At 45.6% G+C, this 72,089-nt stretch overlaps 1 protein-coding gene across 1 annotated transcript; it reads right to left on the reverse strand.

The window, feature by feature from the left end:
• Positions 1-4,251: 4,251 nt before the first annotated feature.
• CRISPLD2 (cysteine rich secretory protein LCCL domain containing 2) lies at positions 4,252-48,175 on the reverse strand. The gene is made up of 15 exons (XM_084812399.1): positions 48,123-48,175; positions 45,879-46,200; positions 36,650-36,768; positions 30,650-30,782; positions 30,397-30,512; positions 28,521-28,621; positions 27,046-27,201; positions 25,721-25,781; positions 23,985-24,051; positions 23,295-23,425; positions 22,720-22,763; positions 18,470-18,542; positions 16,963-17,038; positions 8,273-8,406; positions 4,252-4,306 (listed from the first exon to the last, which is right to left on the reverse strand). Exons 1-15 carry the CDS (start codon positions 48,173-48,175, stop codon positions 4,252-4,254), a joined length of 1,641 nt encoding a protein of 546 aa, XP_084668525.1.
• Between the last annotated feature and the right edge of the window lie 23,914 nt (positions 48,176-72,089).

The raw sequence follows: 72,089 nt of genomic DNA on the forward strand, positions 1-72,089 counted from the left end.
GGTTGCATCCCTCAAACCTGGCATGCCCACTCTCTGTGGGATTCCACTGGTGCTAATTTTAAAAGAGTGGATCACAGAACAAAAGGGGAGGGGGAGGAAAACAGGAGTGTTACCAGCTGTCCTGCCATAGCTGAATGCGATCTTCTGAGACTGGACCACACAGAAGTCCTTCATTTATTTACTGAGATCACATATGATGTAAAGGGTTTTGGCAAGTTTGCAGTGCAATAAATACAGATTCTATAAATCTGTTATACTGGAAGATTCTGGATTCATTTTTATATACTGGAGCTGTGAAATTAACAGTGAGGGTGGTGCCTTTTTTGTAGGATAACTTTTGTTCCCTTGGGAATAGGAAACTTTCAAATGGCACAGGATTCCTTGATCAAGAGGAATTAAAAGCAGTGCCATTCCCAACTGCAGGGACAGTGCAAAGCTGCTTACTAGTCCAATTTTCAAAGGCATCTCACCTAATCAGGTGTGGTCAACTTTGGGGGAAGAGGTCCAGGGGCCATGCTCCTCCCCCACAAGCCACACTCTTGATAGTCCTGGATATTTACCCAGCCTTATAGCTGCCCAGTCTTGTCAATATTATTAAACTGCTAATTGCTGACTGACTTCATTTGTCTAAATGTCCTTGTGAGGACACTCTTCTTGGAATCTGAATCACCAGTACATATGATCTTCTGAACCTAAAAGTGAGTGCATACAAATGCTATGTGATGCCAGCACTGAGCTGTTGCAATCTCCTCTTAAAACCAGAGGCCCATGTGTCATACTTTGGACATCCACAACATTCAGAAGATAAGGTTGCATGAGGTTATGCCGTCTCAAGGAGATATGTAGGTCCACAAGTGAATAGGAGTGTTGTTACAAATCAATTTTGTTCCACAGGACAATATTGCTAAAGTCTTTGAAACAAAAGTGCAGAAAAGGGCATCTAAAATGATCAAGGAGCTGGAGCAACTCCCCTAAGAGGATAGGTTACAATGTCATGGACTGTTTAACTTAGAAAAGAAAAAAAAAAGCGAATAAGGGGAGCCATGATAGAGGTGTTGGCAATTATGCATTGGGGTGGAGAAAGTGGATAGGGAGACCTCTCTCTCTCTCTCTCTCTCTCTCTCTCATATATAATACTAGAGTCATCTAATGAAGCTGATTGGTGGGAGATTCAGGACATATAAAAGGGAGGACTTCTTCACACAGCACATAGTTAAACTATGGAATTTGTTACCACAAGATGTAGTGATGACCGCCAACTTGGATGGCTTTAAAAGGGGATTAGACAAATTCAAGGAGGAGAAGGCTACTGATAGCTACTAGTCCTGATGGCTATGTGCTACCTCCACTATCAAAGGCAGCATGCCTCTGTATGCCAGTTTCTGGGGAACGTGAGCAAGAGGAAGCTATTGCACTCATATCTTGCATGTGGGTTGGCCACGGTGTGAACAGAATGCTGGACTAGTTGGACCTTTGGTCTGGTCCAGCAGGGCTCTTCTTATGTTTTTATGTTTAAGTCAGTGAAGACACAATAAAGAAAATACACGCTGAATGCTTGATTTAATTCTCAAAGGTTTTATTTCCACAAATGTCATAAACCAAAATAGCAAGAAATTGGGTTGTTTTGCTATATAGATATTTTGCTGAGGGGAAAAAGAACAATTTGAAAACCCAGCCCATTAAACAGATTATGCAAAGCCAAAACAAAGCCATTTACAGCCACCTTTTTTTTAAAGAGGAAATAGTAAAAAATACATCATTTTTCATAGAAAAAAAGCAATATACGAAAACTGCAGGCTGTTGCCCCCTGCAGATAAGATCTATGCAGATCCATATATGCTTCAAAAACAGATAAAATGTCACCCAGGCAGGGAAAACCTATTCTTGGTTTTCTAATTGTTTTGTATTTGAATGCACCCACTAATATATTTTGATAAAATGGCAATGCCTGTATACTATATCCCCTCCTTTTGTTCCTTTCCCACATTCATGGAAGCAACTAAGCAATAGGATCTACTGTGATAAATTAATTCCATTAATTACTACTGAGGTTAGTAAACTCTGTCAACCCGGGATGCATTAATGATTTGGGGAGTCTACTCCCCTGCAAGTTTCCATTTCAGACTTGTACTCCAGACAGTCTGAGGTCCAGTCCAAAAATTGGAGCCTGACTGTGCCTTTAATGGCCTCTCAGCCTTGGTCTACAGCAGAGGTGGGCAATTTCCAGGGGTTGGAGTGCATTGCCTCCCCCCCCCCCCCCGGAACACACCAGGGGCCAGACACCACCATACTGCTGCTGAATTTTTCTGTGGTGGCAAAAATCACCATGATTTTTTGCCACTTCAGCAAATTCGGTGGTGGCAATACCGGAGGGACACAAAACTGGGCATGAGTGTTAACCACCGCTGGTATACAGCAATGACATCATCACCATGCACCAAGGGTTGGAGGGCTCGTCCTTAATGTGGCCTTCACACAGCTGAACTCTCCTCTCCCTCTGCCAACTCTGATAAATAGTATTAAATGGGGAGTGCGCCTCACCCCGCAGTATGAAAGTATCAATGGGACTGAGTCTTTCCAGCTCATAGTGGTGATGTCATTGCCTCACACCAGGACGTAATGCTCAAAAGATACTTAGGAAATAATAAATTTGGAGGGAGCCTGCCCATCCCTAGTTAGCACCGCTTCAGCACCATGGCTGACAATCTTTTAAGTCCAGGATCTCACATGCTAGCAAAGGTCATCTGAGGGTAACTGTCTGCATTAGGGTGTGTGTGTGTGTGTGTGTGTGTGTTTAAAAAGGAAGTGTTGCCCACTGTAAAAGACTACTTTCAATAAATAGAAATTACATATTCAAATTATAATATTTGTCCATTTGTGGTATGGTGTGGGATCGGAGTCCGAGACTGATAGTGAAATGAAAACATGTTCAAAATGCCACCAGGAACATGCAAGCAAGTCTTTGGCTCCTAGTTATGGATAGATGTAAAGGTTTTAAGGATATATATATATATATATATATATATATATATATATATATATATGGTGATAAATTCTTAAAGTCTAACCCCTGGAATAACTGGATGAACATTGGACACCATTCTCCATAGGCACAGTTAATATCTGCCTATGCCCTGAATCTGCACAAACCAAAAAGGCAAAGCAAACACTAGTTATGTTTCTAACAAAATAAAGATCAACTTTTAGAGATCACTGCTTATTTAGGATATGACCAGCTCTGCTGAATAAAAAAAAAAAATGCATTTAATTGTAAATAAAATAATGCTGCCTATTGTACTATGGATCAAAATGTGCCTGGACAGGGGTCCTAATTCCTTGACTTCCTGTTAACAGCCCTGCCTGCCTAAATTCCTGCAATTGTTTGGCCAGCAAACCCAGCTAACCCACATTGATCTTTGAGTTGGAGAGAAATCCCTGGTTTCCAGAGACTGTACTCTTTTAGTAAGGTGACTTCCTTTTGGACAACTTCACATGCCCTTTTCCACTACATCCACAGATTTACCTGACTGTATTGCTTCAACATTGCACTTAACGGCCCAAACTCATCCCTCCATTGACCCAAGTCAAGACTTCCCAGAGTGACTTGGATTCATGCACACACAAAATACATTTGTAAAACATTGAAGTGGCTCACCCCCCCTAAGGAGCTGCGTTGAAGGTGACATTAATTTTATGTTGGGAGAAAGAGGGTGGAGATAGGGAAAGTGGGCATAGCCATCTAGGGAACCCTGATAGGCTTGATTTGGCCCACAGGCCGAAGGTTCAACATCACTGATCTAAAAGCTCACCATTCACCTCCGTAATTATTCCACTGGACATCATCCATTTGTTGAAAATATATCCCACCCCCCTTGGAAAAAGTAGATTCTCTGAAGCATGAAACACTATCTTTGGACTTGGTGCAATCAAAATTGTGCACTGGAGGGGAGGGGGGAAGGCAAGGCATTGAACACCCTTCTCTCATAATTAGACCCCACAACCTTTGCTGAATGACCAAAACTTTTGAAAGTAAAAATAAAATAAAACACTGCACCAACGTTGATGAGATGTGGATAGTTAAGTCAGAATGTGATTTCCTGTGGCCATCCATTTCTTCCCTGAAAGAGTTTTGACTAAGAGGGCTTCGTCATACTACATGCCAGGACAAACACCGTCATGCATGAGCTTCCCATCACTTAGGTACAGTGCTGCATGCGCTTCCCAACGGAAAGGTTCCCCTTTCTTGAACATTTATTGGTTCACGGCAAAGATGCGGAAGGCTTTTCCTTCTCTTGGAGTCTTTAAGCTGGAAGGGAAGAATCAAAAATAAAGGGAAGAAATGGTGACTTAAACCCATGAGAGATTCTCCCATTAAAGAAAAAGACAGTCTCTTATTTTGATGATGTCAGTGGTCAAAAGACACATGAAGCATTTCACCTATTGGAAAGAAACACAGGACTGGCCCTATCAGCTGTCTGGATGGAAGACCTGCTGAAAATCATATGTAAGTTGCTCGGTGGTTTGGTAAATTGCATTAAGCCAAGCTGTGATGAATGAAGAGTTAATAGCTGTAGGAGGGATATCAGCCTACCAGAGACAATCTGGGAAGAAGAATTCTGCTTGTGTTGGCTGTATGTTGTTGGAAGTTGGCTAAGTGTAGTTAGAGGCTCTAAGACTCAGCTGTTTTATACTAAACAAATAGTTCCAGCTATACCTTGGACACTGTCTATGATTAGAGGAGTCTCCATTACAACATGTGGAAGCACACAGGTAATAAATAAAAGTATTGCCCACATTTATTATCCCAGCATACTGGTTCATATTTGCATCTTGAAGCCAAAGTTTACATCCTGTATCTCTCAATGGATATCTCTTCTAATAAGCCTCAAATTTTGAATCCCTGAAGATCATTTGAATCTTTAGAGGAAATATCTTCTTTTAGGATTTTGTTTTCCCCTCAATAGGATGAGTATGTGTACTTCTCTGGTATGTTCAGTTGTGTGTTTTCCTATTTAAACATTTGTTTATGTTTTCTTAATGTTTGCATTGGTTTCTGTTCTTATCTAATGGTTTTTCATTATTTGTGGTTAATAAATGCATAGTGCATGTTTGGTTAACAGTTCCTTCTTCAGAAGTTAATGCATCTGTTTGACATACTCTTTGTTTGGTTTTGATCTTTAAAACCCTATATGGTTCCGGCCCAGCCTATCTTAAGGAGCGCCTCCAGCAACACCAGATAGGCCGCTTAACAAGATCAGTCTCGGATGGCCTTCCCTCTGTCCCATCAGCCAGGACAGCTAGACTGGTGGGGACGAGGGAGAGGGCCTTTTCTGTGGTGGCCCCCACTCTGTGGAACTCCCTCCCTAAGGAACTCTGCCATGCCCCCTCTTTAATGAGCTTCCGTCGTGCATTAAAAACGTGGTTGTCCAGGCAGGCATTTGGGGTGGGTTAGGGTATTTTAGAAAATGTTTTTACTGTAGAATTTTATTGTTTTAAACTGTTTTATTGTACGCTGTACATCGCCCAGAATGGCTGGGTGACCAGCCAGATGGGCGATTAATAAATGTAATAATAAATAAATAATAATAAATACTCTTAAATGTTTGTTTATGGAAGCACTTCTACACTGCGTCTTCCCCTAAATGATGTCTTCATGCAAAACAACTTACAACACAATAAAGCAAGCAATAAAAAACCAATAAAACACAAAATAATAAGCTAAAAAAATCTACACATTCTCCATTAACTAGCCACAGATTTCCCTCTCTGCATACGTCTTCATCATCACATATCCCACCATTGCCTATGGCTCCCCAGAGCAGCTAACAAAATTGTAACAGTAAAAACATAGGGCAGAATCGAACACTTCCCCTAGCACTTCCTAGAGCAACCCCAGAAACAAGGAGAACGCTGGTTTCTGGAACAGGGCAAATCAGTGGAGCTTGACTAACCTGTTCCATTTCAGGATTTTTATTTTAAGTTTACAATATTTGTATACCGCTCTACATCCAAAGATTTCAGAGCAGTGAAAAGCAGATAGGCTAAAACAATAAGAACCATGTTAAAATAATTACTATTTTTTAAAAGAAACAAAGTTCTGATAAATCGAGTTCTGATAAAACCACGTCGGTCACTCAAGGGAGGCTTCCTGAAATAACAATGCTTTCAGGAGGCACCAGAAGCAACACAACATTGGTGCCTGTCTGACCTCCAAAGGCAAGGAATTCCATAGGAAGGGGGCCACCACAGTGAAGGCTCTTCTCCTGGTGGACTCCAATCTGGCCATGGGTCCATGTGGAACCACTAGGAGCATTTTGGAAATTAATATTTTGGCTCATTGCCGGGGTGGCTTTAGCAGGCGCTAAGTTCCTGTTGTGCTGGCAAAGAGTCCCATGGGTGTACGGGGAACATTGGATGCTGCCCCAAAATACATCACTCCCAAATTTAAAACAACAATACATTCATGGGAGGGGGGAGTCTAATATTAAAAACAGATGTATTTATTTATTTGATGTATGCCCTGCCTTTCCACCAAGTGCTCAAGATGGCGAACAATAAGAAGACCAAGAAAAATAAGGATATATAATTCTTTTAAAAAGAGCGAGTGAGAGAGAGTGCGAGTACACACACACTTATAAGCAGCTGCAAAAATGAAATGACTATCCTTATCAACACAACAAGTGCCATATCCCTCAACTTCCAAACTAACCTCTGGCTAGCATATGGTGTTCATATCAAATTTCATCACTAGGGCAGCATTCACATTCCACCCAGCCCTAATTTGTCATTTGGCAAGCACAACTGATGTCATTATCAGTGAAAGTCAATGAGGGAAGATGCACAGCAGTGTTATTTGTGTGCTTATCTGTGTGAAGAAGATGCTTTGAGACATGGAGTTGGGGGAAGGGGGAGAAAAATTTAGAGAGGAAACATGAACCTCCCTCATCCATATCATAATCTTCCAGATCATCTCTCTAAGGTGACCACAGCATGTTTTTGTTTTCTGAAGGGAGCAGGCAGTCATCCAAGCCAGACAACAAATGTACTGTGTTGTATGGAGCAAACCTTTTATTGTTTTCTCAGCTCTGCCAGTATTGGCAAGGGAGCTCTTGGCAGATCTGAAAAATCTGTGATGGAATAGATCCATAGAGGTAGTCCTTTGGATATGTATTTGCACAACAGTCTAATCTAAAACGCCAGCAGTGTACAGTCAGGGCTGTGTGCACACTTTGAATGGATGGAATTTGGCGCCGGAAACAAAATCCAGCCTCTGTGGGATGGATCCCAGCTTGCTTGCTTGCTTTCGCTTAAAAGAAAATTGGGGAGGGGGTGTTCCTTATGACTGTAAAGATAAGCTAGACAATACCCAATCAAGTTTTCAAAACCCAGAGGAAGGCTGAGTAAAGCTTCTAGCAGTCTACGAGCAAGAGTTCAAGTGGATTATTATCTGCCTCCAGCATCTGGGCATCAGAAATCTACTGCTTTTAAAAGTGGATGTTCCAATCTTATCTATTAGGATCAAAGAGCCACTGATAGACTTAATCCATAAATTTGTCTAATCCCCCTCAAAGCCAACTGGAACTTCTGTATATCTACACCCACCAAAAAAAGATTGGTACTGTCCCTTGAGACTTTTTGATGGCTGTGAGACAGAAGATAAGATACAAAAGGCAGCTAGTTGTTACAATGGGGATCTAATTTAGCAGCTCAGGAGAAAAAAGGTTGCTTTCTGGGTAGAACTAGCCACCGTTCAGGTCAATGTTGCTTTTCTAATTCTTCTATTCCAAGAGGGGCTCATTTAAAGGAAATAGGCAACTTATTCTGTGTTTGAAAGCATAAGATTTTCCCCTCCTTGTGCTCAAATTTTTCAAATGTTGCCTTGCTGGTTCCTTTCCACTCCACTCCTGCCCTTTTTGTCTCCAGTAAAAAAGAAAGAAAAAGAAGTAACTGGATCTTTGCAATCAGTCATAATCCTAAACATTTCAGTTCTTACAAAAGTACTGATCTCAGCTATCTTGGGAAATTCCCAACAGTCTTTTTCCCCTGAGGAAGGATGCAGGGAAGGCTGACGTAGGTCTGAGAAGAACAGGAGGAAAGCAGAACTTTCCCAGATGCTCCTGTGGGACCAGACGCAGGAATGATAGAAGTGTTGTGCCTCGCATTTTAACCACATCTGAGTCCCAAGGACCTCTTCCACAAACTAGAGGCATACATTACATCCTACAGCAGGAACTGAGTGAGAGCCTCTTAAGGGAAAGAGTGACAGCCCTACCTTTCAGATCGGATCCCATTCTTCAAAGAGCCACTGTAGGATTTCTTCTTCTCCACAGGCATCACGTCCACGTAACCACCAGAACTGTCCCCAATGACCCCTGCATGCACGGCGGTTTTGCAGATACTGGAACTCTGAAAGATTAGAGAACAATCACTGTTACAAAGAGACCCAGGATTTACTGGCATAATACTGAAGAAGACCAGGGTATCAAACCCTCTGGGGTTTCCCATCCCCATGTGTCCCAGGGCATAGTCTGAAGGCACATGAGGCAACTACCTTGCTGAAGCTAAGCAGGTTTGGGTCTGGTCAGTGCTTGGAGGGGAGACCACCTGGGAGACACATGTAGCCATCTTGAGTTCCATGATGGAAGAAAGGTGGGATATAAATGTAATGAAGAAGAAGAAGAAATGTGGCCAACTGGTTCCCACTTGCCCTCTTTGGCTACTGTTTCTTTGGTGTGCATTTTTCCCCATTCTGAAAGGTTGAAATGTCTCCCCAAAGTCTTAATTACTGGCAGTAAGGGCTTTAAGCTACAATATGCTGGTATTTTTTTGTATTTTGGCCCCACCCCTTTTGCCTTTGGCCACACCCACCACTGGAATACAGCTCCTGACAGCTTCTCCAAAACTGAATTCAGCCCTTGGCTGAAAGAGGTTTAGCACCCCTGAAATAGACCCATTTACATATTAGCTGGGGCTCCTCAGTAATGAACAGAAAGGCACTCTTCACATGCTCATAGCCCCAAGTTATAACTCTTGATATTGCTGGACACGTGCCAGGGTTGAGGCCTGGCATTCAAAACGAGTACTAGGTCCAAAATTACTTTCTCCATCTGTTTTCATCAGTGATGATCCAGCTTTTGGTGATGTCAACAACATACCACTCCCCAGCATATTTCTAAAAGGTCTGTGGATTACAAGTCACCATTAAAACAAAAAACCAAAAAACCCCAGGGCAACAGGTTCTGAATTCCCAGTTTATTCTAGATCATCTTGAATTTTATGGGAACGTCATGTCTGACTTTAAAAGAATGCAACAACCCTTGATGGATGACTATGTCCCCAAACTATTCAGGAAACAGCGTAATCTCACGGAACACCAAGGCTGCAGAGAAACACAGTCTTGGAATTCTAGAGGATTTATGGACACACAACTGCAGAGGAACAAACAGAAATTACACATTTGCTCCATTGCAGCGTCTGCAAACGGCAACGAAAGAACTCCACCATTTATCTTCTCAATCATTAGAACTGCAGTAGTATTACAGGTACCAAAAGGAATGTACGCTGCTAGGATATAATGTGTGTAGATCACACACACACAGTATAGATCATGTTCTGCCTCTCCCTCCTGCCCAAGCCATAAAAGGCAGGTTCACTTTGGCCCCTTTTTACATTTATCACTGCCTCTGTGTTGGCAGCTATTACAATTTCAATTGCCAATTTGATTTGGGGCTGTCTATATATGGTCAAGGAGAGTGAAGGAACACTACAGAAGCAGCTATCCTTTGAATTTGCCCCAGTGTGCGATTGCAAGGCATCTAAAATTGGCTCGTAAAAATCATCCTGCCCTCCAGGGACTCAGACGGACTATTCCATAATACCCCATATTCCCTGCTAGGAAGCCTCCCGTTCCAACGTTCTTTCCAAATCATTCGTTTCCAGGCTGTACTGCCTGCTGAAATTCATTGCCGGTGGGGCCAATACGCCCTTTTTGTCCCTGACCTCTCACTTGCCCTCATCTGCCAGCAGAAGTCTCTTATCTTCATGAGCAATTTGCAAAGCCGTTTGAAGAGGATAATCCCAGGAAAAGAACAGGAAGGAATTTCCTCCCTTCATTAAAAAACAAACAAAACCCAGCAATTATACAAGAGGACTGCCAAGCAGCAGATGACGTGTTTTGCAACCAGGACCACCATGGTGTGCCTCACTTTCTTTATGCCAGGGGTGTTGAACCTTAGGCCTACAGGCCAAATCCGGCCCTCTGTGCTTCCCCAGATGACCACGCCCCCTTCTCCTGGCCCACTCCCTTTCTCCAAACCACCTGTGGTTTGGTGGTTTCTTGGCTTTTGCGAAGTTCTCCCCCATTCGAAGAGGTGGAAATGGCTCTCCTGAGGCTTGGTTACTGGCAGCAAGGGCTTTAAGCTAAAGTACACTGGTGTTTTGGCCCTCCCCTTTCACCTTTGGGCCTACCCACCACTGGAATGCCACCCCCAAGAGCTTCTTGAATTTGGGCCTCACACTGAAAGAGAATTCAGTCCTTCTCTATGCCTAGCCAGGTCCTGAACTGGGCCACGTATCAGCACCATTGGGAAAGTTGCTGTAATTTTGTGGGGAAAACGAGTGGCAAACTTAGAAGCTCCCAGTTCCAATCTCACCTTAGCCACAAATTCACTACATATCCTTAATGAGGCCTCTGTTCTCTCTTGGCTTTCCCTTTTCAAATACGTAGACCCAGGCCAAATTGACACCTCGTGTCATATCGTCACTACGATCCCATCGTGGTGAAGCTATATCCCTCTTGCGCATTTATACCCCATAGCGCACACAGTGACATCTGCTGTGATGTTTTTGGATAATACGGAATAAAAAGCAGGAAATAACACTAGAAAAGTGATATACAGAAGGCATAAGGTTCCTCAACAGTTATTGGTGCACTTCAATGCCAATAAAAGGCACTCGCATAGATCTAGCCCCATTCTCGCTTCTCCCAAAGCACTGTGACTGACAAAGGCCAAGTAGCTGCTGTTGCTCCTCTTTCTTCTTCCCAGCAATGGTGAGGAGAACCCACACTTTTGGTGCCATGGAAAGCTAGACGTGCTGTGGGAGAAGCAGAAGTGAGAGGAGAACCACACCAACTCCCAGAGACAGAGAGGGAGAGGGAGAGGCCAGGGAAACAAGCAGAGACTGTGGAAAGACTGGCATCAGTCCTAGGGCGGCCAGTTATCCTACTTTACAGAAGAAGGAGTCCTCCATGTTAAGGTGTCCTCTCTTTCAAAGGCTGTCTGGTCCAAGTATGGTTTAAAGAGAAAGGATCCTAAGGAGGGAGGGCAGCAGGGGCCTTGAAGCTGCCCATCAGCACTTAAGATCTGGACTGCAGACTAAGCAGGCAGACAGATTGTCCCCTGGCCATAGTCCTCCCTCTACGGCGAGATGTATTTCTATTTACATTATAGTACTTATGTCTAAATGTTCACATATATATGTAAATTTGTACATGCAAAGATTATGCAAACTAGTGTCCTCTGTTGTCCCTTTTTGGGGGTGATGCGTAAATGGCCACCTTCATCCAGTCCTCCCAAATATAAAAGCTTCTCCTGCAGGGATTTGCAACGTGACGTCATGGTTTCCATGGGTGATTCTGAAAAGTCAGCCTCATGATGAAAGCTTCCGTCTGCAGGAAACCTCAACCTTGGCTAATTACCTAACAAATGAGAACTTGATGTGGGGGGGGGGAGAGAGAGCTTTTTCTTTCATCTTGCAAAACTCTCAAACACCTCATAAGTGTGTCAGAATGGAAACAGGGCACTCACAGCCCACCCTGTGAATAATGCAAGGAGGCAACACCCAGAAATTTATTGTTGTCTTTCAAAATTTACCAGTCAGCTTCATGAGATGAACCCACTGGGTTCTAGTATTATGAGAAAGGGAGAAAAATGTCTCCCTATGCCTTTTCTACACCATGCAAAATTTTGTACACCTCCATCTTGTCTCCCCTCATGCCTCTTCTTTAAGCTAAACAGTCCAAGATGTTGTAACCTTTCCTCATAGGGGAGTTGCTCCAGCCTTTTGATCATTTTCTACATTTTTTTCCAACTTTAAATATCCTTTTTAGGTGCAGTGACCAGAACTGAACACAGTATTCCAAGCGTGGTCTCACCATAGATTTGTAGAAGGGAAGTATGGCAGTTTTGTTTTCAGTTCCCTTCCTAACTATGTCTGACATGGATTTTGCCAGGAGTAATTGACAAATTGCTCCTGGCCAGGAGTAATTGACAATATCAGTGACAAATGAAGGTGTGCTGCATGCGTATTTTTCCCCTGTCCAATCTTCCATGAGCCTTATTCTGAATGGCTGTGTTGGATGCCCACTGGATTTCTAACTTGAGACATTTTGCTGGCCTCTTTCTAAATTGTTGAAGGGAACCAGCAGTATAGAGAGGGCTGACGGCTACACACTTCTTCCATTTCAGGGGCCGTTTATGTATTGTGCATTTCATACCTAGCTTTGAAAGAGGAGACACTGAACCTGGAAGACATGGCTGCACGGAAGGGACTGCCTTAGAACCATCAAGGGTTGGCTTCATGATGCACAGGTTTGTTGGAGTAGGTGTGTGTATACACAGAAACACATACACAGATAGAAAGAGAGATACACGCTTGGGTCTATACAAGAAAAAAATGTAAACACTGTGGCCAATCCTAACTCTACTAACTTCATCAGATTCCTCTCTCATTAATAGGATGGTAATGTGCCCTACTTTACAGAGGCCAGTCCTCTCTTTAAAGGTGACCTCTATTTGAAGAGAAAAAAAACCCTAAGAAGAGAGAGCAGTGACTTTGTAGTTGCCTGTCTACAGTTAGTACCTGGATAGCTGACTGAGCAGGGACACAGGTTACCTTATTACAGCCTTCCCCACTATGCTGAGATGTATTGTGTTTCTATTTAAACTATCGTAAACTATAGTGATTCTATTTAAACTATAATAATTTAGTAAACTATACATATATATTAGCATATGCAGATGGTATGCAAATCCGTGCCTGCTTTTGTCCTCTTTTTGGTGATGTGTTTCCTTTTTTTTTGGTGATGCCACCCTGCTGATTAAGAGGGAACCACTTAAAACTTTAAAAAGCTACTGAAAACTGAAGTACTTTGGCCACATAATGAGAAGACAGGATACCCTGGAGAAGATGCTGATGCCAGGGAAAGTGGAAGGCAAAAGGAAGAGGGGCCGACAAAGGGCGAGGTGGATGGATGATATTCTGGAGGTGACAGGCTCGACCTTGGGGGAGCTGGGGGTGGTGACGGCCGACAGGAAGCTCTGGCGTGGGGGTCCAGGAAGTCACGAAGAGTCTGAAGCGACTGACCGAATAAACAACAACAAACTTAAAACTTCTTGCCCTTCCTCTGGATTTAAACTATTCATTATCTATGAAAAACCAAGCCAGATAAGATCTCTAGTGCATGGTGTTGTGTATTTGTATTTTAATATGGTTTTCCTTTCTGTTTTTCCCCCTTGGTCTATTTTAGAAACAGACGACCACCATGTCATGTTCCCTGCAGGGCTGTAAGTTGACATTTCTAGTCTGGAAACCAGTTTTATGTTGTGTTACGGGCCATCTGGCTTTGATGATAATGCTTTGCTGCTTTCAACTGTTTGTTCCCTTGGTCTGCCCAGCACTTTCTAAAAGCTTGGAGCACAGCTCCAGCGTGTTTGCGGTCTCATTATTTTGCCATTGATTACAAGCACTTTGGCCCTTTGGGCTCTTGAGAGCATTTCCAAAACCAATGTGACCTCTTTTCTTGCAAGCAATACCTTTCCCAAGGCCGCAGCATGGAGCAAGCTAAAATAGCACACTGATTTCTATGGGAAAAAGCAAGCAATTTGTCATACAAGTCCCCCCAGGCCAGAATTAATAGTTCTTTGGTCCCTATGGACAAAAGCACAGTGAACCAGGCTCAGGGTGGAAAAAGCCTCTCCTATTCATAGAGCTGCAGAGATGACAGACACTTCAAGCCAGGGTCCTCTACGTACACCAGCTCCTTATAGAAAGTATGCCAGTACACTGTAGCCATGTGCTCAAGGAAAAGAGCCATACTACATGTGAAGGCCAACATGTTCCCCGATCAAATCCACACTAGTGCTTTCTATTGGTATTGAAGTCAACTGATAACTGTTGGGACACATCACGCATATGGCACTTCTTAAAGTTATACAGGACAGGCATGGGCAGACTTCACGCTTGTAAGATCTACTTCCTTTTTTCACTACAAGCCTGCTGAAATGGAAGATCTACCTGAGGGACACCTGTGGTGGCCCATTCAGATGTATGAATCATCATTTAACGCTGCGGTCCTCATGTGATGACCGTGCGTGTATGGAACCTGCCCCAATGTCTTTAGCATCCCCCCCCCCCGCCAACATCCACCCTATCCTTTGTCTTGTATCCAAGACAGACAACCTCCATCCCTTAGATGCCAAGGCAGAGTTTAAGCAGTCACATCTGGGTGGGAAGCCCTGTTTTGGTCAAACCCATTTTTAAAGGTTTGCCAGAACGTTCTAACTTCAGGATCTAAAGAGGAGTTGAAAAAGAAAGCCCACCCCTGGCGCACATGAAGAAATCAGGCTGTGCTAAGCCCATAGTGTCCAACATGAGCCAAACACTGTGGTACGGTCCAGCCCATAGATTCTCCCATGGATAAAGCTTTATTCCTTACAGTGAAATAACCACAGGTTTGTAGGTGCTGGGTCTATGGTGTTGGTATTGTTTTACACAATTCAAGTAGTTCTACAGCAGGGGTAGGAACATCTGGCTGTGGGCTGCATGAGCCACTGCATCACCATCCCCAAATTTGCTGTTGCCACCACAGTGGCAAAACAATTGGTAATTTGTTACCAGATTTTTGGCAGTTAACTGCGACGATGATCTAAAAAGGCCAAATGCAGCTTTAAAATAAGGTGCACACCATGTTCTGGGTGGGATGAAATTGGCCCCTGGAACCCCTGAAGTCTCCCCCTGCCCCTCACACTCTGTGATAAGAACATCATCATCATATAATTGGACTGCTCTAGCCGTATAGTAGTAACTTTATCCCACTGGCAACCCACGCGTTGATTCAACGTCATTAAGCTCAGTGGCTGGCCAAGAATTTCAAAAAGCAAAGATTTGGTCCCTAAACAAAATGGATGTTGTTCTTGAACTCATCCCTAATTCAACAGGGAATAAATATTCTGGTTTCCATTAGCTGGGCCCTAAAAAATCCTGATCTGCAATGACTTTCTGCTGTACACCTACAGAGGATGCTACTCTTCCAATATTGACTATGGTGAGACCACACTTGGAATACTATGTACAGTCATTAGTCACTGTACCTAAAAAGGGATACTGTCGAGTTGGAAAAGGTGAAAAAAAGGGCAACAAAAATGGTGAAGGGCTGGACCAACTCCCCTATGAGGAAAGGTTACGATGTCTGCAGTCGTGTTGAATTTACCTTCCTAACCTAAGAGCCATCCAGACATGTTGGACTACAACTCCTATGGTCCCCCAGCCAGCTTGCACGAGGTTGGGGAAGGCTGGTTTATCTTAGAAAAAAAGGTGAGTACAGGGAGATATGACAGAGGTGTACAAAATTATGTATAGTGTGGAGAAAGTGGAGAGGGAGACTTTTTTCTCCGTCTCTTATGATACTAGGAGCCCAGTGGGGTCATTCCATTCCAGAACAGATAAAAGGAAGTACCTCTTCACACAGCACATAGTTGAACTGGAATTCGATTCCAAAAGATGGAGTGATGGCCACCAACTTGGATGGATTTAAAAGGGGATTAAACAAAATCATGATGGAGAAGGCTATCAGTAGCTACCTCCAGCACCAGGGGTACTATGCCTCTGTATGCCAATTGTTGGGGCACATGGGCAAAAAGGTGCTATTGCACTCATGTCCTTCTTGTGAGCTTCCCCCAGGTAGCTGGTTGACCACTGTGTGAACAGAATGCTGGACTAGGTAGGCCTTTGGTCAGATTCATCATGGCTCTTCTTATGTTCTTATCACTGAATCCTGGCTCTTCTACCTTCTCAAGCAATCTTGGGAATTCTAGGATTGGAAATGACTCTGTGCTTTATAGACATACAGAGGATGCCAGCCTTATGATATTGACTGTGTCATGGTTTCTCCACCTCCTCAAGTAATCCTGGGAATCCTGGGCTTCTACAAGGCCTAAGAATTCTCTGTCAGCCATGCTCTGAACTCCATCACTGAACTACATATTCTGTCACTTGCCTAGTATAAACTAAGAGCCTGGCTACCCATAACATTCAACATATCAGAAGTAGTCACATCTTAGCTATGATCTGGTGGCTGAAAATTCTGAAGACTCCCCTAGAGACAGGGAGAGTAAGCTGGAGGGGACTGAGTTGTGGCAAACTGCCTATCCATTCTTATCTTCTCTCTCTCTCTCTCTCTCTCTCTCTCTCTCTCAGTGACTAATTTTTCTTAGAGATTGGGAGGGGGAAGAGCAGGAACAATTATTCAATGAAGGAGAAAAAAGGTAAGCATAGGTGAAAAATTAATGGAGAAAGCCAAGAGACTCTACAGTCCCCTCCAGCTTTCTCTGCCTGACTCCAGAGGTTCCTTTAGAATCCCTTTTTCAGTGGCTAATCTTCCCTATGTATTGAGAGGAGAAGCAGGGACAATAAGCTACTAAAGGAGAAATAACATAAGCTTAAGTAAACAGTTCCCTCCAACCTTCTCTGTTTGTCTTCAGAAGAGACATCAGAATCCTCAGTAAGTCAGAGCCGGGCTTACATTTTTTGATGCTATGAATGTCCTGTACTAGCCCAGCTCTTAGGTACGATCTCCAGAACATGCATGCTGTCATTCATAACACTCTTAGGAAATGCACACAGCGGCTCTAATATTTCCATATAACTCATTTTCCCAGTAGGAAGGGAAAGGGGATTACTCACATCTGCGTAAACATTTGTGCCATACACTGGCGCCCAGTAGGATGGCTCATCTTTGCAGTAAGCTGGACAATAAGACCTAAAAGACAATGCATTGAGATGGAGAAGTTACACCAAGGAGCTTTGCATGCAGGAAGTTCAAAGTTCTGTCCCCACCACAATGTTGCATTGCCCTTAAATATTAGAATAGCCTTGCTGAATCAGAACAAGAGTTGGAGGCAGCTGGTGAAGTGGTGATGGCAATCGCCAGCTACTGCACTGCTGAAGAGTGAGTAAGTGGAGACGGAAAAGTACACCCTTATTTGTAAGTGTGGGGAGGCAACAGGGAATCAAGGCAGGTGGCTCAGTGAGCACTGTGCAAGCACTGTGGTTGCTAATTGGCTAGCTGCCCCTGCTGCCATTAACAACTTGGGAACTGCTAGTCAATCAGCAATCGTGTGTCTGCATGATGCTGACTGAAATAGTCCTTGCCGCCACTCTAGGGATGTACGGGTTGCATAAAATCTGTTCCATCTGTGTTTCATGGATTGTCAGGCACCTTTCGTTCTGTCATCTGCCCATCAAAAACATTGATTTTTTGCACAAATGCACATTTGCGCAAATTTGCACATGCGAAAATGTGTGGATTCCCCCGAAATCTGCATTTTCATGCTTTAGTCTATGGGGGAAATGCACAGTTTTGGCCAGGTTTCTTTTTATTTTGCGTATTTTGCTACAACGAAATTTGCGCAAATTTCCGGAAAGGTAGAAAACCAGACCACAGGTCCACGCAATCCGCCTGACGAGAAAAGCTTGTCTGCTGCGGAATCTGCAGGTCGGATTCATGAAAAACCAAACTCATTTGGTTCCATTGCTGATTTCTCCCACATCCCTCCTCCAATCTTGCCTCCCAGTGGTAGCCAGAAGGGAGGACTTTCCCCTCTAAGATAGATAACCCACAGAAGGTTGTTCCCACCAAAGAACTGTTGCACCAGCTAGGTGCTGCTGCTGCTGCTGCTCAGCATCCACTCTGCTCCAGCTTTCATGCACAATTTCACTGGGGCTCATACAGGAGCAACTCACACCCACCAAGTATAGGCAGTGGTGTAGGGGAGCCAGAGCTCATAGGGATGAAGCCCCGGGATGCTTTGATTAGCAGGGGTGATGATCTCATCTCCCACCACCCTCTCCAGCTTCCCTGTTCCCTCTGAGCTCAGCTCCAATCCTCTCAGTTGCTGGGGGGAGTTTGATTTTCCCAGCAACCATATATTGTTGTGAATTATCACTGTTGTAATGTAAAATATTTGGGGGTGGCTTGGTCTGGAATAGCCAACTAGGGTTGATTCGCTTTACAAAAGACCTGCTCCTGGTGGAGATGAAAACTGCTACAACTAGTTTGTTGATAGAGATCAACACCGCTGCCTGCATTTTTAGGGTCTTCTTGAGGCCATGGCTGTGGGGACTGTCATGACGAGCAAAATTTGCCAAATTTACCATGTCACCATTGAGTACACAGAACTCCATGATTTACCTTGGGCAGTGAGTGACCGGTTTCTTGAATGGACAGAGCTCCTCTACCGTGGTGTAGCAATCCAGGGTCTGCACTGTGGAAATGAATGCAAGGGTGAACTGTGGGGCCCACAGCTTGGAAGAGGACACATGAAACAATCTCTGCTCACACACCTATTGCATCCAGCAGTGCACACATTCACAGGGCTGAGTCCAGGGCTGAGAATGTTCCCTGTGTCAGCCAGGTTACCTGGCCGCAGTGGCAGTGCTCTGAATAGCACCAAGGAGGTGGTCCTTCTAAATTTCCCACAATGTCCCAGATCAATAGTAGGCTGGGGATAGGAATGGAGAAATCTGTCCATTTCAGTTTGTCTCCATTTCTCATTTTTTTCCAGTCTTAAGTTCAGTTCGTCTTGAACTTTGAGAACCCTTTTTTGTTGCTTATTGGTCAGTCGCTTCCGACACTTCATGACTTCATGGACCAGCCCACATCAGAGCTTCCACCCCCAGCTCCCCCAAGGTCGAGCCCGTCACCTCCAGAATATCATCCATCCACCTTGCCCTTGGTCGGCCCCTCTTCCTTTTGCCTTTTGCCTTCCACTTTCCACTTTCCCTGGCATCAGCATCTTCTCCAGGGTATCCTGTCTTCTCATGATGTGGCCAAACTACTTCAGTTTTGCCTTTAATATCATTCCCTCAAGTGAGCAGTCTGGCTTTATTTCCTGGAGTATGGACTGGTTTGATCTTCTTGCAGTCCAAGGCACTCTCGGAATTTTCCTCCAGCACCACCGTTCAAAAGCATCTATCTTCCTTCGCTCAGCCTTCCTTTTTACTTTTACATAAGCATTTATGTGCTCATTTCTCCTAAAATATACATTAATTGTTGCCTAATATACTCTTTTTGCAAGCATCTTTCCCAAGATAATGCAGTTTTACACATTATTTCTCCTAATATATGCATTTTTGTGCCCATGTTTTGCTTGGAGAACTCCATTACAAAAGTTTGCTTGGAGAACTCCATTACAAAAGTTTGCTTGGAGAACTCCATTACAAAAGTTTGCTTGGAGAACTCCATTACAAATTTCGGAGGATAGCTGCATTTCAGTTCTCACAGACGTTCTAAAGTAGGTTAGTTCACATTCAGACGTGAACTGAATTAATTTCTCCCCCATCCCTAATCAGGGGCATTGGGGGAAAGCTGGATCCAGCCACCTGTTTGAATCCCCACCGCACCATCAGGGTGAGGAGGCGTCCTACTTTACAGAAGACACTCCTCTGTCCAAAGTGCTGACCAGTTCAAGTGCAGTTCAAAGATAGAGAATTCTAAGAAGGGATAAAGTTGCTCATCAACAGGGAGCACTTGGACAAGAGAATGAGCAGGCACCTGGTCAGTCTTTCCCACTATGGTGAGATGTGTTGTCTATTCAATTCATAATTATCATTTCTGAATGTGCATCTCTACATATAAATTAGCATGTGGAAATGTTATGCAAATTGGTATCTTCTTTTTTGGTGATATATTTCCCTTGGGGGGGGGGATGCATAAGTGGCCACTCGACCTATAATGCCCCAGGTCAACACTAGATTGGGACCATTGTCGGAAATTAAACAAGTGACTTGATCTAACCACCTGGTACAGCTCAGAGGTGGCAGGGGGGAGGGATTATGATGCACCCAGGGGAGGCAGCAGCAGCTGGCTACGCTAGGAGGCTGAAACCCTGACAACTGCCTCAAGATTCTGGGTGAAGACGCCAGCTCTGCATGTACATTCCAAAAAGCAGCAATCATATCTCTTCAAACAATTTTGCACAGAGGAGACCCTTCAAATGTCTTCTCCTTTTTTAATCCCAGAGATTTGCTAAATTGCAAAAAGGTCCCTTCATCTAAATGGGTGGGAATAAAAATCCCCCCAACCCCCAAAAACTGCTTTGGGGAAGTGGCCTCATTCTTCCCTGCAGGTATCCTCTGCACTCTCCGGGGTCTTCCTGGCAGGTTTTAAATCAAATCCTAACTTGAAAAGGCTCTTGATGGCATCACTTCTGAAATGCCTTGCTTTTCAGAATGCCTTTGTTCAGGCAAACAGAAGTCTGGCAAAAAGCTGTGTTTTGCCTGGATCATAACTGAAACTGAATGGAAAATGGGCCCAGTTTGGGGACAATGTCAATCTTGTTTGATTTGCAGAGATTTCTTGCTTTGTTCTTGATGCAATTATAAAGATTGTCTCTTTCAGAGGCTTGTAAAAACAAAGCTCCACTGATGAAGGCCGGGGGTGGGGGGGAACCAACAGGAAGAGATTGTTTCAGTTCAAAGTAAATTGCACGACACATTTTGGACTGACCTAACTGAGGGGTTTGCGTTTTAAGAAAGCAAAGCTCTTTGCTATGGTGTTTTTGTTTTGTTTTTTGTCTTTTTATGGGGTGGGGTTAATCACAATCTGATTAGGCAACTAGGATGATGAGGATGAGGATGATTTTAGGTGACAATTTTAACATACAGAATTCTTCACAATGTTTATTGTACTTCTTTGCAACACCACGTCAGGGCAGATTCCTCGTAATCCCATTTTAGAGATGAGGAACTGAGTCAGAAAACAGTTAAACAAGAAGGGACTGTGTAAAACTGGAAGGAAGCTGGCAAAATGAGGTTTTGAGGCAAAATTACATCCTTGGTGAAAAATTAGGTCCTTGAGGCAAAATTAGGTCCCTAAGGGTCCCTAAGGCAAAGTAAGATCCCTGAGGCAAAATTAGGTCCCTAAGCCAGCCATACTGGCTGGGCAATGCTGGGAGGTATAGGCCCTTTTTTCTGTCTAAACATGCATAGTATTGTGCCATAAATGCATGTATTGTTTCAAGATGAGGCTGGACAGCCATCTGTCAGGGATGCTCTGACTTGGATTCCTGCATTGAGCAGGGGGTTGGACTCGATGGCCTTGTAGGCCCCTTTCAACCCTACTATTCTATGATTCTATGATATGAAATGGTGTTGTCAATTTCCTAGGAATAGTAGCCACTTTAGCCATCTCTTACTCCTTTGGGGCTAAGGGAAAACTGTCGGAAGGAAGCAAGGGCAGAGGATACTAGCTCCTACCTTTCCCTATGACAGGGGTGCAAAACTTAAAGCAATGGGGGCAAAGCCAGCCTCTGGGCTTCTTCATAAGCACCCCCTCCTTTTCCCCAACCACCAATCATGTGGTGGCTTTTGTGCAGGTTTTTTTCCCATTCTAAAAGGTTGAAATGCCTCTCCTAAGGCTCAGTTACTGGCAGCAACAGCTTGAAGCTAAAATAGGGTGGTGTTTTGGTTTGGGGTTTTTGGCCCCACCTGTTTTGCCTTTGGCCCCGCCCATCATTGAAATGTGGCCTCTGAGAGCTTCTCTGAAATGGAATTTGGCCTTTGGTCTGAAAGAGGCTCAACACCCCTGCCCTAAGACAAAGGTGAGGAACCCTTTCCAGCCCTAGGGCCTCAAAGATCCTTCAAGGGGGGCACATAGCAGTGGTGGACATGGCCAAGGCCAAATGTGGTCATGGTCAAAGCAACATTCTCTCTCTCTCTCTCTCTCTCTCTCTCGTTCTCTCTTCCCTTCTGTCTCCCCTTCTCTTTTGGCCCTTCTTTCTGTCCTTCTCTCTCCCTTCTTCTTAATGGCAAGAGCTGTTCAACATGACTTGCCCCATGAGAAATTTATTTATTTATTTGTTATTTATTACATTTATATCCCATCCTATATCGTTAGGATCTCAGGGCAGCATATGGATAAAATCAATGTGGGCAGTATAAAATTATAAATAATTTAAACAGCTAAAAACATAAACCATTAAGTAAGCTAATACCAATTAAAAATCTAAAACAATAAAACAGTTTAAACAGCATGCTACTTTAGGGAATGCATTTAGCCCTCAAAGCCTTTGGTAAAAAGCCATGTTTTAACTTGGCGCTGAAATGACACCACTGTCTGCACCAGTCGGGCTTCCAAGGGGTGGGCATTCCACAACTGGGGTGCCACAGCAGAGAAGGTCCTTTCCCTTGTCCCCCCATAGTGTATGTCTTGCAGTGGTGGGACACAGAGGAGGGCTCCGCCAATGGATCTCAATACCTCAGGCAGGCATATATAGCAGGATGTCCTCCCTCAAATATGGAGAATAGTTTGGATGTCGGCCAAAAACCACTTTACTGCAAGAGGTCCTGCAGTAAGAGGTCCTGCAGTAACCACCAGAGAGAACCCCCTAAGTGACTGCATTCTCCTCAGATATTACAACCTCCCCATAAGAAAAAACTTACCAGTGACTTTTGAAACAATGAAGGAATTGGAAGGCTTGAATTTACTGTGGAATACAAAAAGAAAGATTCATTCATTGTTTAAAAATAAAAGATATGCATTCAAACATCAAACCTCCATGTATCATAGTAGAAGGAGGACTAGCAACTTTAGAGCACAATCCTATGCAGGTTTAGACAGAAAGGAGTCCTGCAACAACCAGCATTCCTCAGACTTTTTTTCTGTCTAAACCTACATGGGTTTGCACCCTTAGATACTCTAGTAGGTAGGAGGAAGGCCCAAGAATCAGCAAGACAAGGGTCCAGGTTTGCCAACTTTTAAACCAGCAGCAGTAGCTGGGCGTTTAACAATTTGATCTGCAACAAATAGCAAGTAATTTAAAAAAAAATCCTCGCCATGGAAAGCTTCACCAACTGATTTTGGCAAATTAAGCTGCAATTCAAGGCAGAAGAGCAGAAGAGGCCCTTTTTTCTTGTCAGCTGGCACCTGTGAAAGAGTTTGGATGCATGCACCCAAAATGTGAGGCCCCTAGTTGCTCAAATCAGCAGCCTTGGTTATTTTCCCAGGGGCAAATTACCTTAACGATTCAACACCATTTCTCTGCGTTTTCACGAAGAAGTTTGTTCTGCCCTTCCGGGTGATATCGACCAGCCCTCCTCGGTTATCTAACACCCCAGAATGAATGGCAGCCCGACATATGCTGGACGACTGCAAAGAATAAATGGTTAAAAAGAAAGTTTAATAGCATTCTTTATAACATCATCCCTGGTAGATGAATAACTTGCATTTTTTTGGCAGCAGTGTTTCCTTAGCTTAGAACAGGGGTGTCCAACTTCAAATCCAGCCTGCCTGGGGTCCCAAACTGGTTCTCCAGCCAGTGGAGGCTGGTGGCTCCAATGTCAGTTGGGCAATGAATCCACTCTGGGTTTCAGTCAGACCCAGTAAGAACTCTAAGGGATCCTATCCAAGGTACGGAGCATCAGGGAAGGCCTGGAGGCTGGTGGTGCTCTAAAGCTCCTTTAGGAGCTCCTTAGCTCCTATAACCCATGCTGTGAAGGGTGGGCTATAAACATCCTAAATAAACAAGTCTGCAGTTAGAGGCAGAGCAAGGAGGAATCGGACTAATGGGGGTGGCGTTAGTGTAAAACCTGGCTGGTTATGGATTTGCTTTAACAGAATCTGGAGCTTCCTCATCTCTCAGACACCCCAATACTGATGACCAGACACAGTATGAATATCCCTCTGAAATGACATTTTTTTTACTTACGCTCTCGTAGTTGAAGCTCCCAAACACTTTTGCATTATTGTTCAAGCAGCCAGCAGGACACAAATATCTAATCAAAGAAATTGGGACAGTTGAGCGCATTAAGCTGTGTGAGTTAGAAACAAGGAGTTCTAAGCATTATTTGGAAGTTGTGGATGATATAGGAATGGCAGGTGATAAAGAGACATTCTCAAAACAGGAACCATAAACATTGGTTCTGCCATGGTGGGGGCAGGGGCCTTGTCTTGTTTGGGCTTTTACAGCTGTTTTTTTTTTAAAAAAAAAAACTTTTGTTGGTGATGCTTCCAGATGAGCCTTTCAACCTGCAATCGCTCTGCCACATTCATGGAATGTATCTACCATCTGTAACCCATCCTGTCTTTTCTCACCACTTCTTCTATCTTTATTCTTACATGAAAAAGATCCGTTAAGGTGTAAAAGGCAGAACAAGTGCATCATGCCTTTTGATTGGTAATGTTAGGAGCCCCCAGACACACACACACACCCAAGGCTGAATTGGGACCTCCAGAGGGCCAGATTTGGCCCCTGGGGTTGAGGTTCTTCACTCCTACTCTAGCCCCAAAGAGCCAACAGGCATGGTCTCCCATCCAAATTGCTGATCTGGTCAACACCAGCTTCAGTGACTCTATGGCATGAGGTGTACCCAGACCATCCAATGGAGGCTCTTACATGCCATCTTTTTAATGTGATTTCTTCATATATGTCTGTTGCATCCCAGGGCATAGACTTAAGGCATGTCAATGACGTAGCAACCTTACTGAAGCAAAGCAAGTCTGGGTCTACTCAGTGCCTAGATGGAAGACTTCTTGGGAACCCCAGGTATCCCACCTTGTGCCTTCACATTGTCTCACATGAACAGGGCATATACAATCTTTAGAACAGCTTTTCCCAACCCAGGGCCCTCCAGATGTCTTGGACTACAACAGCCATTATCCCCAGTCATGCTGGTGGTGATGATGCAGGTTGTAGTCCAAGATATGGAGAGCTACTCTGGAGAGCATTGGGTTAGGGCTGTAGAAGGTGTACACCAGAACACTCAGCTGACTGGCTGACATGGAAAGTGTTCTGTGAGGGTAGAAAAAAATTGGAAAACCATGACATTAGATTGTGCAAAGAAAAAGGAAGAAAACTGGGGGGGGGGAGTTTACAAGCTTCTCCAATATACACCGGACTTGCTAACCTCATTTAAACTACCCACATTTTGAAGAGGGGTGTGGGAACCGGCCCCACTCTTGATTTTAAAACAGCCCTCTCTTTAAGAACCTGGCCAATATTTGCTTTGGGTTTGGCTTGTTTCTCTTCCTCCCCCAACCCCCCCAAAGTGATAAACTGTACTGTACTTAAACGAAAAACATCACATGCAGGCTGGGTGGACACAACTGATGGTTCAGCTGAGACAAGTGAACATTGCTGGAGCGGGACACTGGAAGGTCAGTGCCAACCCTTAGCCAAGCGCCATCGGGCACCGAGAGAACTGTGGGTTATCGCAAGCGCTTGTCATCTTGAGCATAAAGCAAACGGGATCCCCTTCTCTCTGTCTGCGGAGAAACCTGATTGCATCATTTACATGAAGGGGCCTGAAAGACTTGCTTGGATTCATGTCACACGGCCCATTTAGACTTTAAAACTATATCTAAACATTGTCAGGGCTGAGGCCTCTGTTTTCCCAGGAAGGGGGTGTGGGGAGACAGCGGAAGGAGAGGAGGAAAAATGACTACCTGTTACACGTCGATGCTTTGCATTTATCCCTCATTTTGGTGTCACACTTGATCACTTGTGCTGGAACAATGAGAAAATACGGAACTGTGTAAGGGGGAAAGTAATGAGGCAGAAGGGGGGGAAATCTGCTACTTCATTGCACATACATAAGATCACACAAAAGCATAAGTTCTAGAAACCTGAAGGAAATATTCTTTTTTCTCTCTCCTAAAACTTAGACTTTCCAGATTTGGTGACAGATACGAGATTCATGCAGCAGGCTCATGCAATACACACACAGGACACTGCCTTAAACCTGGACAAACAATCTGCCTATCTAGCCTAGGTTTTTCTGTTGTGACTGGCAGCAGCTCCTGAGGGTCTCAGGCAGGGAGGGGCCATGGCTCAGTGGTAGAGCACCTGCTTGGCATGAGGAAGGTCCCAGGTTCGATACCCGACAAAAACTCCTGTCTGAAACTCCGGAGAGCTGCTGCCAGTTAACATAGGCCCACACAACGTGGTGACCTGCAGATGATTTGGACTACAATTCCCATTCAACCCAGACTGCATGGCCAATAATCAAAGATGATGGGAACTGTAGTCTTAAGCATCAGGAGGACACCAACTTGAGGGACAACTAGCCCCAATAATGGGCTAGAGCAGGGGTAGGGAACCTCTTTTAGCATGAGGGCAAAATTCAACTTCAAAGAAGCTCTCGGGGGCTGCATTCCAGTGGTGGGCATGGCTGAAAGCCAAAGGGTCATGGCCAAAAAGACCAGCATGTTTTAGCTTAAAGCTCTCACTGCCAGTAACTCAAACTTGGGAGAAGCATTTTGACCTTTTTGAATCAGGGGGAAAAAAACAATGCAAAAGCCAGGAATCCATCAAATTATCACTGGGGGAGGGAAAGGGGGTAGGGCTATGGAGAGGAGCCATGGCCATATGGGGATCCTCAGAGGACTGTATTGGGATCCCAGGAGGGCCACATTGGGGTGGATGTACCAATAGTTTGACTCAGAATAAGGCAGCGTCCTAGGTAAATAGAGGTCCCATCACCTACCACCTGATCCTTTAAACCAACAATAGCAGGGATTGAACCAGCAACCTTTGGCATTCAAAGCATGCACTCTACCACTGAGCTGTGGTCCCTCCCAAACCACCCTCTGCTTATGCCACCTTCCAAAACACCCCATCTCTACCACCCGCAAGTATTTCAGTAGCATTCTGTGCCTTGCCTTGCTATTCGCCAATAATATATGCAAACAGCTTCCATCGTTAAAGATTCCCCGTGCACATTAAAAACCAAAGCCATCCAAGATCTGGGGAGACAACGATGCTTTCTTACTCATGTATGTCGCTGCGGCTGGTTTCTTTTCCTTCGTGGGTTTGGTGGGTCGCGTTTGAACCCTCTCTTGCACCCACACATGCTTGTCCTCGGTCACTTTGGGTGTCTCCACTTCATTCGTCTCCTCTGTCTCGGGCTTTTGCACATAACGGTCATCTTTTCATTTCCAGAGGGTTACAAAAGAGCAGCGTGTTAATATTTTGGGTCAGTGGCACTGAGCGCAGGTGGTAGCAGAGGATGGTTCTCTGTAATTTGCTTAGGGAGTTTTGGTCGCATGGCACAAAAGTTCACTTCTACTCGAAAGCTTAAAATACAAAGTAAACAGGGGGGAAAGTGGGCCTTTCACAGCTTGGGTTTTGCAGTAGCAAACATGACCTGAATGTAAAATTACAAGGATTACCATGCTGGATTAGATTGAGGTCTGCCTAGTCCAGCATTTGGTTTCTGACAGCAGCTTGCCAGGTGCTCCTGGAAGCTGCCAAGTGGGACATTTGAACAATGCCGCCCCCTGTTCTTTGTCCACGGTATCTGATACTCAGGGCTATACTGTCTCTGAATGTGGAGGTTTCATTTAGCAATCATGGCTAGTAGCTGTAAATCAGGGGTGCACAACCTCCAGGTTGGAAGCCACGTGCAGCCCTCAGGGCCTTGACTGTAGCCCCCCAAAGAGATCCATGACCATCCAACCACTGCTGAATCCCCTCCCCCCGCACTGCTGCCACCTGTACTCTCTCCTCCAGTCTTCTCTGACCTGGTGTCTCCAGATGCTTTGCACTTCATCTCCCATCAGCCCCTGCCAACATGGCCAATGGCCAGGAATGCTGGGAGTTGTGATCTAAAACATCTGGAGGGCACCAGGTTGGGAAGGCTCCTCTACCCCCTCCCCCAGAGATCCTCATACAGATGGTTGCTGCAGCTGACAGCGATGAGAAAGCAATCTGTAACAGGATTGTTGGCGTGCTGGCCCAACCGTTAGGCAGGCTGAGGCAGTTGCCTTAGGTGGCAGATGCTGGGAAGCAGCAGCAAGGTGTTCAGGAAGAGAGCTATGTGCTTAGCCTGCTGCCTTCAGGTTCAGTGGAGGACATTGCCTCATCATGAGTGTTGAAGATGGATTCATCTGCCGGCCCAGATGCATTTTGTACATGGAATGGGAGGGAGAGCCATCCTGTCCTTCCCTCCAAGCAAAATGTCTTGGGCTGACCTGTACATGCATGTGTGTGTGAGCGTGCAAGTCTGTGTGTGCATCTGTGTGTGCAGCCTCTGACCCCCAAGCCAGCATCACAGGTGGCCCTTTCTTGCACCCATACATGCTGTAAATAAATCTAACTGCTTCTTAGAAGGGCAATCCCCCCAAATAGCCTGAATGCTTCCACTGGGGACTATCCCTGGTAAATAATTAGTATTCGTGGCCTATATGGGTTCCCCTGATCATCAATAAAGCCTGGGTAAAAATCACCAACTACTCGATAGCATACCTTTGTAACAGAGGTTATTCTGGCACCCTCCTCCATAGCTAGGCGGGCATTCAGAACAAGGTCTGCCGTTTTTATACGGGGCTTCTCCAATCCAGTTGCCTCTGGAAAAAGCAGGCAAAAATAATGCTCTTATTTTCCCCCTCTCAAACATCCTCTGTTCGGCACATAACATACACACAGTTGCCTTGCTGGACTGTTCTAGGCCCAATGCCTGACTTGTTACCCTCCCGAGGCCTCTGGCACCGCAGAGCTGTGAGAAACTGAATGTTCCTCCTGTAGTCCCACTTTGATAGATTACTGTAAGTACAGGAAGAGATGACTTGTGCCACAAATGTATAGTTCTGTAGAATTTGAGCAATAACTTGGTAGATGAAAGAAATGGAGCAAAGAACATCAATATATATATATGACCAGCCAGTCCCCCTGACTGGGTTTTGCCATTGGCTCCCTCAGGCTCATTCCACAAAGCCATTACTCAAGACTGTCTCCACGTCTTTCCTCAGGTGGCCGCAGAAACCAGCTGGGATGTCCAGGTCTTTCCCTCTCTGCAATATGTTCCATTTTCCATCCTGGAGAGCTTTCAAAGAGTCTTCCATGAGATCAAAAATACTGGCTGTGATGTGTAGTATCCAGATGATTTGCCAGTGTCTAGGAACATTACCCTCACACAGTGCTTTCCACATGCTCAGTACTCATCCTTAATGGGCAAAAATCACTCAGCACCCAATTTGTCTCCAAGACAGAGAACAGCCTATGTTTGACCCGAACCGATCAGGAACAGGCTTGTTGTCAAAACATTCCCAAGTAGCAGAAGCTGCCATTTTGATACAAACAGTGCTACAGCAAGGTAATTTTAGACCCTGTACTTTATGGTCTTATGGTGGTAGGGGGTAGCTTTTAGGTAGCCATATGTGTTACTTCAGTAGTGAAGCACACAATTCACATTTCTCTTCTCCACACACACTCCATTCCATGCTTTATAACTACTACAAAATTCCTAATATATTAGAGCATGGATAGACCATGTTGTGCCCATAGACACCAATGCATCCCCAGACACCTTTCTTGGCATCTGCCAAGGTGCCTCACCCTTCCAACTTCTTTTTAAATAACACATTTTCTAACCAGCAACTAGGATTGCCATAAATTAGGTTTCTGTTGCTGCTGAAAACTGTAGGTTTGAAGGAATTGTTTAGTTTGTTGGGGCTAAGACCTCATCTCTGCCTTATATTTAGGGATGTCAGAGAAATCCATTGGGGCGAGGGTGGAGTGTGACACGTTTTCCTATGCTTGGCCCCTGGAATTCATTTCTGTTCCTGCTACGGCATCCGACTTGATCTCCAGTATGTCAGGCCAGTTCATGGATTTTCCAGGAATTTTGCACAGTTTGGGGGTGGGGAGGGTCTGCAATTTACACACATTTCTGTGAAATTTACTCAGCACTGTAATTTGCGCTAATTGCCCAGAAATTTGCACAATACATACAACCTCCCCCCCCCCCCGAAGTGCAAAAACGTTCCTGGAGTTTAGGGAAAAGCCCGGACATCAGCTCACAGATACAAAGTGAGTCGTACATGCCGTGGAACTCTGTCAAGCCAATAAGGAACCAGATTTCCCAGCAACAGACATCCCTACTTGTATTCAATCTTTTGGGGCAATCTTGTCCTTTGCCCTGCCTCCTATGGCAGCCATTTTCTGGTGGTGCCCAGGACAGTTTCTCAAATTGCCAAATATGCCCACAGCCCAAAACGGTTGCCTACCCCTGTGTTAGAGCAAAAACAAAACAAAACCCAAACCAAAATGGTTTGCCAACCCTGATAAAAGAAAAGAAATAATCTGAGCATGTGCAGTTTCACACAGACAGCACCATCCTTACTTGGGAGAATAGTTGCAGACCAGATAGACGGCGTTCTCCCAGACCTCGCCCCACACATCCATCCTCCTGCACGTATTCACGGCACAGCCAACCTTATTCGTCGTGGCCCAGACGATCTGGAAAGGGGCACAGGGTCACATGTGTTAACGCTTGGCAGCACCATCTTTCCACAGCGGCCCGCATCAGGCAGACTGGCAGGACAGTGCTGTAAGTTCCAGCCCAAGGGCCTGGTGCTCCTTTGTGTTTCCCTCACCTGTGTGTAATGAGTGCACATCGCTCCTGAACATCTGTCTGGACACCATGGTTTACATTCATGGGCATACGGATAGGTATAATCTTTCACTTCATCGTACCAAGACTGGACATGGAAAGCTGGAGAACGATACCTAAGAAAAAAGAAAGGCGTGTTCTAGTCCAACAGGGAATCAGTAGCATAGTGGAACCAGGGCTCACAGGGTCGAAGACCCAAGATTTTTGTATTAGCAGGGACCATGACATCATCTCCCATCCCTCAGACTTCCCTGTTCCCTCTGAGCTTAGCTGCAATCCACACAGTCACTGGCGGGGAAATGGATTTTGCCAGCAACAATACATCGCTGTGAGCTGTCCCTGTTGTTGTACAAAGTATTTGGGGTTAGCTTGTTTTTGAATGGGTAATCAAGATTTATTCACTTTGCAAAAGACCTACAAAAGAAAGAAAGGGATGGATCAACAGAGCTACCTGTATTTTTGGACTTTCCTTGGAGGCATGGTTATTGGACAGTCCTGAGAAGTGTGTGCTCTTCAAAATTTACCACTATGCTACTGCAGAGAATACCAACTCCAGAAAAGGGAAGAATGAAAAGACGGCTTCTCGGACTACTTATGAAGCCAAATAAGCACAACATCAGGACAGAAGAGCACTGCTGGTCAGACCAAAGCCTGTCTAGTCCAGCATTCTGTTCCACAGTAGCTAACCAGATGCCTCTGAGAAACCACCCAGCAGGACAGGAGGACAATAGCTGTTGTGTCCCCCCAGCATAGTGGCCATAGTGTCTCTGAGCCAAGAGGTAGTATGCATCCATCTTGACTAGCAGCCATGGAATTGATCCTAGTGGTAGTATGCAGCTGTCATGACTAGCAATCAATGACAATCATCTCCTTTGGGATCTGTGAGAAGAGATTCCAAGTCAAACTTATTTATTTATTTATTTAATTTACATAACTTCCAGACAGGCTTGGGCCCTGCATGCTGTCATCTTAGATACTAAGTCTCTGGGGTTTGAACTATTTTCAGAAATTAGGGTGGCCATGTGTCCCCTTTTACAGAGGACAGTCCTCTATTTGAAGGGCTACCAGAGAATTATCCTCTGTTTTGAACGTATCCTCTGTTTGAAGGGCTGCCCCAGCCAAGTCTGGTTTATAGATAAAGAGCCATCCAGAATAAGAGCTGGGCCTTGAAGTTGCCCATCAACAGCACCTGAACATAGAATCATAGAATCATAGAACAGTAGGGTTGGAAGGGGCCTATAAGACCATCGAGTCCAACCCCCTGTTCAATGCAGGAATCAAAGCATCAAAGCATCAAAACATCAAGCTGAGCAGGCAAGCGCACAGGTTCTCTGGCCACAGACTCTTGCACTATGGTGTGAGATGCATTGTATTTCTACTTAAATTATCATTATTTCTAAATGTCAATCAATATATGTAAATCAACATATGCAAATTTCATGGGAACTGGTATCATCTTTGGTCCTCTTTTTTGGTGACGCATTTCCTCTTTTTTAGCAATGTGTAAATGGCCACTCTAAAGCAGGGAAGATGTGAGCGGATGGCGTGCGGAGCAGATTTGCAAGGTAAGGAGGCATTTCAATGTTGTCCACAAAATGGGGGTCCACATATATACCCAACATGTGGAGGGGACAGTGGATCTGTGCCTGCAGGCTCTATCCATGACTTCCCCACATACTGAGAAGAACATCAGCTTGGGGGGGGGGATGCAGATGCAGCTGTACACAAACAGACTTTACATCCCAGTAGGAGACCTGGCCAGCAGGGGTTGCTGTTGGCAACCTGTACAACTTAGGGATATCAGAGAAATCTGTTTATGGGTGGAGTTCGATGAGTTTTCCCAGGCTTGGCCTCCCAGACTTCATTTCAGTTCCTGTTCTGGTGCACAACTCGATCTGCAGTGAGTCAGCCCAGTTTGCAGATTTTCTAAGCACTCTGCCTTTTTTAAAAAAGCTTCTGCACTTTGCACTAATTTCTGAGCAATTTGCACAAATTTCAGCTGACCTTGCATAATTTGCACATATTTGGCTGTAATTTACTCAAATTTGGCCATAATTCATGTAAATTGCTCAGAAATTTGCACAAATCGCAGAACCTTTCAAAAGGAAAATATGCAAAAAGTTCCCAGAGTTCAGGGGGGGAAACGCAACTCAGCCCACAAACACAAACTGGGTGGGGCATGTGGCTAAACTCTGCCAAACAAAACAGAACCAGATTTTCTGGTGACCGACCTCCCTAATAGCTGTGCAACAATGTGCTCAATGTGGGGCCATAACTCATTGGTAGAGCACCTGCTTCACATGCATAAGGTCCCCAGTTTGATCTCCAGCATCTCCAGGTAGGGTCAGAAAACACCCTCCATTAAACCCTGGAGAGCTGCTGCCAGTCAGTGTTGACAACACTGGGCTAGATGGTACAATGGAGTCAGTATAAGCCAGTTTGCTCTGTTCCTAATGTGCAGGCATAGGGATGTGGGGTGTGCAGGGGTGTGCCAGGAAGTGTGGTCCTACTGCCCTCTGCATGCATTGGAACTTATTTATTTATTTATTTATTTATTATTGCATTTATATCCCGCCTTTTTTCCTCTTGCAAGGAACCCAAGGTGGCTTACATTCTCCTCCTCCTCCTCTCCATTTTATCCTCACAACAACAACCCTGCGAGGCGGGTTGGGCTGAGAGTGTGTGACTGGCCCAAAGTCACCCAGTGAGCTTCCATGGCCGAGTGGGGACTAGAACCCGGATCTCCCGGCTCCCAGTCCAGCACTCTCGCCACTGCACCACACTGGCTCTTATTTATTACATTTGTATACTGCCCAATAGCTGAAGCTCTTTGCGCAGTTCACTACGCATATGGAAGGATATTTGTGCGAACAGCACTGCAGTGATTGAAAAAAGTGATCTACAGGCAGGGCTGGGAATACAGCACAATTCCATATAATGTGGTAGTGGGTGCAGAATTCAGTTTAATGAAATCTCAGCATTCATTTTTGTTTTGCTTTTTTAAACCAAGCAAGCTCCTAGCCCTCATGACTGCAAAGCTCTTCTTGGAAGGGCGTGAGCAATGCCTGCGAAAACCTCCGAAGCCAGAGGGGTGTGACTGAGTCCTAGTTTGGGGAGGCAGGACTGCAGTGACTCACGGTGCTCCATACCTGGAAAAATTTAGTAAATTAGTAAAAAAAAAAAAAAAAGATGAGAAAAATCATGCAAATGTGCAGAATTTATACAGGGTGCAGAATTTGGACAGTGCAGGTGATGCATTCTTTTACTGATTTTAGTGTAGAGACATAATGGCATGACTACCGATATGGAAAATTAAGGTTGAATTTTTATTTGTGTAAATTCACTCAACGTTTTAAAATGATTCAGGAGCAGCTACATCATGAAGTGCCAAGTGGGACCCTTCCGCAAAGGTTCCTTCTTCTGTTGTAGGACCCCCACCCCTCGTTCCAGGTGATTTTGAATCTCTTGTGCTTATTCATCAGTGAGGCAAGAAGCAAGTACTCTGCACAAACTCAGGGGCCCCCTTTATTCCAGCCAGCCTGCAGGTGTTTTTAAAAAAGAAACTCATAGGGTGTGTGATGTGGAAGATACAAACCCTGGATCAAAAATGTGTACTGGAGCTGAGCCCACACTTCAATTAAAGTGCAACAGCAGCCAGTTCTTCCCAAGAAGAGCTGGCAAAAACACACAGCTGGATAAACAATCGCAATTTCTTACCCCGGCCGCAGAGTTAGGATGAAACATTCAACCAGGATTATGTAAGGTACACTCCTTCTTAACCCACATATGTGCTCGTAATTGGGGAATGAACATAAAGCACTTCGTTTGCTGAGTGTAGTGGTGGTGGGGAGAGTCAAGCAATACACAGAATGGCAGTAAGATATATCTGGGGGATTAGAGAGCATTGCAATTTGGACATTGCGTTCAGTAGCCAAATATGGATTTCTGCAGGCTACAGAAGAACGTCTTGCTACTGAGATTCCACTGTGCCTTCAGCTTCTTCAGAGTTGTTTGTAACACCTCCTGCAGTAGCTTACTCCCTGCCCATGCTCACTGGTATTTCCTTCTGCAGAAAATCCATACAGTGAAGAGTAGGGACATCGTGGGCATCCTGCTGGGGCTCAAAGCTCAGCAATTTCATGCTGGCTAAGGCCTGCTGATGCCAGTCAGTGGATCCCCATGCTTGCCCAACTTGGTGTGTGCCAAGTCAGGCAAGCGTGGGGATTCCCGATCCCTCACTGATCCACCATTTTGTGTAAAAATGGTGGCTTGGCCTGTTACAGAGAGGCCGATTTTTGCGCCAATGGCGGCTATAAAGACCCCATTTGTGCAAAATTACAGGCATACTGGAACTTTGCATAAATGGACCTCTTTACAGCCATTTGGGCAAAACTGGCCTTTCAGTGAAAGGCCAAGCCACCATTTTTATGCAAAATGGCAGCTTGGCAAGGGAGCAGGAGGCCGCACAGTAAGCAGGGTCAGGCGGCTGGTAGGAGTCCACCGAGCAGAGCAGAGGTGGAATGAGGTGAGTTCGTCTATCCCTAGGAGGAACATTTTTCTTTCCATTCTAAACGCATACAAAAGTTTGCATGCCAATGATAGTTACCTCCAAGGCTATGGAACCCTCCAAGTATTTTGGCCAGAATGCAAATGCTACTCCTTGTTGAGTGGATCTCCAAATCCATCAAGTTGTCCACCAGAACCCCAAGATCCCTTTCCTGGTGAATCACCACTAGCTGATACCATATCAGTGTATATCAGTGTATATTTGTTGAGGCTTTTTGCCCCAACATGCTTCACTTTATGCTTGCTTTCACTGAACTGTATTTGCCATTTTAATGCCCACTCCCCCTGTCTGGAGAGATCCTTCTGGCGCTCTTGACTGTCCCTTTTTTGTTCTGTTTTAACCATCCTAAAGAATTTGGCGCCATCAACAAACCTGGCCCACATATTGCTCACCCCTAATTCTGGATCATTCATGAATAAAAATGGACAAGTTCAAAAGCACAGGTCCCAAAGGCTAGAAGTAAAAAAACACACACAGAGGGAATGCTCATCCATCATGCAAATATTGCATACATAATCTAAAAACAAACAAAAAAGAATGCTTTTTTGAGAGGGGGGATTGAGAGCTATTGCTTTATCTGTATGCACATGAGTGCAGTTTAAACGGATTCATTGATTGCTTACAAATGAATACCCCACATACAGGTCATGCATATTTGTTTAACGGAGTGACATAGCCCTGCAAATAAGAGGTGGGGCAAAATATGCCTCTGAAAAGGGGTCTTGAACCTCAGACCTGTGGGCCAAATCTGGCCTTCCTGAAGTCCCAATCCAACCCTCCGGGGTTCTCCAGAAAGCTTTAACTCCTTCCCCTGGTCCCACCCTGTTTTCCCCAACTTCCACTTGGTTGTTTCCCGGCTTTTGCCCGGTTTTCCCCCCATTCTAAAAGGTTGAATTGCCTCTTGGAAAACTTAGTTACTGGGTTACTTAGTTACTTACTTAGAGTAAGAGCTCTAAGCTAAAATATGCTGGTATTTTGGCTCTACCCTTTTTGCCTTTGGCTCCACCCACTAGTGGAATGTGGCCCCCAAGAGCTTCTCTGAAATAGAATCTTGGGCTGAAAGAGGTTCTGCATCTCTGATCTGTAAGCTCCAAGACTAGGTACTGGTCCCCCTTCAGGAGTGTGGGTCTCAATAGATGCCCTACAATGCCAATCCATGACACCAGCCCTGTTCATGCCCTGCTGATGGGCTTCTTAGGGGCATCTGGTCTGGCATAGTGGAAAACAGGATGCCAGACTAGATGAACCTTCCTCTCTTCTTCTGTTCTTAAGATCCTTGCTGTTCTTTTACAAAACAAAGATATTTCCAACAAATATATTTTCTTGACATTGACCCTTTCAGAACATACATCCCATCCCAGCAAGACCTTCTCTTAAAGGACATGGTGGTGGCCATATGGTTCTCTCAGCTCTTACCTGCCCCAGTGAACTGCCAGATTTTGACCAATAGACATAAGGAGGGTGGCAGGTCCATGATCCCAAATGCATTCGTGGGCCCAGGACTCGGCTGTTCTCTCCAGCTCATCATCCCATCTCTACATGAGAGAAAGAGGAAAGGATGCTAAACTAGGAGCCTGCCAATAACAGTAACAATAATGATTATACTGTAGCCATAAGAAAGTTCCAGTCACCACCAAACATCAGAGCAAAACCCAGTGTGGTCTACAAAGGACTCTTGCATAGCATCCTTCCATTCCAATACAGAAGATGTGTTTATAATACAATTCCCACATTGGGAATTCTTTAACCTTTATGGGGAAAGGTTGTTTTGACTAGAGGTGTGCAGTCGGTTCGGACGAATCCTAAATCCTGAACTGAATTGGGGAGACTTGGAGGGATTTGGGGCTCTTCTGAGCAGAATCAGGATGTTCCCAAAGCCTCTCTGACTGTGTTTGGAGTGCTGTGGTAGCTTCTTGCTCACTATGTGATCTCTGATTGGCTGGGATCATGTAGCAAAAGAGATGATAAGATCACCCAAGAACCAGCAGAGAGGGAGAGCATCTGCAAACAGCCATGAAAAAAGGATACATTCGTGTGTGTTTTCCAGGGGGCATTTCACTCTGAAAAATGTTGCAGGTGAAAAATTTGGCACAGAAGCCCCCACATCTTCCCTGATCCTGTGACAATGGGACCCTACAAAAACAGGTTGTTTTCAATCATTAGCTCCCAGCTTCCCTTGCTGGCGATGACTAATCCAGGCTTCTAAGCCACTGATTCCTGTGCTTAATTTTTCATTCCAGGTTCATAACCAACATGGAATGTGCTTGGCTTTCTCTGCCTTCCATTGTATTGACTACTGTTCTATAATGAAAACATACACTGGGCGTGCATATCCAAGTGTTGCAAAGTGGTTCGGGGCTATTTTATTTTCTGGCTGGGAACATCGCAAAGAATGTATGCCATTCACATCTGGCCTACGAGAGGAACCTGCCAAGACCCAAGCTATGGAATTTGTTGCCCATTAATCCTGAAGACAGCTGCAAGTGTCCAACTCTCCATTACCCTAGCACAGGACACAGTCTGGTGCCATGTTCTCCTGTGGTAGCAAGCCCCATAGAAAAGAATGGAAGATGCGCAACAGCATAGCGTTGTCAATGTACTAAATATGAAATGGCCAGGTTCTGTATGGAGATTATTTTAAGCCACCCGCTCAACTTTTTGGGGGGTTGAATCAATTCAGAGCTAAAATGAAACTCTACAGCCTACAGACAGATGTGTAGAAAAACAGCATCTGGAGCAAAACACACCCATACAGTGGGCAAGGATCCTACCATTCCTGAATTTGGCTGACATCAGGGCTGGTGTCAAGGGTAGCATGGTCAAGCACCAGCCAAGGGACTGCGTGGCATGCCAGCAGGGCTCCACTGACAAGAGCACCCTGGAGTAGCTCCTCCTCTTCACCCTTGCAACCTGCTCGTTCACCTGCCTCTCGCTCTGGCCCAGGCAAAGATGGTGTGAGAAGGAGGAGCAGGAGATGTTAAGTTGCCCACTGGCTCTCTGCCTGTCAAGGTAGCAAATGGGAGCACGGAGGAGGAGGAATAGCAGCAGCAGCTGGTGACACTGATGGTGAGAAGGTAGATTCACTGAGGGAGGGGACCTATTGAAGGGTTCTTGCCCAAGGGTCCTCCAAAAACTGGAGGTGGCACTGCACCAGCCTTACCTACCAGTTGCACTAGACAGATGTTCTGGCCAAGCAGTAGGGTACAAAGTAAATAAATGCCCACCTTGGCATTACATTCAAGCTACGGGGAAATGAGGAGGGAGAGGAGGAGAAGGAACCATAGCCACTGGTGACAAGTAGCCACTGGTGAGAAGGTAGTCTTGCTGTGGGGTGGGGGGGCATTAAATCTACCTTTCCCAAGGGCCCCACGACCCTGGAATGGCACTGGTACTAACTTTTACACTAAGACATCCCAGAACCAGAGCATTAATCGGGACATGATAAGGAGCTAGGTTTTAGCGTTACTGTTTTGTTTTTAAAATTAAAAGGCGTTTAACATGTATATAAACTTGGTAATTGAGTTTGCCATACAGCATGTTTGTTTGTTAAATTTAAATTTAAACCAGGCCCATGCCAGAGCAAGGTGGCAGCTTGCTGCCTGGCAACTTGAGTGGAGTTCAGGTCATTTCAGTGCACCCATGCTTGTGTAGCATGGCTTTCCATACACAAAGCATGGTGTAGAGTGAGGGAAAAGGGGGTGTGGTGTGGTGTGGGGAGAAATGAGCCAAGAAGACACGTTCCTGCAACTTACTTCAAATTAGCACTAGCTCTAGCTGGAACTGTTCGCAAAGGGGCATGCAGAAAATAAAATTGTTAATCTTCTCTCTCAAGAAGAGCTCCTGGGCTTAAAAGGGTACCAAAGATCTGCTGAGGGGGGTACTCATCGCACACTGAAAAACAAAAGGACTTCAAAAGCTCCATTTGTATTCCGAAAGCCTACGTTATGATTTCCAAGCCCTATTAGGTAAATATGACTGGATGAAAGGCAGATTATGAGCCGGTCCCAGGAGAGCAATTTCACGCCGGCCTTTTCTGCTTGCTCTGTGAGGCTCTTTTATGTGCCCTGTGGCTCCCAGAGAAAGAAGGAGAAAACACACACATGCACATGAGACAAGAACATTGAGCAGAGCCAAAGATGAAGCAGTCGCCCTTGCTGGAGAAGTAAACAGACGTTGCTCTGAAGAGTCTAGTGCTGCAGCAGACTCCAAAGGCCAAGGAAAATACATTCAGCTTCCTCACTCAGAATTCTGTTTACTTTCAAAGAAGCAGCAAGGCCATTCCTGCCCACACAACATTTGGGACAGCAGCTCATCTGCCCAATAGTCACAGAAGCTGTGATCCTAAATAGATTTGTAGCAGGAGCCTCTGGGCAGAGGCACCCATGAAGAGATGGATCCATTCTGGTTTTGAATTCTTCAAATCTTAAATTCGTTTCCTCCCGAACTTGGAGCATTTCTCCAGCTTTGCATTCAGTTCATGCATTTCTCCTCATACCCATGCCGGCTCCAGGTTTCTGAGGGCCCATGGAGAAGGTAACATCAACGGGGCCCCTCCCTTGGTTGGTCTACCTTCTCACCACCATTGTCATCAGCTGCTGTTCTCTTCCTCATCATTACTACCTCTTGCTTACTTGACAGGCAGTGCCATGTAGCGCTCCACTTTCTCACCACCACCACTGACTAAGCCAGAGAGAGAGTGGACAAGCAGGGCACAGTGGTGAAGAGGAGAAGCACGTCCAGGGAGGCTCTTGTCAGTGGGTCCCTGCTGGGGAGTGGGCCCTTGGCAAGGGCCAGCTATGCCCACCCTTGACACCAGCACTGCCTAATACCTGCATTTTTGTATGCAATGTTCCCTGATATACACGTTTTTGCAAGCAATTGTCCTAATGTAATGCATTTTACCATTATTTTCACTAATATGTGCATTTGGGTCTGCACCTTCCCCTAATATACACATGTTTTATGCATACTTTTTGCCTGGAAAACTCCATTGCAAAATTCAGATTTTGAAGGCTAGCTGAACTTTGGTTCGCATATCGGTCCAAAAGTGCGAAATTAGGTAAGTTTCCATTAAAATGTGACCTGAACAAATTTCTCCGCTGTATTTTATGCAACTCCATGTCCCCTTTTTTGGTGATGCAGTCCCTCTTCTTTGGTGGTGCTTGAGCAGCTACCCTAACAGACACACACGCCCCATCTTTGCTGTATCCTTGCATGCTTTTGGCTTCCCATTACATCAACTTTAATTCATTATTTATTGGTCTGTGGAAAACTGGCCCCACCTAAGTCACACATATGTTCCACTAAAAGCCATGGGATTTCCCTATAAATACAAGATCTTAGAAACAAAGACAAAAAAACAGTGACAGCAAATACAAACTTCCTAGAAAGGGTTTAAGAGTTCTCTCCCTGACAAAACCAAGATGACAAATAGTGGAGAACTGGGAACTCTGCAGAGCTATCTATATCTATATATATTCCTCTCCACTGCCTCTGTCTTTTTTAAGGTGCTTTCTTTAAAAGCAAGTAACAATTCTCCTTCCCCTCCCACCACCTCTCTCCCAGTAAGTGGAAAAGTATCCATAACTCAGCAATTTTTCCAACCCACAATTGGGGGGGGGGAATGTGAAGTGTGGTAGCCAAAGTCACCTAGCTCAAGGGTAGCCCACCAGGGATGCCAGTCCAGCCCTCCACATTTCTCCAGATGGCCACTCCTCCTTCCCCTATCTCCACCCCCTTCCATCTAACCACCAATCATTTAGTGGTGTCCTAGCTTTTGTGCCGTTTTTTCCCCATTCTAAAAAGTCAAAATGCCTCTCCTAAGGCTGAGTTACTGGCAGTAATAGCCTTAAGTTGCAATATGCTGCTGTTTCTGGCATTTGGCCTCACGCCTTTTGCGACACAATTCTACACATGTTTACTCTGAACTAAGTCCCACTCTGTCAAAAGAGGATTACTCCCAGGGAACTGCGTGCATAGAATTGCCACCTTAAGCTGTGATATTTAGAGCAAGCACAAGAGGTCTGGATTCTGATCAGGGTTGTGGAAGGGGCAAAAGTTAGAGCCCCCTTCTTAGTTCAGCCCTTAATTTGCTTAGTTGTTAATTTAATTTGCTTTATTGCAGGTATTTTATACTGTTTTACATCACGCTTGTAAGCAATGGTGAGGACGTAGGATGTACATGGTGGAAAGGCGGAATATAAATCTTTTACATACGTCACTCCTCCTAATAGCAGACTCAAGTGGAGAGTGCCACCATGCTTGGAGCCAAATAAAAGGGCCACTTTATAGCTTGATAGAGAGAGGCAGAACAACAGAGATAGACACAGAGATATTAAGCACCCAAAACAGCCCAATAAGGCTTTGCATGCTCAGTATGTTAGATGCCAATTGGAAAGGGGGGGGGAGGAAAAGGGGGAGAGGAAAAGGGGGGGAGGAAAACCGGGGGGGGGTATAATGGCCTGCTGCGTAAGGGCATGGCTGGCGGAAACCCTGAAAAGGAGCAGTGCTGAAAGGAAATGAGGATACATGGCAACATTTTGTCACAGGTTCCCTTTGTACATATATAATCCAGGCCTGCACTGCAATATCTTGCAGTTCCTCTTCTACAGGTTGGTTCACACAACCAGGTTCATTTGACCACAAAGCAGTGGGCGCTGGTGGCTCTGACTTCAGTGGAGCTGTGAATCCATTCTGGGTTCCGGTCAGAACCAGCCAGAACTCTAAAGGAGCTATCCAAGGTGCTGAACCCTATCCCCAAAATAAGTTCAACACCTTGGATGGCTCCTTTGGTGTTCTGGTTGGTTCAGACTGAAACTCAGAATGGATTCACAGCCCCACCAAAATCAGAGCCCCCAGCCCCCACTGCTTTGTGGTGATGCTCATTAATCACCTAACGGCAAACCCTCTGGTGAAACTAGGACAGGGTGAAGAATCCAGTCTATCTTGAACTTTGCAGCTGTTGAACCTTCAAGGAAACTCTTCGCATGACCAAGTTCCAAGCTATCTCCCTTAGGCTCTGCTAAGCAAAAGCCTGAACTGGTTAAACTTACATTAGTGTGTGCGTGTGTGTGCGTGTGTGTGTGTGTATGCTAATTACTTCTCCGAATTTACCAGTGTGGTTTCTCTGTGCTGGCTATTCCATTTCACAATGATGGAAAAACCTTAAACCTCCAGCAAGGAAAATTTAATTTAAATGTTCGGAAAGTCTTAACACATGAATGAGAACTAGGCAATGGAAGAGGCTGCCAACCATCAATGGAGAATTGTCATCCTTGTAGAGAGCCACAAGCCAGAACTGCTAAAGGTTAGCAAAGGGGCCTTAATTGGAATGAGCACAGGTAAGCATGGAAAGAGGGCCGTGCCTCAGTTTTTTAAAAAATAAAAAAATACTGTGTATACTATAGGTGCTCCCAACTGAGGCTTTTACACACCTCCCTCACTCACAGAATTGTGTGGTGGATCCAGATGGCAATCTCTTCTACTCCTAACCATCCTGTGGTTTTCCCACAGAAAATCCATTAAGGAAAAAAAGATGGAATTGCTGCATGAGGCCTTCTGACAGGGAGTGCTAAGAGTCCTCCATCTAGAAGCCCCATATACTTAAAATAATGTTGGTAATCGTCATCTCGCCCTTCCTCCAAGGAACACAGGGCAACCACAGGTCTCCTCCCCACCCACCCACCCATTTTATCCTCACAACAACCCTGTGAACTAGGTTAGGCTGAAAGTTAATGCCTGGCCTAGTTCACCCTATGTACTTCATGGCTGAACAGAGTTTTGAGTGTGGGACTCCCTGTTTGAAGTCCAGTGCATATTCCAGGCCAGGGCTGGCAAATCTTTTTTGAACCAGGGGCCAAATTCCAATTTGGGAAAGAGCTCAGGGACCAAGGCAAAATGGGCAGGGGCAGATGTAATTTGGACCATTCCAGACATTTCACCACCAAGCATACAAGCCACAGCTCAATTCTATGCATGGTTAAGCAGGGGTAAGCCCCAGTGTTCATGACTGCAAAGCACAGATCAGTCTTATGCAGGGTATTTAAAAGCAGAAGAAGCTTGTGGGCTAGATGGAGAACCCCTAGGGACTACAAGTGGGCCACAGTCTGGAGGCAAGGATGCTGGAGAAATCCGCAACACGTGCAAATGAGTTCGGATTTCTATGAATGCGACCTGTGGATTTCACAGCAGATGGGCCTTTTCCAAGTTGCATGGATTCTGCAGACTTGTGGACTGTTGTTTTTTTAAAAAAAAATGGGGGGTGCACAAATTTGCACTTGTGCAAGTGTGCATTAGCGCTAATGCATACTTGTGCAAGTAGAACAAAATTCTTGTACATTGCTAAAAAAAAATCTGATTCCCTCAATGAGTGGACAATAGAATAAAAGACACCTGACAATCCCCAAAACACAGACAGAACAGATTTTCACAAAATCCATACAACCCTAGCCAGAGGTTACTCATTCCTGTTTTAGCCATTAAACCACATTGGCTCTCTCTGATATTCAAGGACCCTGTGCACAGACCACCTCGCTTTACTTCCTCCCCACCTAGAACTCAGTGGAAGAAGTTTAGACGAGAACATAGCCCCATCTGCATGACCCCACCCTGTCTTCCATGCCTTGGCCATGCGAGACTGAGACAGAACCCTGGGAATGGGCTTTTATAGAAAGAGATATTGAGAGAATCATTCAACTATGCAAATTGGTAGCCTTGGGTTGACCTGACCTACTAACAGTTCCTTTCCAGCTGACATGACTCAAGAAGCTGCAATCTGAGCTGAATTTGCTTCAGGAAACCACTTGAAGGAACAACTCTTTGTGCTGGAATTTCTTACAGGCATGTGGCCTCATAGGAGAGCAAAATGAGGTCAGTCTCAGGACCATGTCTAAGGTCCTGTGAAGCTACACTTCACAATCAAGACAGAGTCATCACCCAAAACAGCAGCCCCATATCGTCCCTGCCTCCACCTCCTTTGGAACATGAAATAAAACTGATGCCCTGATGGCGTGAAATTGGCCACTTCCATACCTTTCCTCTGAAATGTCCCCCTTCTGTTCACTCACATGTTAAGGGGAGTCTACACAACATCACTGGCAAACCATTGCATTCCTGTGTTTTCCATAACCCTATTCAGTCGTTTAATTCCCCCACACAACTAGAATGCACAAGCAAGAGAGAGGAGCATTGCTTTTTTGCATAATAGATTCTGCTTTTGCTAATGTTGTCCTCCCATTGGTTTGCTTCCTTTTCTTTTTTCCAGATCTGATCCATGCCCAGTTTTTTGCTATTAAGTAGAGCTGCAGTGCCAACTTCTCTAGTGTGGACGGGCAAAGTGCTATTGAGGCTTTTAATAGTCAACTGTTCCTTTAATTACCTGTGGTAGGGCTTTTTTGGTGCTGGCTCCTCATCTCTGAAATACCTTGCTCACTGGCACTGTTTTTACTATCTTTTTAGCACCACCAGGTGAAGAACTTTTTATTTGACCAGACCTTTTAGTTTCTGTTGATATATTTGCTTGCTTTTAACTGGCTCTGGTTTTAACATTTACCTCTCTTGTTAATTTTTGCTGCTTTAGTACTGAATATTAGCTGTTGATAGTTTTAAATAGTTAACTGCTGTGGAAACCTTTCAGGGTTGAAGAGTAGGGTACAAATGCATCTATACAACTAAACTAAAAGCTTCCTGTTGGCAGGCTCCACCCATTTTATTGATTTCTTTTTAATGTGGCTGGGAGAATAGTGCTGAATAGCCCCTTAGTTAGTGAGCTTCTCTTCCTTGCCCAGTTAAATTACTGGTTTACCACTTAAATTATTGAGTTCTTTTCCATTCCCCCCTCCTTTATTCTTTTATAGTAGAATAAAAGTATTTCCCAACCCTTCTGGGAAAAAATCCCCAAATTCTCCAAAAGAATTTCCCCAACTACACTCAAGAGGAAACAATAAAACAGGAAACAATTAACATTGGAAAGCACCTTTGCTGAACAGAATTTATGTGTGTGTAAACCAGTGGCGTTGCTAGGCACTTAAAAGATTCATTCCCGAGACCCATAGGACAGAAATAAACTTTGCATATGCTAATCTATATCTATATCTATATCTATCTTTATGCAAACTTAGAAACAATTACAGCAGTTCGAAAGCAAGAAAGTGCAAGTAGATAAATAGGCACCGCTTCGGCGGGAAAGGTAACAGCGTTCCGTGCACCTCGGTGTTCAGTCATGCCGGCCACATGACCACGGAAGCGTCTTCGGACAGCGCTGGCTCTTTGGCTTAGAAACGGGGATGAGCACCGCACCCTAGAGTCGGACACGACTGGTTGGGGACACCTTTACCTTTTTACTTAAATTTCACAGAATGTAAGCCAATCAATGTCTCATCTAAATCACCTGAAATAAGTTTTTCAGTTAATTTGTACCCCATCTCAGATCATCCTGAATTCTTCTTCAATTTCAGTTCATTTACAATGGTGTAAAAAAAAAAGAAAGAAAACAGAGTGGCTTGTAAATGTTTGTTTGTTTGTTTTATGAGGCCTCACCCCCTCAATCATACAAACAAATACACACCTGCAAATGGCAACTTTTCCCACCAAAATTGAGTTTTAAAGAATGCTAATTCAAAAGCTTTGCCCAGCATTTTCACCTCACCATGTATTCCATGTTGGATGCTGAAGGGTAGACCTGGCCTCTCAGTTTATTATGTAGTATTAGGATCTCTTCTCTGTCTGAAAGAGAAATAGCTCTCTTTGTCCTTGAGTGGGGTTGCTCATCCCGGTATCTTTTGAGGATGTTTTCCAAATGGGTGGCATTGGGCAAGAAAAAGCAATGGACTCCATGGACTAGGAACAGTAGCCCCAGTGATATGCTAGTCCAACGTAGATTGAGATTCTTTGCCATTCTCTGCTCTGTGGAAATGGGATGAGAGAAGTCACTCCCTTTGAGGGGATCTCTTTGGATCTTTTCTATAGATCTAGAATACAGGAGGAAAAATGGAGAACATTTAGTTATTCTAAATCCAAGACTGCTCAAGCTATTTGGCCTATAGAATTAGATCCACATATTGTCAGGAACGCCCTAGCTGCCTCTTAAAGTCCCCTCCAATAGCCAACTCAAGACACAAATGAAAGGGATTCTTTCCAAGGCTTTATTCCATTACATCGTAATGACTCTTTCAGATGCTAATTTCCAGCGACTAAGCAAGGAACTTCACTGGGGTAGCTAGCAGAGTAGCCTAAGCTCCAGGTAAGGCAGTTGGTCCCCATTTGAAGGAGTAGAGCAGGAAAACTCTGAACTTATGGGCTATGGAGAGGTCCTCCCTCTTACGCGTGGGTCCTCGGGACGCGACCGTTGTCGTAGCGCCAAGCGGCACAGTGCCTCCTCTCGGCGCCCTCCATTTGGCGCCTCTCCCTGCGTCTGCGCCGAGCGTCCACCAACACCCCATCCCCCACTCTTTCACTGCCAGGGTCACTATCTCTCTCAGGAATGCAGGCAGGAGGAATCTCTCCCTGCAGCTGCGCCTCTGAAAGACAAACGGGCTCCTCTCCCATGGGTTGTTGCTCTTCCTCAGAATCAGAACTGCTTTGGGGCTCTATGGGCTCAGTTTCCACCCTGACACATATTTTTCTCCACTACATGAAATGGAAAGGTCATGACAACATTTTATTGCTAAAATTTCTATTCACAAAAATAATTAGGGAGGAATCCTATGGGCAAAGAACCCAAACAATGGAGTGCTCTGGTCTCAGAGGTTCTGTTCTGTCCAAAACCCTGCCAGGTTGGAAGGAACAGCAGGGTCATTTTTTATTTTACTTTTTTGCTTCTCCCCAACCCCCAACAAAAGGGAAGTTCAGTTTAACTTCCCCTCTATGTTGGTGATGTGATTGGAGGCTGAGAAGGCAGTGGATCCTTTGGATACATAGCTACTCCCTCTCCACCAAATGCCACACCCCCACCATGCACATTCCAACCGCCTCAAATGCAGAGTTCCAGTCCTGAAAGAAAGCTGCCCACCCTGAAAGAAAACAAAGCAGCAATCAAAGACAAGTGGGCAAGGCTCCAGAAAGGGGGCGTGGTGACCCCCAGGCAGTACCATGGGATGGAATGAGACCCCTGGCAGGCCAGATCCAGCCCATGGGCTGAAAGTTCTACACACCTCTTGTAGAGGGAACCATCTCTACAGCTGCTGGAAGAAGCAAGGAGCAGGGGAGGGTGTGTGTGTCCAACTTCTGGTCCAACATCAGGAAAAGCCACCTGAAGTTGGAATTCTGCGTAAGACTTCGTAGACATTTTCTTGAACAACCCAATGGCCCCTGCAATGCTGTCTAGGGACCATAGGATTGCTCTCTGGGGGACCCCTTCTAATGCAACAGGAACCTCGGCAGAGCAGCTCATGCAGGCTGCTTGGGTAATATCAGAAGCAACCAGTCCATGTGGGAGGAATCCATGATTCAGCTCTTTCCTTCTCCTAGTAATGCTGGGACAGGAAGAAGCCTTATTGTGGATTCCTCTGGACTGCCGGGGGAAGGCGACATCAGAAATCATCTCTGAACAGCAGAGCAGAAGGAAAGTTTAAGAAAGGGGGGTGGGGAGAGGGGGGGAGAGAGAGAGAGAGAGAGAGAGAGAAGCCAAGCTAGAATTTTCCAGATTCTAACCAGGGCCAGGGTATCATACGACATATTCCATTTGTAACCCTCCCATGTTTTCCCACTGCTTTTTCCCTACCCCAAAAAAAATCCCTGGAGGAGGAAAAGACAGAATAGCTGCACAGTGACTTTGGATTGGTAATGCCTGGAGCTGTCTGTCTGGAAGCACGCTGGAGCTCACCACAAAAGGAGAAGATGGATCGTTAGCCTGCTTTTAAGCCCTTAAATAACCCCAAACTCAAAGCCCAACCTGGCTTCCAGGCAGACCCAGACAGGAGGAGCAAGGTTGCCAAGTCCTGTCATGGAAGCAGAATGCCGTCCTCATCAAAAGGGGTGGCAGACATTCCCAAAGAGCCGGGGTTGCAGAGGTCAGCTATGAGCTATGAGCTGTGAGCTGTTTCTGCCTGGCAGGAAACGGAAGCTGAGCCCTCCGCCAGTTTCCAGAATCTGTAGCTGTTTCTACAGAGCATCACCAGAAATATCAGAGCAACTGAAAGATCTATCTGCTTTATGATGCACCAGGATTTCTCCCCTCCCAAGGCTATTTATACACCAGTTTGCTGGAGAAAAGAGATGTAAATAGAGAAGCACTGGACCGACTCCAGAATGATGCTGGTGGTATGGCTGGGGACACGTTAGAATAGCCATCTCCAACCTGGCACCCTCCAGATGGTTGGGACTACAACTCCCAGCATTCCTGACCATTGGCCATGCTGGCTAGGGCTGATGAGAGTTGAGGTCCAAAACATCTGGAAGGCACCAACTTGGAGAGGGCCAAGGTAGAATGATATTTATCTTTTAACTGTTGACTAGAATGGAGAATGTCATGATCACAGTGCAATGATGAGAGAAACCCAACTGTATGAAGAACGTAAGAGTGGCCTTGCAGGATCAGACCAAAGGTCTCTCTAATCCAGGATCCTGTTCCCCATAATGGCCAATCAAGTGCCTCTAGGGAAGCCCAAATGCAGGAGATGAAGGCAGCCACCTTCTCCTCCTGCTGTGGAGCCCCTGACAATTGGTATTCCCCCAGAGCAGGAAAGGTTACATTATGCCAGGGCTGTTGAACCTCAGGCCCATGGGCCAAATGTGGCCCTCCAAGAGTCCCCAGATAGCCACAGCCCCTTTTCCCCAACCACCAAACATTTGGTGCTTTCCTGGCTTTTGTGCAAGGGTCATGTTTTTCCCCCTTGTTCTAAAAGGTTGAAATGCTTTAAGACGAAACATGCTGGTATTTGGGGTGTTTTGCCCCCACCCCTTTTTGCTTTCACTGGAATGCAGCTCCCCACTGGAATGCAGCCCCCAAGAGCTTCTCCAACATTGAATTTGGCCCTCAGACTGGAAGCTCCTGTGGCTAGTGGCTATTGATTGATGCTGTCCTGCTCTCCACTGCGATTTGCTCTCACTGCCCTTTGAAAGCTATCGAAGCTAGTGGCCATCATTACCTCTTGTGGCAGCCAATCCCATCAGCACATGAGGTATTGTAGGGAGGGGGACTTCCTGCCATTGGCCCTGAATCTGCTGCCAGTCTCTCTTCCCACCCCATCGCCAGAACACCCGGGCAATGTGCCTTCTCAGCCTTTCATCAAATCCCTACTGAAAAGTCCCCTTTCCAGTGAAAGGGGGCTTAACCACTTAGGCTTCCCATCCCTAACCAAAAGGAACTCAAAGTATGGACCAGTACATCTGCTCTTAGCCATCCCTTCTCACCCATCTATCTCCTATCTATCCATCCATCCATCCATCCATCCATCCCATCTGTATATTCTATCCCATCCTATCTATCCTACCCTGTCTCCTATCCATCCATCCATCCATCCATCCATCCATCTATCCTATCCTATCCTATCCTATCCTATCCTATCCATCCTATCCATTCTATCCTATCCATCTTTATATTCTATCCCATCCTGTCTACCCTACCCTGTCTCCTATCTATCTATCTATCTATCTATCTATCTATCTATCTATCTATCCTATCCATCTATTGCCCATCCATCCATCCATCCTATCTCTCTCTCTCTCTCTCTCCACCTCCTATCTATCTCCTACTCCCCCACTTCTGCTTTGGTTCCCTCTACTGGCAGCATGACTCTTTCCCCACTTCCAAGGACCTGTAAGGAAAAGTGCCAGGCTGGGGAGCCTAGGCAGGCCAGGTGTCCTCTTTTAAGGAGAACAATCCTCTATTTGAAGGGCTGGGCTGTCCTCTGTTTTGAAGGTGTCTTCTGTTGGAAGGGCTGTTCAGTCCAAGTCCACTTTAAAGATAAAGAACCATCTGAAAGAACAGCTGGGACCTGAAGATGCCCATCAATAGCATCTGGACAGCAAGCTGAACAGGCAAACACACAGGACCCCTGATCAGTCTCCAACACTATGGTTAGATTACTGTATTTCTGTTTCAATTACAATAATTATTTCTGAATTTATGTTTTTATTTATTTTATTATTACATTTATATCCCACCTTTCTTCCATCATGGAACTCAAGGTGGCTACATGTGGTTCCCAGGTGGTCTCCCCTCCAAGCACTGACCAGACCCAAACCTGTTTAGCTTCAGCAAGGTGGCTATCTCAAGTGCCTTTGGACTATGCCCTGGGACCCTATATGCTAATTTTCTCTATAGAAATTAGCATATGCAAATTTTATGCACATCTGTGCTCTCTTTTTTGGTGATACGTTTCCTCTTCTTCTTTTTGCAGTTCACTAGTGAACGCCTGGGGCTGGGCAGTTCTGCAGTGGACACCATCTTTCTCCCAAGTGCCTCTCGACCCCGATGCAATGGTGCTCTATTGGGGGCCCAGAGGAATGGGGGAGGGGAAGCTGATGGCTGCTGTATCTACCTGGGCCAGCACTTTCTTTTCAGCACCAGCCTACAAATTTAGAAAACAGTTTAAGATTTTGTTTTTGTATTTATCAGTACATTTATATCCTGCCTTTTTTCATCTTGCAAGGAGCCTGAGGCAGTGTACATGATCCTCTGTCAAGACTGGGCTTAAGCTCTCTGCTTTGGTTTCAGATTGTGATTCAGATTCAGAGGCAGAAGCTAGAAGAAGCTTAGCCACGACAGGGAGCAGGGGAGGAAAGTCTTTAAGATTATTTAGGAGTCAGGGATGAATCTTCCCAGGGCCTTATCGAACAGGAGGCCCTTCAGAGACCATCATCCCCCTCCCCATGGGAACTCACTCTTTGTCAGAGGGGGAGGGAGCACCAGGACAAACAGATGCCAGAGTTCAGTGCAGAGGTAAGTGGGAAGAGTTGAGAGGAGCTGGGAGGTGGTCCACCAGATTGGCTGCCCATCAGAAGTTGGGCCAGGAGGAACCTCCATGAAGGAGGTTCATGTAACCCCAGTAAAAGCCTGGGGATGGTAGGAAACCATCTCTTTGCATTGGCAGGCAACTGTCTTGCTTTGTTTAGCTAACTAGGTATAATGGTCCAGGTGTGAAGAGGTGTTATTGACTGAATAACAAAGGTTTTGTGGCTTGCACAGCGAGTCTCTGTTACCTCACTACTCAGTGGGAGGGCTTAGCAATCCCTGACTTTCTCCTCTTCTCCATGATCCTCACAGCAACCCACTGGCCACAAAGTCACCCAATGAGATTCACAGCCGAGTGGAGACTTGAACCCAGATCTCCCCAGTCTCAGTCCAACATTCTAACCACTATAGCACACTGGCTGTCATTCAATCCTCCAGGGCCTGTGGGCCGTAGCATTTGTCCAATCAAGCCAGGTGCCGACACCAGGCCAGGCCAGTACTGACAATTAGGAAAACTGGCTTTGATGGGCAAGTTAAGGCAAGGAATACATGTGCCAATGGACAGATTCCTTCACAGAAAGATGGTACCCATCCATTTCACATGTTAACAAAGACTCTTCAAATGGATTTTTTTAGCGCTGTGCACAAATGGCCTCTCAGAATTCTCCAGCCTATTTGTGGGCAGAGGACAATTCCACCAGATTTCTCCTAGGGGAGGAGAATTCTCCAACCATTTCTCACAGATGGGGTGCTTCATTGGCAGGGGCTGTAGCACAGCTTCTTTCTTTTTTCCTAAGGGTTTTTGGTTTATTGCACTGCTTCTGTAGTGGCAACAGCATTAACTGTGGTGAGGCTTCCACTTTTCTGAGGCAGAATTTTGAATTTCTTTTGGTGGTATTTTTGAGCTTACCTGATCACTGTGAGGTGGCCAAGGGTGCTGCGTGTGTTTTCTCTCTCTCTCTTAAACACCTTCCCATGGCTCTGCAGCCTCCCAGGCCACCTGCACTTTCTGAACTGAGGGAGGAATTGCCTCATGATGTCTTCATCATGATGGCTTTAACATGACAGGCTTTAACTGGTGGCTCGTCTGATTAAAGGCAGCTGCCGGCATGATCACATCACTCCGGTGCTGAAGGAGTTGCACTGGTTACCAGTTGTTTTCCAGGCCAAATTCAAGATGTTGGTTTTGACCTTTAAAACCCTATATGGTTCCAGCCCAGCCTATCTCAAGGAGCGCCTCCAGCAACACCAGACAGGCCACTTAACAAAATCAGCCTTGGATGGCCTTCTCTCTGTCCCATCAGCCAGGACAGCTAGGCTGGTGAGGACGAGGGACAGGGCCTTCTCTATGGTGGCCCCCACTCTGTGGAACTCCCTCCCTAGGGAACTCCGCCATGCCCCCTCTTTAATGAGCTTCCGTCGTGCATTAAAAACGTGGTTGTTCAGGCAGGCATTTGGGGTGGGTTAGGGTATTTTTAGAAATATGATGTTTTAAAGTATATTTTTATTGCTTTAAAATCGTATTGCTGTACATTGCCCAGAGTGGCTGGGTGACCAGCCAGATGGGCGATTAAGAAATTCAGTAAGTAAGTAAGTAAGTAAGTAAGTAAGTAAGTAAATAAACTGAAGTGCAGGAAGCTGAGGAGGCTACAGGCTGCCACAGAGATTATTGTACAATGACAGACAAGACATTCATGCACACGCCTCAGCCACCTCATAGGTGAGGTAAGTACAAAAACTCAGCCCATGAGAATTTCTCCAAAATTTTTCCTCCTTTGAATTTCTTTTTGAAAGCAATTCCTTTTCTATCAAATTGAATGAGAATGGTTGAAAAAAAATGTGGGAGAAATTTTCAGCACAGCACTATTTTTTTATTATTATTATTATTATTAAAACCCATAAATTAATTGGGGCCACGGTACTTAATACTTCGTAACGTTTTCATCTTTCCAGGTCCTGAGCTGAGGTTTGAATGGTCTCTGCTGACATTTAAGCATTCGTGCTTACCCTGCTGATGCTGCAATTATATGGTTCTTTTTTGTTTGTTGCTGTTCCTAGAACTCTAAGAACATTCTCAATACAAATATAGTCACTCTTGTTTTTAATCTCTTGGTTTTTCAACCAGCTGAACGAACTAGGCTGGTGCCTTATAATATACAGGGCAAAAATGAACAAGGAACATTTTTTTCTTGTGCAACACATTTCTGCAGAAAGGCTAGTTTGGGGGTGATAGAAAAAGAAATGAAAAAACAGAGTGATTTTCTTCCCCTGCAGAGCAAATCTCTCTGAAACAGGCTCCCTTAAGAGGGCCCCCTGCTTCCTGAGCTGTATGTGGTAGTCCAAAGCATCTCCTCTGTTCATCCTCTCCACATCCATTAGACAAAGATGAACCTAGGCAGCTCTCCCTCCCCCAAAGTATGCACCCATTAGCTGCCTGGACGATGACTTCAGAGCTCCCGAGACAAATATTGTCTTAACCTCTTTCTGTTTGCGGCATTATTCACACTCACTCATACACACACATACACACCGCCCTCCCTTCCCTGCCTTTCTTTCATGCCCACTACGCTCCCCTCCCCGACGCCCTGGTAACCTCCCGTCAAACAAGAGGCCGGCTTGGTGTGGCTAACCTCAAGCTGTTACTTTTGTAGACAGTCTGACCCACTTGAGGGGAACAATTCCTACTTTCAGAGGATCCTCTGAGGGGGCTATAAATAGATGCTCTTCTGTAAAGCATCCACAATGCGGCCTTTTAGCCTGAGCCATGTTCCAATGTGGCCAGCTTTTTAGGTACGGTGTGCGGAAGCAGACGGTTAACATATGCGTCCCCTAGTCAGATCTACCCACATGGTCTTGACTCCTTTTCCCAAATGGGGGCCAGGCCTCTCTCAAGAAACAGTAAAGTTACTGAGAGATCAACGTGCCAATGCCATGTAACGTTTGTCAGCAAAGAGAGTAGGAGAGAGGCACCAAATTGCTTCCTTTATGGAGGCAAATCAAGGATGAGGGAACGGCAGGGCAGACACACAGCTAATTCTCTTGGGCCGATCTACACTAGCATTTTATCCTGGTACTGTAACATTTGGCAAACTTGTGCGGCACACGATATACTCCCCAACCCCTTGTCCTGCTGCTATTTCTCCCTCAATATTCTATTTTTTCTTTCAAACTGTTTCAATGTGGGGGAGGGCTGCTGTTTCCAAGCTGTATGCACACCAATCTAGCAATGTTTTAATGCTTACCAGTTAAGAGTGCTTTTTAAAGTGTAGATTAGAACTTGTTCTGCAATGTTTTACCCCACACTTCTCCCCTGTCACACACACTTCTTTCTCCTCCACTTCCCTGTTCTTTCCTCACACAGATTTTGATGGGATTTGCAAGTGGAAAATCTGCGATACTTTCCTTGGGGGCTATTTTTCACTGCGCGCCGACAGCTGTGAATAAGCACACAATTTATTTTTAAGCCTGCATTCCTGCACAACTGTGAAGGTGCGCATGCAGTTACCAGACTTTTTTTTTTTTTTTAATCAACCTGAAATGGCAGCATAACATCCCACCTCTCCTGCAGTTGCAGCAGTATACTGTGGCGTGTGGCATGTGCTCACACTATAGGCACTAATGAGAAACAAGACGTGAACTTTCAGACTCCTCCAACTTCTCCCACATTTACAACACTATTATGCTTTGGTGTCTGGTCCTTCCTCGTGTTATAAACTAGAGCTGTGTGCAAAGGGCATCTCAAAATTCTCCAGCCTATTTGTGGACAGAGAAATTGGAAGGGGGGACAAATTCCCCAAATTTCTCCTTGGGCAGGAGAAATTCTCCAACAATTTGTCACAGGCAGGGCTCACTATTGGCAAGGGTTGTAGCACAGCTTCGTTCTTTTTTCCTAAGGGTTTTTGGTTTATTGCACTGCTCCTGCAAGTGGCAACAGCATCAACTGTGTTGAGGATTCCACTTTTCTGAGGCAGAATTTTGCATTTCTTTTGGTGGCATTTTTGTGCTTACCTAATCACTGCGAGGTGGCCGAGGGTGCTGTGTGTGTGTTTTCCCTCTCTATTGCACATCTTCCCATTGCTCTGCAGCCTCCCAGGCCACCTGCACTTCCTGAGCTGAAAAAGCCCCATGGGAGGAATCGCCTCATGACGTCTCCCTCATGATGGCTTCAACTGAAGCACGGGAAGCTGAGGAGGCTCCAGGCTGCCACAGAGATGACTGTACAAAGACAGACAGGACACTCCTGCACACTCCTCAGCCAGCGCACGAGTAAGGTAAGCACAAGAACACCAAAACCAACTCAGGAGTATTTCTCCGGAATTTCTCCTCCTCTGAATTTCTTTTCACAAGCAATTTCTTTTCTGTCCAATGGAATAAGAATGGCTGAAAAATGTGGGAGAAATTTTCAGCACAGCACTATCATAAACCCAGTAGTTACTGTGCTGTAATCAGTAATGTGCATCAACAAAGCAGCAATTGCATTGGAAAATAAAATAATGCCACAGTGGTGCCTCACGGATTGCCGAGACCCAATTCACTCTCTCTCACACACGCACACCACACTCACTCACATATCACCCCTCCCCTACTGCAATCTGGGGGGGGGGGTTAAGCCTCCATTGGTGGGGCACGTTTTGAGATTGGGTCGCGGTGTCCCTCCCATGAACCAAGTGAGGGTTTTTTTTAAGCCTCCATTGATGGCAATGGAGGCTTTTTAAAAGGCTAAATTCAGTGGGGGAGGGGCAATTTTTCAGGGGGATCACAAGGATGGGGAGGGGAGAGTTAGCTCTCCCCTCCTCAGGAGCAACCCCCCCCCAATATCTCCCCAAGCTACAATTAGGCTTTTAAAAGCTACCCTTGTCACCAATGGAGGTTTTTTTTGAAAGAAATCTGTGACCCAATCTCAAAAAATTGCCCCAACAATGGAGGCTTTTAAAAAAAACCTGGTTGCAGTGGGGGAAGGGCGATATGTGAGTGTGTGAGCATCTGCGTGTGACTGTGTGCCAGCAGTGGGGGGCCCTGCCAACTTTGGGGGTGTGGCCCCACTCTCTCTGGCTTGAGCCCTCAACATGCTTGCCCAGAAACAATTCACCCCTCAGGCTGAAAATGATCCTCCGTCCCTGCTCTATGTGGAAACAATCTGACAATGGATCACATGCCCATCAACCCTCCCAATGGGGGGAGGGCACCATTTTAATTTCCCACAATGCTCTGGAATAACACTGCGTCAGTGTAATTGTAGGAAATTTAAATGGCCCTCCTCCAAAGCCATGCTGCCCAGTTCAGTCCCTGGCATCCTCTGGGGTCCTGGGCTGGGAAACACCTCTGAGTGAGGCCCAGGAGAATTGTTTGGCGTGAACTGCACTCCACATGATGACAACAACCACGTGGACCGATTTAAAGGGGACTCCAGATGGCAACCGTAATGTGTTCAAACTGACCCTTGGAGGGCTTCATAAAAGAACTTAGTGAGACCATTCCCCCCACCCCTGCTTGCGAGTTATCTGTGAGTTGCCATTTCCTGTGTGAATAATTTACAAGATGCACAAATTGCCTCACTGAAAGAAGAAGCCATTTCAACTAGACTGATAAAAATCAGTGGAAGACGAGATGTAAACACAGGGGCTGGCCAGAACATCCACAAGTTTCATTTCCCCACTCTTGTCCAGGATCCTGTCACTGACAGTGGCCAAAACCAGATGTTTCGGCCACAAAATGATTTAAACAAAATGATGAGATTGAGAGGCCAAACCAGCGCTGACTCGTCAGCCAATCTTGCATTCCACGGCAGGCTCCAGAATAAAAAGATCAGAGGATAAAACAAAGGTTGCTGCGTGGTCCTTAGCTGCTTAGCAGAGTTCTGAAACTTCAGCCCTACTCCAGATTGTGAGGGACCTGATCTCCAACTCCATCCCCTCAATTCCTGACCCATGGTACTGAAGCACTTAGGTTCTATTGGAGACTAGCAGGAGGGCCAAACATTTACATCCATCCCCCATGCTCAACTGTTAAAATTGAAGTGAAGGACTCAACCCTTCCTGGAGGCCATGATGCCTAATCTAGAGCCCTTTGAGCTGAGCCGTGATAGAACCCAGCCTAAAACCCTCCTGTCCCAATCATGTTGAACCCAGTCTAGAACCCTCTCACCCTGGCCATTATATGGTCCAAAACAGAAGCCTTCCATCCTAGCCATAATAGAACCCAATCTAGAACCCTTCCACCCTGTTCATTATGCACCGTTTTAGAACCCTTCAATCCTATTCATTATGTCCCAACCTAGAATCCTTCCGCCTTAGTCATGCCAGCTATATGTGATCTAGAAATGTAACAAATAAATAAATAAATAAAATCTCCATCTTCAGAGGCAGTATGCCACTGAATCCCAGTTGCTGGGAAGCACTGAACTCAATGAAAAGGTTAAGTTTTGTCTGCTGCTGGAACAACTGGAACCTTTCTCCCATGCAGATGTTTTCATATAGTCTAACACCAGGTGGCCTGGTTCCCATGGCGATACTTTCCTGGTTTTTGTCCAATGTTTTCTTTGGAAATGATGGACAAGAACAAGCACAGATACCACACTCACTGCTGTTACTGCAAATAGCTTCTTTAGACCTGGCGAGATCTTTACCTGGATTAGAGAATAATACCAGGAAAGGGGAAGATCAAATACTCTTAAAGTTGCTGCCTTCAAAGAAAAATGTGTCTCACTGACAGTGTCTTCTGACATGGCTCCTTCTTTCCCATAGCATCATCAAGTGATCCTAACTCAAAATCGTATTGTGTCTGTGTGATGCTGGATATAGTCTGCTGAGATGGGTTGGGAGGGGCTCTTCTCCCGCTGAAAAGCCAGTCCTTCCCCCCCACAGCGAAAAGAACGGAGGAGACAAGGAGGCTTCTCAGAGTTACCTCTCAGGCATGGCAGCATCTCCAGATGTAGATAAGATGCAGTGATGGCTAGGGCAACCTTCTCCAACCTGGTACCTTCCAGATGTTCTGTGCTATAAGTCCCAGCATTCCTGACCATTGGTCATGCTGGCTGGGGCTAATAGGAACTGAAGTACAAAAACTCTGGTTGGGCAGCAGGTTGGGGATGTCTGGGCTAGTGTGTCTGAGAATGGGGAGACATAGGTTTAAATCCCCCTTGGCCATCAAGGTCATTCAGTGGCCTTTGGCCAGCCCCTATCTTTCAAATTCATCTACCTCACAGGGTTATTGTGAGGACAGAATGGGTGAGTGGGAACTATGCTTCCCTGAGCTCCTTGGAGGAAGGGCAAGGCATGTAAGAACATAAGAAGAGCCATGCTGGATCGGACCAAAATCCTGACTTGTCCATCATTCTGTTCCCACAGCAGCCAATCAGATGCCTATGGGAGGCCCACAAGCTCAACCTGAATGCAACAGCACCTTCCCTTTCATGTTTCCCAGCAACTAGTAGTGAGAGACATAGTGCCTCCAATACCAGATGTAATCATGACTAGTAGCCATTGACAGCCTTGTCCTCCATATATTTGTCTAACCCCCTTTTAAAGCCATCCAAATTGGTGGCCATCACTACATCTTGTGGTAGCCAATTCCATAGTTTAACTATGGGCTGTCCTTTTATCTGTCCTGAATCTCCCACCAATCAGCTTCATGAGTTAACCACAGGTTGTAGTATTATCTCTACTGTCTCTGCCAGTTTATCTAGGACCCCAGGTTCTAGTATTCTTTCCACATCCTGCATAATTTTACACACCTTGATCATGGCCACCCCCCCTTGCTCATCTTTTTTCCTAAGCTAAAAAGGGTAAACATGGCAGAAATGCATAAATAAATAAAGACATGCTCCTTTGATGCGCCATCTTGTGTGTCCATGGACAAATGCCTTAGTATCTCCTTGCTCCATCCCAGCACAGAAGAAGCCAACCGTCTGCTCTTTACGCTGCTTAAGCTAACACCACTGTCTGGCATTTGCCTCCAGCTGGGAACTTGGCCACTGCCCCTCTGTCTTGTGAGAAAAGGAACAGACGCTGAGTTCTCTCTGCTAAGATTTTTCCATGCTTCAGAAACATTCCACGATGCAGTTGGACTCCAGACCATTAAGTCACAGCAGGGGCCTTGCTCTGACCATTACTTAGCACAATGCGGTTATCCCCTCCCCCCCACTCCGAATCTCAGCCTTGGCTTTAGCTGCTGTATTGCGTCAGGTGCCCTGTAGGTCAGGAATGGGCTGCATGTTTCCTGCACTGTCAGGGTTGGTGGTCTGCAGAGTGAACTGTTGACACACAGAACAGGATACTCCTAAGAATCGAGCAGTCCCTACTCCTCCAAGATCTACTGCACTTCTGCACTAAGTAAAATTGTCACCAAGGCAAGCCACCGGACTGTTCCACTGTACTTCCCCAATGCCAAAGGACCATAGGGGTAGCCTTAAACCAAGCCAGACCCCTTGGCCCATGACGCTCAATCATGTCTGCACCCGGTGTGTAGAATCTCAGTCCCGTGCGCCAAAACCAGACCACCTCTGGGCCCAAATTGCCCTCTCGAGTTCCCCAAATGGACACACTACCTTCCCCCAACCACTAACCGTTGGGTGGTTTCCCAGCATTTGAGTGGTCCACCACCCCCATTCTAAAAGGTTGAAATGTCTCTCCTAGGGCTTAGTCATTGGCAGTAACAGCTTTATGCTCAACTATTTGGCCCTGCCCATTTCTACTTTAGTCCTGCCCATTTTTACTTTAGTCCTGCCCATTTTTGCCTTTGGCCCTGCTCACCAATGGAATGTGGCCCCCAAGAGCTTCTCCAAATTTGAATGTGGACCTTGGGCTGAAAGAGATTCAACACCCTTGATCTACACACACTGACTGTGGTGGCTTTCCAGGCTTTTAGACAGAAGTCTTTCCTAGTCCTGTCTGGAAATTCCGGGGACTGGACATGTACTCTTCCACCACTGTGGAGACCAGTGGCTCTGATGTCAGTGGAATGGTGAGCCCACTCCAGGTTTCAGTCAGAACCAATCAGAACTCTGAAGGAGCTATCCTGGATTCACTGCCCCACTGACATCAGAGCCCCCAGCCCCATTGTCTTCCACTGAGCTCCTGTCTCTGAGTGTGAATCCCCTCCTGTCACCTCTGCTCCATTTACTTCCTCCCTCTCAACTGTGCAAGGCTGGATTTTGTCAGCACTATGAATCACCACCTATGAATTGAGGAGTGTGATTTGCATAACATTTGCATCTGCTAATTCATACATATAGATGCCAATTTAGAAATTATTATAACTTCAATAGAAAGGCAGTACATCTCATCACGCTGTAGAAGACTGACCAGGGTGCCCGCCTATTCAGTCTTCTGTTCAGGTGCTAACTCATGATGGGCAACAGTTCTTGTGGTTCTTTATCTTTAAACTGGAATTGGACAGGACAGCACTTCAGCCTAGGGCTGTATGGGTTTTGTAAAATCTGTTCTGTCTATATTTCACAGATTGTCAGGTGCCTTTCGTTCCATCATCCATTCATTGGTGGAATCATTTTTTTTTCAATTTCCCAAAGTTGCGCAAATTTGCATTTGAGCAAATGTGCACTTGCGCAAATCCCCCCAAAATGAGCAAATCCCCCCAAAATGCGCAATTCCTTCCCAAACTCTGCATTTTCATGCTTCAGCCTATGGGGGAAATGCACATTTGCAGCTGGTGTTTTTTTAATGTTACATATTTTTCTACAACTAAATTTGTGCAGAATTCTGGCAAGTTAAAAAAAAAAAAAAAAAGGTCCACAAGTATGCAGAATCCATGCAACTTGAGAAACACCAGTTTTCTGCAGAATCCACAAGTGGAGTCATAGAAATCCAAACTCATTTGATTCCATTGTGGATTTCTCCAACATCCCTACTTCAAACAGAGGATGCCTTCCAACAGGGGATGGTCCTCTGGCAGCCCTTCAAATAGAGGACTGTTCTCTGTAAAAGAGGACACCTAGCCACTCTTGTTAGCATACAAACCTGACTGCCAGATATTTCCTCCAGGCAGGGTCAGCACTGGTGGTTGGAATACTCAGGAATCTGCCAAGGCTGAAGACTTATGGGTTTCCCCTGCTCCTCCTTACTGTGGCTGCCGGTGTGCCTGCCCTCCCTGAGCAAGTGAGGAAGGACAGGCAAGGGGAGAAGAAGCATCCTGCACTTGCCTCATTCTCCCCCTTTGGGTTGTCATGTGGATTGGGTCCAGAAGAAGAGGGCAAGGAAATGGACATCGGTCACAGAGGCAAAGAGAAGGTGGGCCTGCTATTCAGGGGAACATCTTGTTGGCGTCTCCCTGCTCCTGAAATTTGGCACAGACCCGAAACCTGACTCACACAGACTCACAGCATTTGAAATGCCTTAAAGGCAAACAATCTCTCCCAAACAAAATTGTGTGTTGAGCTGGAATCTTCTGGTATGTGCCTTGCGTTCCTTCAAAAGGAACTTGCTGCCATCTAGCCAGCTGAATAAACTTTGCTTTTGTTTTCAGCAAGAGCGGGGTAGGGAAGCGCAACAAAGTGACCTCCTTTCGAATCCATCCGGCTCATGCTACAGATGCAGCACCAACATCTGGGATGAATCAGGAATCCATGAGTCGACAGAAAAATACCTCCCAGTGCAGACACAGAAGAAGCTTCATGTGGAAAAATCATCAGGAGGGGTGGAACAAAAGGGAAATCCTTTCTGTGATCAGCGGAGATTGAAGCTCTATTCAATTTGGAATTAAAAGCATCAAGCGGACCCTCACGTCTTGGGGCAGGATGGGGCAGTGGAACATTGTTCTTTTCACATTGTGTCATGCTGGCATCAGTTCACATGACCAAATTGGGTGGTTACAAAAAGAGAATGAGTCAGAACTCTGTAAGGGCACGGCATTCAGTCTGAAGTGACTGCATGATTGTGTAACCCGGCAGTGATGCTAACAGGGTTGAGGGGGTCCTGGGGGCCTCGGCCCACACTCCGGGGCACTTGCTCTTCCCCTTCCCCTGCAGCCATTCTTCTTCCTGGTGCTCCCTCCCCAGCCCCCTTGCCAAGCAACAACGGAGCTGATGGCACCTTCCTCTTCTTCTTCTTCTCCTTGTACACGTGGAGAAGAGTTTGGGTACACCGCAGTCACCCCCCAAGTGCCTCCAGCCTCACAGGGGGCCTAGAAGCTCTCTAGGGAAGTCAAGATGCTGAGTGTGGCTGCAGCTTCGCCCCACGGCATGCCTTCTGTCAGTCCAAAAAGAAGCCGTTGCCGGGAATGCGTTTGGAGACCATCTGGGCAGCAGCCCCCCAGACCTGCCCCAGTGGTCTGGCCCAAGCGCTGCCGCTGAAACCACATGCTAAACTCAGAGCACCATTGCAGCATTTGTCAGGGCAGGGCAAAGATATTTCAGTGGGGGTGGTCTAGATTCCCAGGAAGGTTTGAAGGCCTACTTTTGGTTAGATTAAATGTGCACTGCGCCAAAGTTTCCTATCTATTTATTTTCAACCATTTGTTGGGGAGAGGGGTGAAAAGCAGTTGCACCCGAAAATTGTGGGAAGGGGTGAGAATTTTAGAGACATTTCTCAGGGTGCAGGACATCAGTGCTTACCTTACTGTAAGGAGGTGGCCAAGGGGTGTGAGTGCTGTGTCTTTTACCCGCCCGCCCCATTCTGTCCTTGTAGCTTTTCTGGCTGCTTGTGCTTCTTGAAAAGCCCCCTAGAGGCTTAGCCAGGACTTCCTCCCCATGGCTTCCCCGTGCTGCTTCCTGCAGAGAGCCTGAAAGCTGAGCAAGACATTTTTGGTTTGGCTTTGTTGTTATTTAAAGTCCTTTTAACAAGAACAAGAACAAGAAGAGGAAGAAGAAGAAGAACAACAACAACAACTACTACTACTCTCTGCTCAGCTTTCAGGCACTTTGCAGGCAGCAGCATGGGGAAGCCCCAAGGAGAGAAGGGGGGGGAATGGTAAAAGAAAGAGCACACATACCCCTCAGCCACCTCCTTACAACAAGCACCGAAGCCCTGTACCCTGAGAAATTTCTCCAAAATTTCAAACATCCCAATGCAGGGAAATGAAGAGGTTGCGAAAGGGCAGGAGGGGTTTCAGCACAGCACTGGATTAAATTGCACATACAAAAGGAATATTTCAAGAATATGTGTTATGATGGCTACCTGTTTATACCTGACAACATGTACAGCTATAGGAAAGACCCATAACTCAGAGGAAGAGCCCCTGGTTTGTGTGCAGAAGGTCCCAGGTTCAATCCCCAGCATCTCCAGTTAAAAAAGGATTGTTGATTTTGGGCTAGATGGACAAAATATTCTGACCTGCTATAAGGCAGCTTCCTGGGTTCCTAATGTTATCCATGCAGGTCAAAGTGTCAGAAGCAAAGAAATGTGCACCTTTGCCACGTATGCCTAATATGTTACAGACCTATTTCAAAACTTGGGAGGTATTCATGCCGCAGTGCAATGGATAAGTTTTAAACTCCAGCTGGGAGATGTGATGAATCCATCCCACAGCCATTATCACACCTATTGAACTCAACTCTCAACACAGTTTTGTTCCATGTGAATCAGCCCAAAGGATCTCATAATCCTTTTAAATAGAAGTGTATTGTTCACTGAACTAAAGGCTTAGAAGCCTATTCCTTAAGTCTCCCTCTCTGTGTGTCTCATGCACTCACCACACACACACACACACCCCTTATGATTCTTAAATGCCCATGATAATCCACTGAAGAGCTGACTTAAGGATATTATTTTCACTTTTGCATTTAGCACTTGCACAGTTGAAAGACTGAACGACATGTTCTCTAGTTGTTCCGTGACATAAGCATGCTCCTGCTGCCAAAGATATTTCAACCACATGTAATGAAAGCTGCAATATTGTGCACATTTACTCAGGAGTAAATCCCATTGAATGGAGGAGGATTTATGATTGAGTAACTATATATAGGATTTGCATACTAATCCCATAAAAGTTCAGTGGAACTCAGGTCAGTGTGTAAAGGATTGCAGCCTCAGTTATACAAATTAGCTAAAGACATCTTTCCCAATGGAAAGAAGACATATTAGTTCAATAAAACAGGACAAGTTACAAAGGGATTGAGTAGACTGGGTAATATTAAAAATGTGCAATTTATAGGATGCATCCAGATGTTGTGAACTACAACTCTCATCAGCCCCAGCCTGTATGGTCAATGGATGATGGAAGAACCCAGGTTGGGAACATTGGAAGAGCAACATAACTGTTTTTTCCTGCTTTTAAGCAGGGCTTTTATTTCACGCATGCAGTTACTGAGCTATCATTTTAAACCCCATTCAGTATTTAGACAGGCAAATACAACGTTATCCAGCACAAAGATTTTACTACTCAAAGAGCTTTTCTACATGAGTCTGTTAATCCACTGCATCTCCTTTCCATTTTTGTCACAGAATTGACATCTGAGCAGTACATTGAGAGCATTTCCCGCTTTTCCATTACATAATCCATAGGTGGCACTGTGGTATAGTGAAATAGCACAAATATACAAGCAGAAATAGCATTTTCTTTCACTTTCTTTAAATAGTACCATATTTCCCCTGCTCAAAAATTAAAAACAAAAAAAACCCTCTGAAAGTGCTGTTTAAAAATCAAAGCAAAACTGGAGGGTCATGACAAGAACCCATACACAGCCATGAGTAGGGAATATTGAGAGTACAATAAATGCCTCATGTAGAAAAGCTCCTAGAGTCTATTTGCAATCAAGCATCTCTTGTCACATTTCATTTCAGTTTGTTTCTCCATTATTCTGCAATGATAATCTTTGTGATTTCCCAAAAGAACTTACTCTTGTCAGTATTGCTCTCTCTCTCTCTCTCAGAATACTGAATATGTGGAATTGCACCATTGAACTACTATAGATGTTAATTTGTGTGTGTGGGGGGGGGGGTGTAACTTGGGACATGTAAGGGGTTGTGAACGAGGTTGGAATGAGCACATCAGAAACAAACCTCTCTCTGCCCACCACTTACCTCAGCCTTCCCCAATCTGACTTCCTTCAGATATTTTGGACTTCAGCTCCTATCAGCCCCAGCCAACATGGTCAATGGTCAGGGATGCTGGGAGTTGTCATCCAAGACATCTGGAGGGCACCAGGGTGGATAAAGGCTGATCTGCATAATAGATATTTGCAGAAGGAATTGCCTGTGGTGGGTGGATGCAAATTCCACCTGGAAAAAAGTAGAGGGAGTAATCTTGGATAAAGAAGATGGAATCAGATGAATGGGTGGGGGCAGGGGGGAGAGGGGCAGGAGACTTGTAAGGAGGGAGACTTCTAATGTCCCAAATCAAACACAGTGTAAAACCACTGGAGAATTAGGGTGCAACCCTACGCAAGTTTAGACAGACAGTCCTACAACTCCCAGCATTCCCCAGTGAGCCATCAAGGGACTATTACGCAGTGCACTGAGCAGAGATGGTCAGTGCATGAGATACGGTGAAGATTGCACAGGATGTTACACTGTTTTAAGTGACAAACTGTTCAGACATATCAAGACCCAACCCTTGTGAGAGAGCTAGTACAGGCTAGCAGAGAGCATGTTGGCCATTGGCCTGAGTTCGAATCCTACTCTGCTGCAATCTAACTAGATATATTTGGCCAAGTCAGCCGCACTCTTTTAGTTCACATAGAGTTGGCATCATAGGAGTGTGTGTCCTAGTTTAAAGTAAATTATAATAAAAACAAGCACGTTTTCATTTAGAACACACACACACACACACACAATATATACAGACAGCTATATACAAAAGTGGAATTGTAACTTGGTTTGTACTTCAAAATCCTGTGAATTCAGTCTTTCTAAGTATCACTGCTAGATCACCTTGATATCTTTTATCCTGTCCCTCTGAAGAAAGAAAGAAAGAAAGAAAGAAAGAAAGAAAGAGTACTCATCTAAAAGAAGACCCCCAAATCTCTACTGACCTCTGAGGAGTAGGGTATTGAACTCTCACTTCAGAAGAAATGCAAATCCCTCTTGATTCTCTTGGGATAAAAAGTCTGACCTTGTGGAGTACTTGGAACCTATTCGGTCCTCTCATCCATTAAGCTCGCTTTCCCTCCACCCGGCAAAAGACAGGAAGTCGTACTTACCTTTGCAAAGGATGAAAATAAAAGTCTTCCTTATTTACTCCTCTGAATCTTGCTGGTGGCGAAGAGAAATGTCTATATTAAATATCAAAAGTGAGAGCGAGAGCAAAGGATGCCGGGGGGAAGCTTCTCTCTCCTGCGGGTTCTCAGAGTAGCTGTTGCAGAACTGTTTGCTCTGTTGCATTTATACCATCTTTTCTCCTCCTCTCTACACCCACCCCCCTCCCTCCCCACCCCTTTTGAGAAGATATAAGTAGATGTGAGGATCATCTGCCTCGATAATTTCTTGGGAGATGCGTTCCCTAAACCACCACCAGCACCACCATCAATGATGATGATGTTAAACCTCTGCAGGCGAGAAAAGACTTTGCTCTGAACAGATTTGGATAAAATTCCCCCCAGCACCCCTTTAATTCCCTTAACAGAACATAAAAAGTAGAGCAAAGGGGGGGGGAGGGGAGCTATCAGATTCCCCACCCCCACCCCCACCCCCACCCCGTGCAATCGACCCCTCCGGTGTTCTAATTTCTCTAGCTGCAGAGAAATTACAGACAGAAGCCGTCTGGAATGAGTTAGCGCAAGACGAGGAAAATCCGTAATCAACTGAAACTTGCAAGCCTTCCAGGAAACTGACTAGAGCGATGGGTGGGTGCGAAGGCGAGTGAAGAGGGTGAAAAGCAGGACTTGCGAAACTGACCTTTTCGCCCGGCGTGGTTGCAGACTTATTAGCTGCTTGAGTGAGTCCCTGTAATCGGGCGCCTCGCCTTTCCTAAAGGGCTCTTTCGCTCTGTCTCCGAGTCCCGATGGCTGCCCTTAGCTCCGAAATGTGATCCTCTCCGCTAGAGATTTAGGCAGGCATCTTCCCGGCTGGCTCTAGGCGCTGAAAGATTTTCTCATTGAGGCTCCCTCCAGAGCTACGTGAGGAGGGCAGGGGTGGGGCGATTTCAGGGCTTCGGAGGCTCACCGATTTGGGCACGGGAGATCAAGTTCTCCCATTCGAGGCTAACAGCACACAAACCGAACACATATCTACTCGGAAGTAAGTCAGATCGAATTCTTTGGAGCTGACGCCCAGGAAACTGGGGACAGGGCTGCAGATCAAGTCTCCTGTTAAAGAGTGTGTGTGATTTCGAGCCTGTGTCTGTGTTATTCTTTTTTACGTGCATGCATGTTTTGCAGGGTGGGGAGAAGGTTTGCAAAGGGTGCGAGGGGACGCAGCGGGCGAGATTTCAATCACTTGTCACTTTCTGCTTGACTCCTGATCCATCCTTGACCTCCAGCGTTGCCATCCAGCTCCAACACCAGTGGAGGCTGGTGGCTCCAATGTCAGTGGGGTGCTGGATCTGAGCCAGGTTTCAGTCAGAACTCTAACAGAGCTATCCAAGGTGTGGAGCCACCAGCTCTGACTGGTTCTGAATTATACCCAGAGCAGATTCATCACCCCACTGACATCGTAGCCACCGGCCTCCACCGTCCAGCACCCTCAGCTGCTGAAAGTCCTTTCCCCCCTCAAATGACTCTGCCTTCCAGAGGACCCATGCTGAGGCCATCTCTCTCTTCCTCCCCCACCCTTCCTTAAAAGCAACTTTCCCTATGAAGCCTTTGGCACCACCACTTGGTCCCCAGAATCCCATCTAGTCTCCTATGAAACTAAGCCGAAGAATTGAAATAACACATATTCTTCCCATGCTAATCCCCACCCCCACCCTAAGTCTCCACTTCTCTCCATGTCCCTTTGTTGTTTCCCTGGTGTCGATGTTACACTGTAAGACCTTTAGAGTAGGGACCTCTCCTCTTGGACAGTGCAAAGTGCATGCACCCATAGTCTCCTTGAGGCAGGGATGTTAAACCTTGGGCCTGGTGGGCCAAATCCAGCCTGCCTAGTGAGCCAAATCTAGCCCTCTAGGGTTCCCTAGATGACCACATCCCTTTCCCCGGCCCCACTCCTTTCCCCAAATCACCTGTTCTTTTGTAGCTTCCTGATTCCCCATGTGAATAGGTAGTTATCACTTGCCACCTTCCTGACCATCTGTTTGGTGGTTTCCGATCTTTTGTAGTTTTTTTCCTCTACTCTAAAAGGTTGGAGTGCCTTTCCTAAGGCTTAGTTACTGACAGTTGGACTGTTAAGCTAAAATAGGCTGGTATTTTTGTCACTGCCCCATTTTGCCTTCAGCCCCACCAACCACCGGAATGTGGCCCCTGAGAGCTTCTCTGAAATGGAATTCATCCCCCAGGCTGAAAGAGGTTCAGCACCCCTGGTGTAGTGGAAAATTGGAAACACAAAAGCTCATCATCTCAGCCCCCATAGCCACTCCCCTAAGGAGATGCGAAAAAAGGGCAGTTTGGGGTGGGATCCATCATATTCATACAAATGCACATATTCTAAAGAGTGTAATACCCATATTATTAGGGTTAGCTGACAGCCATGGAACAATCAGCCAGCAAAAGATGATGGACTTTGCCGGGGGAGACCAGGGATCACATCCCTGATTGGCCATGAAGTTCACTGGGTAAGCCCAGCCAACCTCACAGGGTTATTGGGAGGATAAAGTGGGGTAACCCACATTCACAAAAAGCCACCCCTGAGCAAATTAGGGGAATACATTGTAAACTGCCTTAAGCAGGTTTTTTCCTAATAGAAAGATGGGGGTATCGGTACTATAATAAATAAATAGTCAATCAATCAATCAATCAATCTGCATAGCCAAATTCCTCCTCTCCTAGATTGACCTATTTGTCATAAGCAGAACACACACAATTGTACAAGCTGCCACAAGCCTTCCAGAAATGGGTAAAAAGTCAGAAAGGAGTGGCATGATGAAATAATCAGACAATGGCGTTCAGTGTTCACTGTCTGTGCAATGGACCGGCCGGATCAAAGGACAGAGATGATGTTCAAAAGAGGCAGCCAATGTACCAGGCAGAACATTAGGGGGAGCTCTGATGCTACCTTATGAGCTGTCCCGCTTAAAAAACACAAAACCTCAAAAATTATGTATTATTTATCACTTAGCATCTTGACCAAGAACGTAGTTTCGCCATCATGTATGTGCCAAGACTGTGTGTCAAGAGGCTGGGTTTGAGAGGTGCAATCGGGTGGTCAAGGAGAGCAGATCGGTTAGATCAGACCGAAAAGCCTATCCATAGGGATGTTGGAGAAATCTGCAACAAAACCAAATGAGTTTGGATTTTCATGAATCCAACCTACAGATTCTGCAGCTTTCCCCCTGTTGGGCAGATTCTGTGGACCGGTTTTCTAGCTCTCCTGAATTTTGTGCGAATTTTGCACAAATATCGTTATGAGAAAAATACACAATTTTTTTTTTTTTTAACGGCCAAGAATGCACATTTCTCCCACAGGCTAAAACATGAAAATGCACATTTGGGAGGAATTTTTGCATGTGCAAATGTGCACAAACACACATTTGTGCGAATTCATCAGCAAAAAAATCCAATTCCATTGATGGGCAGACGATGGATGAAAGGCACCTGACAATCCACAAAACACAGACGGAATGGATTTTACATAATCTGTACATCCCTACCATCCATCTTGCTTCTCACAATGCCTCCCGAAAGCCTGCCCACAGGGCAGCAACGCAATAGCCCAAGGGTCCCTAACCTAGCACCCATAGGCACCTCCATTGGTGCCCACACAGCTCCTCCCTCCCTAGCTGCTTCAAAGAAATTGTTCCTGAACCTGCCGCTGTTCAGCAGACAGAAAGAGAAAGGAACACAAAGGGGTAGAGGGGAGAGAAAGAGCAAGGCTAGAGGCTGGGAGTGGAGAGAAACAGCAAGATAAAGGGGTGAGTGGGAGGGAGGCAAGGCTAGGGTCTAGGAAAGGAGAGAAAGAAGAAGGGTAGGGACAGGGAAGGGAGAGAAATAGCAAGGGGAGGTCTTGGGGTAGAGAAACAGCAAGGCTAGAGGCTGGGAGTGGAGAAAGAGAGAGCAAAAGGGAAAGGTCTGTGTGGACTGAAGGCCAGGAAGCAACTCTTTCCATTTCCCCCTCCTTCCCAGCCTCTAGCCTCACTATTTCTCTCTCCCCCATAGCTCTTGCCTAAGTAGGCCCCAATGGCAGCCATTATGTGACTAGCCACATCCTCCATGAAAGCCATTTTGTGGTGGTGCCTGCAGCAGTTTCGCAAATTCCCAAATGTGCCCATGGGTCCAAAAAGGTTGGGGACCCCTGCAATAGCCTTCTTCTGCTGTTGCTCCCCAGCAATTGGTATTCAGTGGTAAATTGCCTCTGAACATGGAGGCTGTAGTAAGGACCATGACCAATAGGTGTTCATAGACTGCTCCACCTCCATGATGCATTCGTCTAATCCCCTTTTCAAGCCATCTAAGCTAGTAGCCAATAATCACATCACCTAGCAGCATATTCCATACATTAACTATTTTCAGTCAGGGCCAGAAATATTGGAACAAGGATAACTGTTTTGGCAGTTGGCCTCTGTACACCACCACATTGAAGCTGACAGGAAACACACCCAGATGGGAGCAAAGTCAGGACTTTCGGCTATAATTCAAGGGGTTTGACAGAAGTGGGGCACTAACTATTCAGGAAGTACGGCCAGTGGCATACACACACACCCATCGTTGGTGGCTCATAAGTAATGGAACGAATGGCTGACAAGCAGCTGCATGGCCAGATGTGGCCTGTTTCCTGGGTACCCCATGACCAATCAAGCAGATAAAAGGCCTGGAGGTGGTTCTGACTGTTACGTTTGCATTTGGTAGCTGTTCACTGGAACTCCCAACATGAGGTCCAAAGAGGTGTCCATGCGAGTGAAGGAGGCCATCATTAGGCTGAGGGAACAAAATAAACCCATCAGAGAGATAGCAAAAATAGTGGGAGTGGCCAACAAAACAGTTTGGAACAACCTGAAAAAGAAGGAATTAACTGGCAAGCTCAGCAACAGCAGAAGGCCTGGAAGACCACGGAAGACAACTAAAGGGGATGACCGCAGAATTCTGCTCATGGTGAAGAGGAACCCTTTCACAACATCTAGCCAGGTCAAGAACACTCTTGAGGAGGTGGGCATGCCATTGTCAACATCTACAGTCAAGAGACGGCTTTATGAATGTAAATACAGAGGCTTCGCAACAAGGTGCAAACAACCAGTAATGCTCAGGAACAGACAGGCCAGATTAGCCTTTGCCAGCAAACACCTAAAAAAGCCTGCCCAGTTCTGGAATAAGATTCTTTGGACTGATGAAACCAAGATTAACTTGTACCAGAATGATGGGAAGAGAAAAGTATGGAGAAGGAAAGGAACAGCTTATGATCCAAAGCATACCACATCATCTGTCAAACATGGTAGAGGCAGTGTTATGGCATGGGCATGTATGGCTGCCAATGGAACCGGGTCAGTAGTGTTTATTGATGACCTGACTGCTGATAAAAGCAGCAGGATGAATTCTGAAGTGTATAGGGCTATACTTTCTGCTCAGACTCAGCCGAATGCTGCCAAACTGATAGGATGCTGCTTCATATTGCAGATGGATCATGACCCAAAACATACAGCAAAAGCTACCCAAGAGTTTCTCAAGGCTAGGGGTGTACGAAACCCTGCTTAACTGGCTCTGCCAGGTTCCGCTGGAGGGGGGAGGTGCGCCGTCCCTCCCCCCGGAATCCTGGCCTCTGCGGGGATTCCACGAAGCCGCCGGCCGGCTCCGCCAGCAAACAGACATCCGGCCGCTGGCTAGCAGGGACGCAAATGGCAGCGGCTGTAGCCGCCACCATTTGCATCCCTGTATTCAGCCATGATAGGCTACGTAAAGACTTACGTAGCCTATCACGTCTGAGTTAAAAAAAAAACGCGTACGCAAATGGCGGCGGCTATGGCCGCCGCCATTTGCGTTCCTTATTTTGT

This window comes from Heloderma suspectum, chromosome 8 (genome assembly GCF_057233095.1).
Source record: "Heloderma suspectum isolate Gila_16-S chromosome 8, 16-S_ref, whole genome shotgun sequence".
Lineage (NCBI taxonomy): Eukaryota > Metazoa > Chordata > Lepidosauria > Squamata > Helodermatidae > Heloderma > Heloderma suspectum.

Excerpts from the sequence above, each read along its gene's own strand:
- CRISPLD2 (XM_084812399.1), bottom strand. The coding sequence starts at position 48,175 with ATGACAGGACTTGGCAACCTTGCTCCTCCTGTCTGGGTCTGCCTGGAA. Across the intron at positions 36,769-45,878 it reads CATCCAACATGGAATACATG|AGATGGGATGATGAGCTGGA; the intron begins GTGAGGTGAAAA and ends TCTCTCATGTAG. Across the intron at positions 18,543-22,719 it reads CATTGTTTCAAAAGTCACTG|TGCAGACCCTGGATTGCTAC; the intron begins GTAAGTTTTTTC and ends TCATTTCCACAG.